General features: G+C 24.4%; 1 protein-coding gene across 1 annotated transcript; it reads right to left on the bottom strand.

The window, feature by feature from the left end:
• Window positions 1-25,218: 25,218 nt before the first annotated feature.
• Window positions 25,219-70,671, bottom strand: LOC129609228 (clumping factor A-like). The gene is made up of 8 exons (XM_055521161.1): window positions 70,634-70,671; window positions 44,675-44,946; window positions 44,219-44,407; window positions 43,543-44,157; window positions 37,050-37,199; window positions 36,025-36,165; window positions 32,850-33,346; window positions 25,219-25,371 (listed from the first exon to the last, which is right to left on the bottom strand). Exons 2-8 carry the CDS (start codon window positions 44,892-44,894, stop codon window positions 25,219-25,221), a joined length of 1,965 nt encoding a protein of 654 aa, XP_055377136.1. The 5' UTR covers window positions 44,895-44,946; window positions 70,634-70,671.
• Window positions 70,672-72,089: the final 1,418 nt, after the last annotated feature.

The raw sequence follows: 72,089 nt of genomic DNA, 5'->3' as shown, positions 1-72,089 counted from the left end.
AAATATTTTGGTGTATGAATGAAACATTATTGAAAGTTGATCCAATTTTTTTTTCATGTAAAAATTCCAAAAAAAATTATTAAAATAATAATTATGTTGATATACTCGTATTTTCTATTTTAATGCATGAAGTTTGCATCATAATACTCAAATTGCTTTTAAAGCACTTTGGAATAATTTTTAATATTAAATCTCACGAAGCGGTGCTGTTAAGTTGCAACAAAATAAAATTTCTCCGATTGTGGTGCATTTTTACCAGATTTTCAATTATTTTATTTTGATTTTCTAAAATGTAATTTAAAATTTATTTAAAAACTTGATTCGAAACGAGGCAAAGTAATATTATTATCTAACGTTATATGAAAGGGTACTAATATAAAAGTTAGTAATTGATTTAGTATAAAATTTCTTTTATCAAATAGCAAAAATATGTGTACACAAGAAGCATATAAATAAGTAGAAAATTTTATCTGCAGTATTTTTTATACATTAATTTTAAAACTCATATTAATTTTAAATTCTATATTATTGATTCATGGTCCTTCATTAGATTTTCAAATTTAAAATAAATTGCTTTCATTCTCATATGGATAAAACGTACATAATATGTAGGTATCGAAATGAAGAAGAATTTGGTAAGGTTATTGAATTATTTTTTACAAAAAAAAAATATTTCATTTAATGCAACCTATGAAAGTTTTTGGAAGATTTTTATAAATTTTGTAATAAAAAAATGTTATTTTGACCTGGCCTTAAAATAGGTTAAAAATATCATTTCCACATCCTTTTGCAAAATCATTTCTACCTTAATTTTATTTCTTAAATTTTTTTTTTGAATTATGCAGTTCATATGCTTTTTTATTTTGTTACGTTACATTAGTTTTCATTTATTTATAAGAAGTTCCAGGTGATGCATAAAGAAAAACCTGTCAAATCATTGCACTTTATTAAAATTTAAATTGATTTTTTTTTCGATTTGCCAGAATTCGTAATATGTTTCTCCGAAAAAAAAACTTTTTTGTGATTCTGTAGCAAAATATTTGACGTAGAAAATGATAGTAATTGCAGTACCGATATTACAGACCATTTAAAGTACACTAAAATTGAAAATTACACTTTAATTGAAAATTAATATCGAAAAAACGAAATTCATGATCGTAAGCAGAAATAGAAGAACTTATAACAACGCAGTAGTTTCCTTCAATAACATTCCAATTGAGCAAGTGTGCTCTATTAAATATTTTGGTTGCTGGCTTCATGAAAAGTGGAATTCCGACAAAGAAATAAAATGTCGAGTTGAAATGGCTAGAAGTTTTGCAAATACAAATAGTTATTATGCAGCAAGAATATAGACTTGAAACTTCGTCTGAGATTTGTAAAATGCTAAGTTTGGTCCACGATGTTATACGGTATTGACGTTGATAGTGGCGCAAATGAATAAATTTGAAGCTCTAGAAATGTCGATTTACAGAAGAATACTCCATATTCTAAGACCGATTCCGAAATGTTAAATAGGTTACAAACGGAAAAAAAGCTTCTACATACTGTAAAAGCAAGAAGGACGGCATATTTCGGTCACGTGATACGAGGAGCGAAGAATGAAGTTCTTCGAGTAATAATCAACACGAAATCGAAGGTAAGAGAGATATAGGGAGGAAACAGATGTCATGGTTCCGAAACATTAAAAACTGGACTGGCATTAGAATAACAGATGAACTAATTACGGCAACTTCAGATAGGAACAAATTCGCAAACATATAATATCCAATATTACTTAACAACATGTGATTCGCATGTTGTTAAGTCATCCTACAAAGGATAATAGCAGCAGAGAGAGAAAGTACCCTCTATTGGTATACCATACAAATGCTATGCTTCCGTATATGGGAAATGAATTTTGTACTTATACAATGTTTAAAGAAATTTTATTTGTTGAATACAGGTGACGGATTACCAAGGAAAGTACACGGTTAGATAACAAGCTCAAAAGTTATTTCCAACACGGTATTGGATGCAAATAAATAAAATCAATTATATAAACTCCATTTCACCTCGGGAAGTTGAGAATGGAGAAATGTTAAGAGTTGATTTTTCACAGGAAACTATAAAATTATAAAAAATTCCTTTTATGTAATTATTAAAGAAATATGCTATGTAAATGTAACTTAATTATCTATCACCTGGGAAAGCCTACATAAAAAATTTATCTGATAAAATGACATTTTACAACAATTTTTTCTCTAGAATAAGACCCTTTATGAGTATGAATAGTTGAGTTCATTTAATAAAATGAAACTGGGAACGCAATAGGTTTTTATAATTTGCTTACAAAATAAATTATTTTAAAATTAAACTAAGAACAAAATTTAGACCGAAAATTAGCAAAATCACAGAAAGAGGAGATTGAAATTGCACAATTTAACATTTTTTTTGCCTTAAGATTCTATCATCAATTGTAAATTCACTACAAAATCTTAAAGTTGTAAAATTTATTATATTAGATTCTCACACATATACCGGCAATGGAAAACATTACATTTACTTGGAAAAAATCTTATTAAAATATTAATATTACAGTTAATCAAAAAAAGCAGACATAAATGTAATTTCGTATATAAGTTACGCCTGAGTTTATGCTTTTAAAATAAAATGACAATGACATTTCAATCTATGGGGAAATTAGTAAAATTTTCTAGACATTTCTGGGAAAAAAATTTATCTATACACTAGCTTTATACTCTATATTGAAAAACATTACGAATTTGAAATCTCTTGACATTAAATTCCTTTGCACCTTATAAGCGATAATATTTTATTAACTGTAAGGTCAAGGTAAAATACATAATATTATCTACTAACATAGCAGAAAAGAACCCATGAAATTATTGAAGAGAAAATATAAATTGTTAAGAATTCCCAAAAGAAACGAAAAAAAAAATAAAATATTTGTGAATTGTTCATTTCATAAAAACATTGAACATTTTTGGAATACAAAAAATAGAAAAGGTTTGTTTTTTCCTAATAAGTACTCGAAACACACCATGATTAAATATTTGTATTCCTTTTTTTCGTTCTTCTCTATTCTTATTCGTTTCTAATGCGATTTGATATAATCATCTACAACTCGAAATACAAAAATGGCCTCAAATTAAGCAAGAAACCTAGTAAAACCGAGAAAAATTACTAAGGCAACAACAAAAAATATAGGTACAGCTTAAAATGAAATTCAACTAGAAATATTCCATGAAAATGTTAATATTCAAATTTTGGGGGGAAAAAATATAGCAAAACTCTGAGCATTAAAATTTTGTTTAACAAATTTGCTTACTTATTTTATTTCCCGTGCAATAAGCAAAATATTTTGAAAATTTGAGAGTTTTCAGAAAGACTAATTTTTAGATCTCATAACTCAAAAAGCAGCCCGACAAAAGAGAAATTTTCTTTTATATAATAATTTTTTCGTCTAAACCTATTCTAGCACTTTGCTTCATAAGTACCACAATGATCTGGACAGCATATATAGTAAGTGTAACCCAAATCTCGTTTAAATTCTCATCGTAATCGAAATTAAAGATATTGAACAAAAAATATTATTGTTAAACAATCGAAACAATCGCTGAATACCTTGAATATTAAATTAAAAATTTCAAGAAAAATTCGATTTGAGTGAGTTCAATTAAAAAATTCAACTATACTGAGTTTGAATAGTTTGTTCAGTGCTATTTTTATTTAAAAAAAATAAAATTTCAATTTCAAGTCACCTACTAGAATTCATTATTTTCTCAATTATTTCAGTGGCAATATAGCAAAACTGCCTTATGACGCCTCAGAAAAATATTGAGTCATTTTTATACACCACGTATTTAAAAACTAATACATAAAAATAAGTGAAACTAAAAACGTAGCCTTATTTTTTAAAATTTGTGACAAATAAAGTATTAGCAAATATAATTGCAGGTGAATGATATAATGAAATAAATTTATTTTCACAAAAGGCACAAATTTAGTTCATTAATTATTAAAATAACTTAAAACTTTAGTTCTCTAATCAGGAAAATTTATTTACATTAAATCAAAGTAAGTGGAACAAGAAAAGGAATTTCATTTTAATTCAAAAATTTAATTGAATTTTAAATAACATGTAAATGCATAATTTAATATTTATAATTTAATTATTTAAACAATGAACCCTCATAATTATTATTAATTATTTTAAAATTTAACAAAAAAAAAAATGTTTATACCCTATTATCATTAATTTTAAAATGTTTCTTTGAATTGTAATTTTCATCTTAAATAATAAATGAATAATTTATATAATAATAATCCCATATTAAATTTTATTCCTCATCTCTAAAACCATAAGCATGAGATTATATAAATATGCAATTTAAAAAAATTAAAATCAAATAAATCAAATGATAATATTTTTAATAATAATTTAAATGTTATTAATCCAACATAATCAACAATTTTTTTTTTTATATATTTTTATTCAATTTTCAATTGCGATACAAACAAAAAAAGGACGATTTTTTACGTTCTATTTAATTAAAAAAAAATTTAAATTCCTGCGCAGCATTTTTTATTTCTTTTTCATTATATAAAAGTTAATTTAATTGTCATTACAATTTATTTTAATAAATTATATGGTTGCTTATATAATCACGTACATAATATTATATTGTGTAATGTGTAGGTACCCTATATGCAAATCATTTATTAAAATAAATGAAAAAAAAATCAGAATAAAACCTTTATTTAAAACGTTTTATAATACCTTAAATCTATTAAATCCGGCAGAAATAAAATACCGTGACATTAGCCTTTCCTATGTTGTGTACTTGTTTATAATGTACCATTTAGATACATATACATGTTTGATTTAATCAGTGGAAAGCAATGAATCGTTTGAATTTTATGAAATTTTTGAAGTAGGAAAGAAACCATTGTTAATTATACTTATGTAAGTGTCCAATGTCTAAATATTTAGATGTATTTTGAAAGTTCATGGTCTAGATAGAAGTAGTTAAGGCCGTGTTTACAAATAAACCAAAATGTATGGGTAAGTTTGAGTCTTTTGAGAGGATTGTTTCAGTAGGTTTTTAATTTTAATTCTCCTTAATAAATTATATCGATCGCATTGCATTAATTTTTGCTGTTATAATGTGATGACACCAAATTTCTCATATCAAATACCTAATCTTTTTAGCATTTATGTCATAAACTTTCTGGATATGGCTGGTATCCGGTCCTGAACCTTCACTACAGGCCAGTTTTACTTTTTCTACCGTATCTTAGGAATCAATTGACAGAATTTTTTGAAATATAATATTTGATTTTTGTTTCTTACCGGAACTGACCAACTATAAGCCGAATCTCAATTTTTTAAGGTATGCTAACTAAGAGCATACTAGAGTACGTAAGGTTCTATTCAACATGGCGAAATAGAGGCAAACAAGGTTTTCATTCAAGGCAGACAGATATTTTGCCTGGAATATTCCACCGAATTACCAAATATTTATCTCTTTGTTGCAAACATAAAATTTCTCTTGGAAATTTTTTAGACTTTTACGAATATTGACTAATTGACCCCATTTTTAGTAATAACACTATCTTTTTAACAATATTTTACCATATGGCGGGAAATTTCTTAAATATTATTTGAATTTTTTTTAATGACAACTGTTTTCAATTTTTTGTTTGTTTCAAATAATATTCATTCTTATTCACTTTTAGTCTTATATAATTAAGACAACTTCTAAGAATTAAAAGTTGTAACCATAGAATGAAAAACTATTTTATTGAAGAAATAGTTAAAGAAAAAAAAAAATACTAAATGTTTTTTATTATCTTAAATTTGAGCTCAAACTGGTCGTCATATGAAATAATAGTTTTTATAACTTTAACTAATCAATTTTTGCACAAATTTACAAATTTTTTGTTTTCTGTAGAAAAAAGTAACAATGACGCTAAGCGAAAACAAAGTTCCGTAGGTATTTATAAATTTATTCCAATATCTTTTTAATGTGGTCTTAAAAAAATTTAACTACTAACTGTAATGATATAAACTGTAAATAAATAAATTTTTTTTGCTATTTTATAGAAATCTGTAAAAACATACAAATATATAAGAAAATGTAGAAGTTCGTCGCGAATTAAAATTATAATATTATTTTGGTATAAGTACAAAAAAATTTGAGAAAAAAAGTAAGAGTAGGAAATGAAAAAGAATAATAATGGTTTTTAAGTTACTTAACACAAATGTTATGTTAATGTTATGTAATAAAAATGTTATGTTTCCTATAAAATAAATTATATAACGAATATTTAATTTTATACATACACACAAATATAATCAAATACTTATATAATGAGAAAATAGTAGAAAATTTTCTTTTCTTAAAAAGTTAATTTAAGTTTGTATGTATGTATGTACGTACACATATATTTGTGGCACAAAATACTTATATACATGAGTGTGTTTATATCCTTAAGTTTAGATTTCCATATAAGAATAGCGATAACGAAAATGAAAATAGCAAAAACAATCAAATTTTTCCGTTGAATATCAAAAATAATTTCTGCCATTTCTGCTATTTCGAATACTCTATTATTTTCTTTATACCGCAATAACTTGAACATTGACCCCTTAAAATTGGGTTTTTTATAGATTTAGACTTACATTTAAAAAGTTATAATATATTCCTGTCATTTACAGTAATCATTTTATTTGTGTAATTAGAAAAAAATCGCTTATTTTTAATATTTTAGCGTATTGAATACGGAAATATTAAATATGCGTTCTATAAAAAAACTCAGTTGATTGATTTGCGTAAGAAAAAAAAATGGGTAAGTACATGTGTCGCCTTTTTTTTTTTAAATGTAAAGGTCAGTGAGTGTTTTTAAAACCCATTATAACTTTGTCTTAGCTGGGTTCAAACTTCTAGATTAGTTTTGAAAACTTTTACATAAAAGCACTATTAACGGGCAAAATTTAAGTAATTTAATTAGAAAATTTATCAAGCTTCATAGAAAATTATGGAATTTTTATAGTTGAGTAAAAATTTTGACTATGAAAAGATGAGACTCAGAATGAAAAGTAAAATCTTTTAATTTTTTGACTTTAAGTACTTATTTCTGAATATATTGAAGTGTATATTCACTATTACGGCGTATGATGAACCTAAGTCAAATAAAAACGTTCTTTATGGCACCAATAAAGTTAAATAAACACATTTGAAAAAAAAATTGTTCGTTCGTTCTTTATATTATTTTTAATAACATTTTACGTGTGGTCTGTTAATATGTCAGTTTCCCTTAACATTTTAGAACAACTGCTTAATAATTATGTACGTATTCCCTATACTGTACAGCTTTTTACACTATAATTAGTACAGTGCGAAGGTAACTTTAAAATTAGGAATTGTACGATTTCAAATTTCATGACTTTTTTATAATGTAGAACTATCTAATATTATCTCCGTTTTTGCCTTGATATTTGCAGATCACGTATTTTATATTATTTCAGTGTTAGCTGACATTAAGATAAAAATCTTACAAAACATATTTGAAAAGTGATGAATGATTTGAAGAAGAAAATTGATATAATTTCTATACTTAAAAATTTTTAATTGTAAAATTTCGAAATAAGTACAAAAATATGAGACTGTAGATATTATGAGACTATGTAGAGACTATGAGATTATGTAGAGACTATGTAGAACACGGTGTCCTTCAAAACTTTTTGGTTTAATATCATATATATGATATAGATAACAGGCTTCATTTCCATATTAACCTTTTCGAATAAAGTTTCAATATAAAATTTTTCTTAAAGCGCACTTTTTCTGGCAACAAAAATTCATGTTATATCCATGGAAAAATACTAGTGTAATATCAAAAAAATTAACTGTATGAAATACTTTAGCTCAAACATTTATAAATATTTGAAGTAAGTATTCATCTACTTGTTAAATTTCACTTATAGAAATGCAGTTTTTGACAAATTATTCTAAAAGAAAATTCTTAAACATAATTATGATAAAATTAAGTTCGAAATTACCTCGAAATAATATAGCAAATGAAATCACACCATTCATTTGATACCATCATCACATTTCCTGTTGTGACAATGTTATTCTATATTATATAAACGTGCTAGAGAACAATTAACAGGATATTAAAATATTGATTGGATTTTATTAAAGAAAAATATGTGAAAAATTTTATATTAAAAAAAATTAACAAATTATTTAATAAAATTACCAAAAAAAAAAACATTTGTACCTACTATAATATGAAAAAAGAAGAAAAACAAAAAAAAAATCAATAATTAAATGTACCGCACCTTTTTTTTCCGTGGTGTGTTTTCCACCTTCAGAATTTCATACTGTCTTTATAGTATTTATTTGAGTGTACGTACATATACGTACTACTGCTGTTGTTGGTATAAAATAGCCTTGAAATCAGAAATTGAACAATGAAAAATTTGGAAAAAAAAACCAAAAATAGGCCGACAATAGAAAAATCCTTAAGGAAATTGTGAAATTTTTTTCTTTAATAACTTTTGTATAATTTTTCTTTTCTTTTATATTTTTTATTTTTCTTTTCTTTTTTCTTCAATATTTATTCACTTTTTATTCTTTCTTCTCTAAATCACTTTATTTTTAAACACTTTCAATTTATTCTTATATAAAACTTTTTCTATATTTTTATGGAGAAAAAATATTTGCTTTACTTTCTATTCTTTTATATTTTTTTTTTTTTTTTGCAAAATTTTTAAATTGACTTTATAAATTCATTCTTTTTCTTTTAAAGAATTTTCATTTTTCTCAATATCATCTTTAATTTTATTTTCTTCCTCTCTAAAATATTTTCCACTTATAGAATTAGAATTTTAATAAAACTTTATGTTTTTTTGTTTTATTTTGATTTTTATTATGTCCTTATATGTCTGTTTGTGTACATAAGTTACCTATTTTTCCCGAAAAAAAATTTAATTAAAATTAAGGATCTTTTTATTTTATAATTTTCTTATTACGCATATAAATTCATTCTGTTTTTTTTTTTTTAAATTTTGTTGAAAATGATTTAATGGACTACGCTACAATATTCTGCCGGAAAAATTTCTATATATTTTATTTAGGTTGTTTTTTACTTGAAATATCCTACGTGATATAAAAAGTTCAAAGTGTAGTTTTATTAGATTAGGATAATTCTATTTAAGGATGTTTTTGTTTTTAGTTTTAAGAATTTAAGGATATTTTCGTTTTCATGTTTTTTAGTTATTCACTTTTCTAAATAATCTATGCATTTTATTGAAAAAATTTATTTTGAATATTTTTAATTTTTTTAAAACTTGTTTTTGTAAATGATATTTTTGTATTGGCCTATAGATGCAAAATCAAAGCAAATGTGTTTAGTATAAAGATTTACTTTAAAAAATCGTTTAGAGTTGGGCAGACTGCAGCAACATGCTTAAATATTTTACTTAAATAAATTTTGTTCTATTGTTAAATTAATGGTTGCTATTTATTCTGAGAATATTCTTGATTAAATTTGTGTAAGTCTAATAATTATGACAGCTTTAACAAATCCCGGTTTTAAATTTCTTATTATCCTTATAATTTTTATTTTTGTAACTCACAATTTTATTCCAAATTATATAATTTCTTTTGACATTAATTCATTAAAAATGGAAAATTACTATTCACGCTTTGTTAATTTTTTAATTTAATTTTTTTCCCCTTAAATTTTTTTATTATCATTCAACTTTACATTCACATATACAATTACAATTGTATTCTTTATTATTATTTTTAAAAAATTAACTTCTTAATATTTCATTTGATTTATAAACTTCTAATCTCTTATTTTTGTTTACACAATGGAGATTGTATACAATATGTTTGTATGTAGTTTATACTTCAATTTATATTCAAATTAAATAAATTTATGCAGGATTATTAAATTTTATTGTTTTCTATTTTCATATATTTAGCTTCTCTATATTTTTTGTTCTTATCTTAGTTTATTACTAGCACATCCTCTTTATACGTTTACATTAACTTTCTTTTACTTCATTAAACTTGAAATTTTTTAATATTTATGTACTTTTTACTCATCGCTGATGTTTTAAATATATTCTTATAAATTTTTGTATTTATGTCTGAATAAGAGGATATTATTGCTATTTAATTGCTATGTTTTATCAACTGAAATTATTTTTTCCGAATATGAAATTCGCACATATTTCTACTTGTCTGCCGTCCTACAAAAGTACATTTTGAACAAAAAATTTTGTAGAAATAATTCACAATATTAACAATATTTTGTTTGTCTATTATCTACCCATTCACATTCATTTCTAATGGTTTATAAGATTTCATTTATTCTTTAAAATTCTTGAATTTTCCTTAATTTTTTACAATACAATGAATTTCCGATTCATTTTATTAAATTTTCACCAAAGATTTTTGTTGTTATTATTTTTTTTATTCATTTTCATTCATTACATTTTATACACTTCTCTTATGTTTTTCCTTTTATTATTTTTTTCTAATTTTGATTTTTAAATTTATATTAGAAAATTATTAATGGAAAAAATTTTATTCCATTTTTTTTTTCAATTAGGAAAAATTTTCTTTAATAACATTTCGGCAATAAAATATGAAGAGTATAGCGCAATAATTCGCTTTTCGCAAAAATAATAAAAACAGGATTTTGTTTTCACCGTTATTATATCCACAATCCGTTACAAATATCCGTTCAGTTTTACCATCGCGGTATAACTAAAATTGTAGTACGGTTTTGCAAAATGAATTTTCCATTTTTTTTTCTTCTATTTTTTTTTATTTTTTCGTATGTTGCCTACGAATTCAGCGTTTTTCTTTTCTATTCTTTTAATTCAACTTAAAAAAAATTATATACTGACAATTTTAATATTTTCTTTCTGTTTTTTTATTTTGTTGTTATTATTTTGCTTTATGCTACTTTACTTTTACTTTACAAAATCATATGATAGAAAAATTGTTCTTTACACACCACACACATGATATTCAAGAATGGGAAAGATAATAACAAAAAAATAAAAAAAAATAAAAGAAAAAGAGGAAAATGTGATAAGAAGAAAAAATAAAAAACGAGAGAAAAAGCTGAAAAGAAAATGTGTGAATATAACGCACGCAGTAAATGAGAATTAAAAATGTATAACAATATTTTTTTTATAAATAAATATGCCAGTTTGTTATGAAAGAGAGAAAGAAAGAGAAAGGTAAAAGTTTTTGTTTTTGTATAACTTTTTGACTTGATTTAAGAGAAAACGAGTATAACAGTTAATATAAAGCTATACATATTATATATAACAATTAGCTTAAAATAAAACTAAAAAAATGGAGAAATTATTGCCTTCAGAAAATATTTCTATATTGCAAATTTTAAAAATTTTTAAATGGCAATAAAATTTTTCATATTCAAACGCAGTTCCTTAGGTGACGTATTCCGAAATAAGTCAACTTTTAAAATTAACGGCTTCAATTACTTAAATGAGGATCATGTAAGTAGATTGATTTCTTTTCTAAATTGTGACGATAGAACGAAACTCTAAATTTTGATCAATGTATAGCTCTCTGAAATTTCTAACAATTGAAATTTCTAAATTGAAATATTTATGAGAAGAACTCCGAGCAAGAAATATACCATAAACAATTTTGTTATGTAAGATGATTAAACAAAATAATTTTTGTATCAAAATACATACAACAAGTTTTTATACATATAACACATTTATCTAGCACACGTCTCGTACAACAAAAGTTTGATTCACAATCTTCCAACCTAGTAGCAATATTATATCGAGATTGATTGATTCCGTTTAAAAAGGTGCATCATAAAATTTGAATATTAGTTAAAAATGTACAATAAAAGTCAGTAGAAAATCTAACTAAAACAAATTTGAAAACATGTAGCTGTTTCGGCAAGATAAATAAAAATTAATAAATTGAAAAATTGGGACACTTATAATATCAATTCATTTTTTTTTTGTTTAATTAAAAACATTTATATAAAACATTTAATTTAAACGCTAAACCTATACTTTTCTCTGAATGCTACAATGTCTGACTTAAATTATTGCTAAAGTGCTTTACTTGTCTGTAATGTCTGTAATGTCTGTAATGGAAATTTATGTGAAAATTTATATAGAAGAATTTTACACATTTTTATAGAGGATGTTAAAATATCAAAAATCTTGATAAATCATAGATAAATTATAAGCTGATTGAAATTAATAGACTAATTTTTGCTTTAGAATTTAATAAAAAATAATAAAAAAAAAATTGATTCAAAAACTACTACAACCAATCCGAACTACTTTTATCATACGAATGGAACGAAGGCAATAAAATCACAAAAATAACTACTGATACCTTTAAAGTTGACTTAAAACTGACCACGTAGACTGACCAGTTTAAAGAAAGCAAAAGTATATATACTCTTCTCTTTTTATGAGAATGGAATAAAATTTCTTAGCAGAAAAAATTAAACTAAACGTTCACTTTAATTTAAATTAAGGAGAGAGTATTTTTCTTTAAACTTTTTAAATTACAAAGAAAAATTTGTTATTCTAGTGAAAATTATAACAGAACCACATTTACTGTTAATAATTGTCTCTTGTTCCTTCCTTAATGTTATATACTATTTTGAACAAATTTATTACAGAAAAAATAAAATAATTCGTGAAAACTTTTATACATGTAAAAATATCACAAAAAAATTTAAGAGAAATGATTATAAAAAAGAGCTGTTATAAAATTTAAGAGAAACGCAGTGTAGAAAATGTTCTCTGTAATAATTATATACTCTCTTATTTAATTACTCTCAAAAATTTTCATTTCAGATATTGAGCACATTGTATACACAAACATTTTATTAACTGTTATACTAAACAGCTTATTAAAAAAAAACTGTTATAGTTATTAAAATATTTTTCTTTTTATTTTTTTATATAAAAAAAAATTGTGCAAGGTGTATATTTTACGTATTATTGAATTTCTTATAACATTTAAATAAGAGCAGGTCAAGAATAAACAATTTTTGTTATTTTCTATACATCTACCAGATACAATATACCAGATTATTATAGCTTTTTAGAAAATTAGCTGTAAAATTAACATGAAATGCAAAAGCATATTATTTTTTCAAATAACTGCGCATTGCGCATTCATATATCACATTTTAATTTTTGCTTTTTACTCTATTCTGTTTTCATTTTTCTATTATTTTCCAAAATATATAGGATTATGAATATTATACAAGAAAAATGTAGAGATAATAAGAAAATGATGAAGAAAAGGATATCAAAGTAAAAAAAAAAAAAATAAATTTATATAGAAAAAAGCATAAAGGATATTTTAAGTTTGTTCTTGTTTTCGTTTTTTTTTTTCCAAGATTTTAAAAGATAACAAAGATGACATTAACTTTAATAGTTGGTCATACACAAAAGCATTGAATTTATATACACTTTCTATAAAGGACTTGTAAGGATTCTAAATTGTTTATAATGACGGCAATACTGTTGTGTAATTTTTTTTGAAAAAAAAAAACAATATAGTAGAATAAAATGAATGTTAAGTAGAAGACTTTTGTGAAAATCAGTACGAAAATTATATTAGACTACTGTAAGCAATAAGTGCATACATACATAGTCATATATATACTAGTATAGTATTTTATGTATGATAAGAAAATAAGAAACAAACAAGTAATTTTTTTTTTATAATATGAAAATTTTTGAAACGAGGTCGCCGGGAGCAATGTTGTGTTATATGGAATATAATGTATTTGTTATAAGAAAATCAGTTCATATATGTGTATAGCGAACTTTTGGTATAACAGTTTTTTAAATTTAGCTCACATGTGGGAAATTAATTTTTCTTTTTTTTTTCAATTTCTTTCATGATTTCTTTTTCTTTTTTTCTTATAATATTTTTCATTTTTTTTTATTTTTGAGTACTCATGGTGAATTTTCAAAAAAAATTTTAGAATATTATAAGCTTTATAAGAATAGAAGGTGTTAGAAAGTGAATAAAAGAGAAAGAAAGAGAGAGAGAGAGAAAAATGGCAAAAGGAACGAGAGGAAAGAAGTGACATGGAAAAAGAGAAAGGGAAAAAGAGGATAAAATGTTTTGGCCCTTCAAGACCTTGAATCCTTATACACATTTCTTATTGTTATTATTTTTTTTTCTTTTTTTTTTTTTATTTGTTTTCATAAATCTTATACAAAATGAAATTTGTGTCATACACAATTTACCATTATTTTTTTTTCTTTTTTTTTTGTATTTATGTAATAAAATTTTTGCATTACGTACAATACAATGTTTTTATTTTCATTAAGAGCACTTTATGTTATAGAGCACATACTTATGTACAGTTTCTTGCAAAATATAAATGTATGTATATAGCTATAAAATAATATAGGAATTGATTCTTTAATTTGAATTTTAAAGCTTTTAAAGAAAAGTTAATTTAAGTATTAAATTTATTATATAAATTTTTTAATTGGAAATCTCTTAATTTACCTTAAATGCACTTTATTTTTTAAAATTTTCCGATCTAAAATTTTTTATTAAGAGATTTTATTTGCATTTTGTAAGACGAATATACAAATACAAAGTTAAACAGATTTTTCTCTTGAATTTAATAAACAAATTAATATTTTGTTTGTAGAATCTCATATATTAAGGAGATGCAAAATTTCTTATTCTCCTCTGGTGCTCAAGGAAGAATAAATTTTTAAGCAAGCAGCTGGTCTACGGCTATTCTATGGGAGTTCTAAAGATTTGAAAAAAAAGTTATTTTGATGAAACAAATTTCCGCGTCCCAAACTGAATGACAGAATGCATTTATAATGACAAGAAAACCTTTTAATTAAATTTGTTTACAATAATATTTGGATAATAAATTCGTTCTTACAATGTAGCCAGTTCAATATCCCATATTGTTTAAAAGCTATATCAACTAATAAGTAGAAAACAGCGAACGCCTCGAATAAATTCATAGCATTTTTCTTATATTTATAGTTATATTTAGCTTAAATTTAGTCTAGTTTATTTTTAGGACGGTTAAAATGAATTTTATTCCTACTGCTAGTTTCATCCTTAATGCGGTTTACAATTATTTTTTTGCAAAATTTGTAAAGCAATCGCATAAGAACCTGCGATTTAACCAAACTTCTTCAATCCAAGAAAAAACCAATAAAGAAGAGTAAGGTGAGAACTTACTTAAACTAATATGTATTAGAAATTATTAAATGTAAATGTAATGGATGCAATTAGGTAAAACAACTTCTGGGGTGTTCGGAAAATATAAAGGGAACTGCAATATAATTTCGAGCCATTTATAAATTTGAAGTACATTTTAACTGTTTTTTCTCATAAGATTTATAAATAATTGAAAAATTAATGTGAATTTTTATTTTCTATAATAATTTTAGAAAATTTTTTAACCTACATACGAGTATAGAGCAAAACAAAGAATTTCCAAATAAAGTTGGGTCAAACCAATGGTTTGTATTGTAGCACTTTTCCATTCAACAAGTGAAAATTCTGCTCTTAAATACAGTCTATGTATACCTATCACACTATTAAAATTATTTTCATTCATATTTAACTATTTCTAGGATTGCATATATTTAGGATGACGCATATATGCAGTCTTTGAAATAAAGCAAAAATTAATATAAAAAGGGGTTAACACAATGCTCGATTTTAAGGGTTAATTGTGTGAGTTAAGAAAAATAATTATATTTTTTAATGTCATGGAATTTACCGCTAGCTTTCTATGTTTATAGAAATTTAAAAACGTTTGCGGTTTCGGAAATATAAGGCGCCAAAAATTCAAATTTTACAAATTTCAAGAGGCATTTTTAGGGTTTTGGGGGGGTATAACTTCTAGAGGGGGGGAGATAGGTAAAAATTTTGTTCTACGGAAATAAGTTTCTAGTAAAGATCTATATACATACAATACAAATATACAATACATATTTCAGCTTCCTATCTTCAAGGGTGTAGAAGTTTTGTAAACATACACACGGACAGACGGACGGACGGACGGACGGACAGAGTGAAACTAATAAGCACTTTTTTTCAAAAATTTTTTGGAAAAGTGCTAAAAAGTGGTAAAATAGCTAAGTTTTTGACAAAAATCGCATATTTGACATAAAGTCATTGGTAAATCACAATTAAAAAGTTGATGTGAAGAGTTTTTCTATGTATTAGCAGGTTTAAAAGAGTTCTAACTTCATATACCGGACAAAATAACATCACCTTATAAACTAATAGGTCCTGATTATACTTTTTGCATAAAATTAAAAAAAATGTTTAAATAAAATTTTTATAAAAAAATCACATTTAAATGGAAATGGCATGAAAAGATTTATAGAGAATGGAAAACATGCATTTTAACATTTATAATTTCATAATTCATTTTTTGTTACAAATAAATAATTACAATTTCAAATTGAATATAATTATTTTATAAAATATCAAAATGTTTTATGAAAAATTCAATCAACTATAACATTTTCGCAATTTTCCTTCAGTTTTTTAAAATATTATTAATGATGGGAAACGTAAAATCAACAACATATTTTGACGTTGACAAAATATGTGGAATGTTCAACTAATATAAAATTGAAATAAAAAAATAAAAATAGAAACCGTTACCAGTAAATCCAAAAATAACAGTTAAAAATGTTACTAAAGCTATTTCTGTTTCAGTTTCTACATTATTATTTTTATGTTGTTTACCGTTATTGTTTTTTTTTTGTTGATTTTTCCGAAGAAGACAAAAAACAAAAATAACTTTGTAAAAGTAATTTGTCTTATTTTTATTTTTATTTAACGGTATTAATGTATTTTTGCATGAAAAATATTATTTTTTTCGTAAATTTACTATACACGCGCTTATACTTGCACAACAAGTTTACAAACATGTATAAACTATTTAAATAACGTACATTTATATCAAGGGTTCCTTCCAATCAACATTAACATTCGAGTCAATCAACATTATTTAGTATCCAAAATACAACGTTATTTAGTATTAGAATTATTTTTGACTAGTTTAATGTTCCCCATACTCGTATGAACGTATGTATGAAGTGACTTAAGATTGCAAAAAAAATGAATTGAAATTTCCCACAAAAAAATAAGTATCGGTTATATGGTAAGATATGGGCTACAATTTTCGGTTAAAATCATTGGGGTAACGGCCATACTTCTTGGAAAGCTATTTAACAGTGTTTAAATTTAAACAAAATGTGAATAAGAAAGTCAGTGGATAAAAAATAAGGTTATCGAAATAATTATCAAATAACTCTTAAGATCATTTATTACAGACAGATAACAGATAGACATTTCAAACTGTATATTGCAAACTGTATACTGTTTTACAATGATTCTCTTTACATCAAATTGGAAATCTAATAGATTTGATTTTCAGATTGAACTGCCTGCCCCTACAGTAACAGAAATAAATTTCATTACGAATATCATAATATAGCGTATGGTAACTGTATTAAAATACATGTAATAATTTTGTTATTCAATTTTTAGAATTAAGCATAAAAATACTTAAATTAATTTTACATATCTCTAGATCCTATATGAATTTCCTAGTATGAATATTGTTGATTCTTGTAGAATTTTATTAATTAATTTTCTAATTCTTTCAATAAAATTGGAGGTTACCATACTTCCCAATATTGAAACTTAAAGATTGAACATTTTCATTAAATAAGTTATTAAATTCAGAAAACAGCTTCCATAATTTTGAATTCTTCTTTTTGATATTGATATATGTTATAAATTTCTAAAATACGATAATTTGACTGAGGACCATCGATATACGCATGTAATATCAATGTCTATACTAATTATATTATGTAGAAATAATATGTAATAATATTGTTATTACTCACACATGTAACTGCATATGTATATATACATATTTTTCTTTATTTTTTTTTTATAAAATTTTTGACAATTTGACATAATAATGATGGATGTGACATATTAAATTTTTTTTTCTTTTGTTTTCAAATTTTCAAGATAATTTTCAGAATTCTCTGCATAACAAACATTTTATGAAACAACATTAATGCATATGTATGTATGTAAATATGTATGAAATTTATAAAATAAAATTGTATAATGTTTTAGTGAATAATAAAATGTATGAATGGTTATGGGGAAAAAAAACTTTAAAACAGCTGACGGTCAGAGAGCTTTAAAATTTTTTCCTTATTTATTTTGGTTGCATCGTTTTGTTTTTATGTTTTTTTTTTATTATGATAAGTTTTCCATCATTAATCCTGATTTTTTCCTATTTGATTTAAATATAATTGAATGGTGAAAATTTTTAAAAATAATTAATATTTTTTCGGTACATATTATATTTGAATGATTGGATAATACTTATATGATACATAAAATATGAGGAAAAACGAAAATTTATATTGGAATTTCTTACTGAGATCAACTGTTTCGATTTTATCAAAATAATGAATCTTTTCTATTTTATTGGCAATTAAAAAAGATTTAGCATTTTATTTAAATAATTTAATATGTGTCTTGTTTAATTTTTTAGAAACGATATTATCAATTCTTATAATAAAGATTAAATGGTTGTTTGACTATTTGGTCTGCATTTGTATTCTGTCTTAACTTTATTCTCTCTCTTTTGTCTATATTCCGATTTTAAAGTTCTTAAATTTTAAATTTAAAAACTTACCGAAATCCAATGCGACTGAAACTTTGTACGTCCGCTTAATCTATTAATCTAATAATTTCATAATGCATAAATTTATTTCAGCTAAGGACCTTATTGAATAAGAAAATTTGGTAATTGAAAACGTAAACACATGATTTTGATCATGATTTTAATGTTTAATTGTCATTTTAATTTCGTATTGTCTTTCTAATAGTTTAATTAATTTAGGAGATCTAATGTCCAATATTTGAAGGATCTATTTAATTGAAAAATACGCTTATGTTATATTTTTAATGAAATTGAAAATTACGCTCATGTTATATTTTTAATAATATTAAAATTCGTTGATTTTTATTTTATAGATACCTCTTTCAATTCAGTTCCAGGTTTAAGAACGATCGGGTAAAAAATGATATTTAAAATATCGCAAAGATAATCTAATTATAACAAGATTTACTAAATTTTTATTAAAAAATCGAAAAAAAAAAACTCTTTAATTTTCGGTTTTTATTCCAACAATCCAATAATTTTCCTTATACTTTCTAACATATTTTCACTTTCAACCCTTAAAAGTTCTAATCATTATCAATTTTTCCTCATTGTTTGGAAAAATATGATTAGGCATTTTCAATTTAAAAAATAAACATTAAATTTAATTGTTATATAACTGAAGAACAAGAAATCTAAACCACCAGAATGAAAACTTTATTTTTATATTCTTAAAAAAAATATTTTACTAATTTTTAGAAAATTATTCTCCAACATGAAAAATATTAAAGAGATACTCGTACGTATATCCTTAATATCCTTTCTTAAATAATTTTAGCTCTTAAACATTACTATGCTATACCAAAAGCAATAAAATTCTAATAGAAATCTAAATGACCGAAAGGCACATTTTCCCTCAAAATTTATTTTTATATCATATAAAATTGGATTTTTATTTTTTTTGCAAAATATAAATTAATTTTTCCCTCGAAAAAAAAAAATAGAAAAATCTTAATTTCTTAGAAAATCACAGTTATAAAACTTTTGTTTAAAAGAAAAATCTCTCACCATTCTCAGAAAATGAGAAAAAAAAACAATCGAACGATATGGAAAACATTCACTTTAAATCTATCAAAAATTTTCCTATCATTAAGAAAAAAGGAAACCCGGAAAAATATCAATAAAAACGAAAAGGAAAAAAACTAGAATTTTTGGGTAGTCAAAAAGGACGAGAAAAAAATGAAGGAAGAAAATTTAAAGCTCACACTCAATGTTGAGAAAAAACAAGGAAAATGTATCTTAAGTCTTCTTCAATCAACGTTTATATCCTGAAGCATTTCTATAACAAAACTGATTGCAAATTGTTCTCAAATACACATTTTGTTTGCCAAAGAAAAAATTGCAAGCAAGTTTTAATTTCTAAAATAGAATAGCATTTTAAGCTGTTAAGTTATTTTTGTACTTAAAATTTTACACAAAAAGGGATCATCTAGGAGAGCACCTACTTTATATTTAGATGCAAAATTTCTGAATATCAACACCATAAGATTGTTTGTTTTCATCAGAAGTGTAAATTTCAAATAAGACTACTATAGAACGCTCAAAAAATAAGCGTTTATATGAGCATTTACAGTAAGTAAATTTTAATAAATTTGCAGAAAGAAAGTAATTATTTTGCAAAATGATTAAACCAGCAAAAAAATAAAATATTGGGTATGTATAAACCAAGTCAAAAATCTTCTAAATTATATAAGCATGTGTAAGCAAGGATACATGTTCGAAATAATAAGGAAAATAAAGGAAAGTGAAAAGATAAACAATAACAAAAAAGATATTTTTATTTCATTTAAAAAAAATTCCTTTTATTTTACAGGCATATCGAATCCTAAGCAATTATTTTTTTATATACGTATATTTAATTTTTATTTTTATTTACAAATGTTGTATATGCATATGTATTTTTATTTTTCCCTTGCCTCTTGCTTTTATTTTCAATAACTTTCAACTTTCAAATTTTTTTTCATACATCAGGATGGCTTGTCATTTTGTAAGTATGGTACCTTAAACGGTGGAGCATATAACAAATAAAGTTGGGTCAAACCAATGGTTTGTATTGTAGCACTTTTCCATTCAACAAGTGAAAATTCTGCTTTTAAATACAGTCTATGTATACCTATCACACTATTAAAATTATTTTCATTCATATTTAACTATTTCTAGGATTGCATATATTTAGGATGATGCATTCATGCAGTCTTTGAAATAAAGCAAAAATTAATATAAAGATGGGTTAACATAATGCTCGATTTTAAGGGTTAATTGTGTGAGTTAAGAAAAATAATTATATTTTTTAATGTCATGGAATTTACCGCTAGCTTTCTATGTTTATAGAAATTTAAAAACGTTTGCGGTTTCGGAAATATAAGGCGCCAAAAATTCAAATTTTACAAATTTCAAGAGGCAATAACTTGAGAGGGGGTGGAGATAGAAAAAAATTTTCTTCTAACGAAATAAACTATTTGTTAATGTCTAGAAAAAAAACGAAATCAAAAATTTGGAAAAAAAAGACTTTAGATAACGGTAAATTTGAACGGCCATTTTGTTTTTCTAAAGTTTAATTATAGTATACCGCGCTAGGGGAAGCACGCCGCTGCCTTTCTGCGTTTGCAAAATTTCAAAAATGCTTATGGTCTCGTTGCAACAAATAGTTAAGAAAGGCCATTTTTAGGGTTTTGGGGGGTATAACTTCTAGAGGGGGGGAAATAGGTAAAAATTTTGTTCTACGGAAATAAGTTTCCAGTAAAGATCTATATACATACAAAATTTCAGCTTCCCATCTTCAAGGGTGTAGAAGTTTTGTAAACAGAAACAGATACACGGACAGACGGACGGACGGACGGACGGACGGACAGAGCACTTTTTTCCAAAAAATTTTTGGAAAAGTGCTAAAAATTATAATGACATTGGGTTTCAAATATCATCGGCACCACATCTAGAACGTTAATATTATCTGAGTTGGCTAAAAAAGATTGAAAATATCACAATTGAGGTAATAAATATGATGTCAACTGGCTATGATGTCATTTTTATAAAATTAGTAAAATTTGAAAAGAATTGACCTGGCACCGAGGAATATCGTGTATATTAGCCAAGAATGTTATGAACGACACTAATACATCATTAGATTGAGTTAAAGAATTGACTTAAAACCAAATGGTATAGTTCTTCGGTAAAGTCTGAAAATTGTATATAAATCTTATATAAATTGTATATAAATGAAAACTTGAGTCTTTAATAAATTTACTTGATTAAGATAAATGAATATATCCTTTACACACAGGGTGTTTAAGACTAAATTGTAATTCTGTTGAAGAGTGATGGAATTCGTCCAGATTAACAGAAAATACAAATACACAAACTATTCTAATAACCTCTGTATACTTACTGAGCATACTCCTAAACTTTACCGCCTTATTGCAACTCGTATACAATAATTCAGCAGATTCAGCTGTTTAATAAAATATATAAGCAAAATCTTTTAGCTATATTTTCTCTATATGCAAATGTACAATAAAAATTCATGCTGAAAAAATAAATTTATGTATTTTAGCGTTTTGGTTTCAATAATTAGTTTTTCAGTTTCAAAAATACAAATAGTTATATTTAGTTGAACAATACTACCAGACAATTTCATTACGCCCAAATATACTGTGAAAGCAATTTCAATATAATATGTATTTCATTACGGTCCAAAATACATATATTGAGTTTGGTAAATAAGAGCATGTAACCTGTTACTTCCATTAATGAAAAATATTAATTAAAATTAGCAATAATAAAAATGCATAGTAAGGGTTGGAAATATTACAAAATACGTTATTTGTATTGCGTATAAGCCGAGTAATTATCATAAAAATTTTGAGAATAACCATTAATTTGGCCATCATAATCAATCATTAATCAATTAAGTTTATTGTCATATTATTTTCGAAAAAGTTTGGAATTAAAAATTTTTAAGAAAATATTTAATCAAGAATGATTAAGGATCCAAGAATATTTTTTATGAAAATTTATTAATATTTTGTAATTATATACCTTATAAACAAAAAAAAATTTACAAATATATCAACGTACAGGTAACATTGTTATAATTTCAACAAAATTAACTAAAAAATAATTGAAAAATTAATTAGGACAAAAAGCTTTCAATGAAGAATAATTTTTAAAAATAAATTTATTCTGGAAGTATGCAAGGTTACTCCATCCGCATGCACGTACATTTTTTATAACGGAACAACAAAAAATTTTTTTTTGAAAATTTTTTTATATTCATATAAAATATAAAAGTAATTTAATTAATTACAAAAAGTTTTACCTTCACTTACGTTTATCGATATTTTCGATTAAATTATTTAATTAAATTTCGTAAAAATCGATATTTTTGTTTAGTACACATTTACGAGCAAAATATTGTTAAGGTTACTTAACAATATAAAACTACACTTTGGGCACCTGCTAGTTAAAAGTTGCTAATTTTGATGAATTAACGAGAACTTAGAAATTTAATTATTAAATTTGTTGTTTTTGTATTTATGCCTTAAATATTAAAAAACGTTCGAGAAAATTTTTATTAGAATAATTTCAAAGTACATTTATTATCTCTATTATCCTTATACTTAGATTTATTCAAATAAGAAGATCCACATCACCTATCATCAGAAAATTGAATCATTTTACAAAAAAAAGTTAAAAAAAAATGAGGATTTCAATTGAAAAATTGGATATAAAGCAAAAACTTAACTATATCTCTGATATTTTGGTGTAATTGCTAACCAGCAAAAAGTATTATGTAACAATAGATAGCCATACCTATTTATATTCTTTGTGAGAAATTCAAATGCTAAATTATATGATTTGAGCAGGTTTGAGTGATTAAAAAGCTTTTGAAATTAACTGCCTAACAAATCAGCTTTACAATTTCGCTAATAAATTTTCTAGTCTATGGCGTGTTTGAACAATACAGCATTAATACTAATTGTGTTTAAAAATATATAGTAGTTTAATAATGCATTGATTCAAGAATTCTATAAAGATTTGCTTGTTTTCTCTAGATCAATCAAATTTTAAATTGCCGATGAAACAGATTGGCAGACATAACTTCTAGAATAAATTTAATCCTTAAAAAGAATAATAAGCTACACATCTCGCGTCACTATTCATTATAGTTATGAACGGTATCGTAAATAATACTCTATGAAAAAGATTTGAACATGGGCATAATTATAAAAATGACAAGAAATAGTTCTAAGATTTGTCGATATATTCCTAAAACAAGAAAAAACAAATTTCTTTGAATAAAAAATTTCTAATTTGATATTTTTTATTAATTAAAATTTTATTTTCTTATAAATTTTAATTTTTAATTTATAAATTATTAGTTTTCTTTTCTAAACTTATAATTAAAATTTTATAAATATATAAAAAAAATCAATACCATTTCCATAGCAAAGAAATAAAATACCGAAAAATTAGTTAAATAATGTGTACATGTATGTGATTATTTTTTAATTTGTGTATTAGGTATAGATACATTGCAACACAAAAAATCGTTTCGAAAATTTCATATTGAATTCAAAATTTATTTTTAATATCTATAAACGTGCTACAATCTTTATATAGAATCCTCATTTAGATTCACTTCTAATCTTCATTAAAATTCTACAGTTTCATGTCATTCTGCTCAAACAAACCTAACGAAATTCCTTTTAACCAGTTCTAAAGCTACAGTGATACTGCAACAACTTGAATGTAATTTTTATTTATAATCGCAAACTTGCACGTAAACATGGTTTAGGTCCATAATAGATACAGGATTTCAGTTTTTACGATAATACAGTTTTACTTCTTGATTTGAGTGTTGATTGTAATGCGTTTTCCAAAATATTGTTGACAACGTTTATTGATTCTTATATATAAATTTTTAAATTATAACAAAAAAAATTAAAGTTTCCATTGTTTGAATTCAATTTTGTTTAATTTATTGAAATAAAATCGATTTTTTTTTGTTTTTTAGGTCGCATTGTACATATAAAAATAAAATAAATAAATAAATAAATACAAATAAAATAAATTTCAATACATTAATTCGAAACAATTTAAATTAAATGATACCTAAAATTAGGCAATATTTTTTTCATTTTGCTCATATTTTTTTCCATTTTATTCAATAAAATTTTATTTCATCGCTATAGAAATAGTCCTTTTTCTATTCTAATAATTATTTTGTTTTCTGTTTTTGTCAGTTCAATATTATTAATTTAAATTCATTAAATATAATAAATAAATTATTTTTTATAGATATTATTTAAAAATTGATTATACTTTTAGTTTGAAAAATTAAATAATAATATTTTAATTATATTTTAAATAAAATAAAAAATTTATTTTATTTTTATTAAATTAAATATGTTCAATTTTTGTACCAGTTGTTGGTTGCAACAAAGATTCAGTTGCAATTGTTAATTGTTCTGAAACTAAATGTGCTATCTGTGGTGTACGTTTCCAAATGAATTCACGTGTACGTTCATGATTGTCGGAACTTTCTACACGAACCTTTAAAATAAATTGCATAAAAAATGTAAAAAAAAATTATTTATTTAATATTTTTTAGTAAAGGATTATTATAGAATAATAATTACAATAATTTAATATGCAAATATATTATGATTATTTGTGTATGCCCACATATATATATTGTAAATATAATAATTTAATAGAAAAATCCAAAAAATACAAAAATTACCCATCTGTAAAAATAAACAATGATAGCATTTAAATAATAGTAACTAAAAATATAGTATTTTTGTCAAAAAAATTATTATTGATAATGCATACATAATGAAGTGTAAAAAATTTGATATTTGACAAATTAGATATGAAATTTAAGAATAAAAGTTTATATATAAAAATTAAAAAATTTAAAATTTTAGGAGCTGCGAAATAAATCCTAGCGAAATTCTCATATTTTGGATATTAAATGACACCAAAATAAACGAGTACTGTGGTGTAATTTCTAATCAACTATACAATTTCATTTTTTTGTCTATGTATTCCAAAACTTTAGTTCCATATATAAATTTTCAATTTCCAGAAAGAGAGCATCTTTGGCAAAAGACTGATGACTTGTAGAAGAAAGATGTCATTTGTAATGATTAATTAATCATTACAAATAACATTAAATAAGAGTTGTAGAAAATGTTTCATTCTCAATATGCTTACATTTGTGAGGCCTATTTATTATCGAGCTTCACTCAAAGCAATAATTAAGTAAGTAAGTAAGAGAGGGGGGCTCCAACCGTTTACCCGCGCAAACCCGATGCACTAGGCCGACAGAAAAAGGCCTATCGGCAACCCCCAAAAGACCCATCACCCAAACAACCCCCATGCAGTTCGACACACAAGACCCCCTATCCAAACCAGCGAACCTCCTTGGCGAAGCCGAAAAGCCGCGCAAGAGACATCTCGGAAAGGTCCCCCAGGCCATCGTAAAAATAAGCCCCAAAGACACGCCTTCTCTTCCACATCAGAAACGGACAGGTACAGAGGACATGCTCTACATCCTCCACCTCCGCCACATCCCGACACCCACGACATACATCCGTTATAAAAAGCAATAGTCAGACATGGGTGAATCAATTACGGAATCAGTACTAATGAAAATTATGTACCAAATCATGTATAGTATTCTATACATTAATACAATTTGTACAAAATGAAATCATTGTGATCTAACCCAGCACTGCATTCCGACAACTTTTGATTTCTTTTTTAAAACTGCTGTAACTTTTACGTTTCTATGGCCAATATTTTAAACTTTTATATTCTTTTGAGTATAAAATGTTCTAATAAAACAATATCTGTTAAATTTATTGAAGAATTTTAATTACTTTTTTAATATTCCAGTTTTCTAGATTGACCATCAAGTTTTACGCTAAACATAATTTGTCACTGTTCCCTGCAACTGATTTAAAAATATAAATTGTATTTAACCCTTTTTCAAAGTGCCCAATAATTTACTTACTTATTGCACAGATTATTATACACATATTATATTGAATAAATTTTATTAACGTACTTTGTGTGTATTCATCTTACAGATTTTGAAATTATTTTTATTACAAGTGACTTAATAATTCAAATTTTATAATAATTATATCAAAAAAAAATTTACGCTCCCAAAGATATCAAAATAATCTCAAATAATTCTTAGAATGCTGTTTTAATAAACATCATTCTAAACTTTATATCTCATTTATTTAAAAAAGGAACTTTCATGTTTAATAAAATAATTTCCGACTGATTTCATTTATATGTTTTTGGTTTCTGAAACAAGGAATAGTATAAAAGTCGTAGTAGTAAGATTGAGAGCCAAGAAATAAGAGCTATCAGTGATTTTCTTTTTAAGAAATAGAATTTTGAAATTCTTTTTTCAATCAATCGGCAGAAACAAGAAAAAATTTATATAACGAGAATTTATTTACAATTAGATTGAAACCAATCACCAACTTTTTAAGAGCATTCTTATAAAAGTTTCAGGATAAATTTGCATGGATTTTGAATCTGAAAAATAAATTTTTACAATTATAAAAATTAATTCTTATTACTTTAAATATTCCCTTATTTTATACTAAATTTAAAGGTAAAAAAATAATTGTTAAGTATTTGCAGTATCTATATAATATCGAATTCCCTTGAAAATTGCATATATTTAGGAGGTGCGTTCTTTATCATTTTATTTGTGATAAAAATTAAATTCGTGATCAACGAAATTTTGTTTTGAGAAAAAGATACACAAGTATTTTATTTGCTCAAATTTTTCGAATAAATAAAAATATTTTTCAAAAAGAAAAAAGAAAAAATGTGCCATTTGGGAATCGTAAAATTTTAATTTGTTACGTGATTACTCTTTCTTCCTCACCTTTTAATTTTAATGTCAGTTCTTTCAAAATCCACTTTGGTACATCTTTTTGATTAACAATTGTTATTTCACAGGTTTCTTTAAGCTTTGAATTTACTTTTGCAGTATGATTAAGAAATATCTACAAAAATAAAATTAAGAGAAAAAAAATGTGTTTTCGAACAAATTTTGTTCTTTGCATAATAAGAACTTCAAAAGGAAAAGATTTTAGAAAAATTCTTTAGAATTGCGATTATTGGGAAATTCAAAAAGAAACTACTTATAAGAATAAAATTATATTTTTATATTATCGAATAAAATTTTAAAAGTATAATTCACGTTTGATCGCTACAGTAAGGGTTTTCATCATTTACTAAACAGTAAAAATTATGATGAAATTTTATTGAAAAATTCTTATTAATATTAAAATTTCCAAAATTAACTTTTACGAGTACTAGTTATATACATATTTTTAGAATTTATTTACTTTGTAGAAAAATTGGATCCCAAGAATTTGTTTTTTGCTAGTAGGTCTACACTACAGTATTTTGAGAACGGCATTATGTGTTAAAAAGATTTCTCAAAAATTAATTTGAAGTATATTTTTACCTTCGAGAGGCAAAGTATAGATCAGGTTTCCTTTTTATTCCATTAAAACTTTTTAATCGTAAGTCAAAATCAGCGTAAATATATATATTAAAGACATGTATGAATGTGGGATACTTTAATAAATTACATAATTTATATTTAATTAAGAAATATTAGATTAAAGTAACTGAATAAGTCACGGAAAAAAATCACGTTTCCAGCAATGATAAATTTTTTTGGGCAATATTGCATTTTGCTTAGTATGACTACTTGGTAATATTTTTTCTGATAATTTCTAATAATTAAGAACCTAAGGTAAAGTATTTAAAGGAATCGTTAAAATATGTGAGAAAAGAGTGTTTTCCACATTCTGGGAAAGCTGTTAATACGTTCTAAAAGAGCATCTAAAATTTATTTAAAAATTATAATGAGAAATCGTAATTTTGGTAAAAGATGCGGATTTATAAACGCGATTTTTTTTTTACTAATTTTCAAATAAATTCTTGACTTTATTTAAATAAATTCTTGCGACTTCTTTAAATAATTCTGCCACTAATAAAATAGAAGCTAAATAAAATATTTATTTATATAGTCTTAAGGAATTACAAGTTCTGAAAATGTTTTTTAATTCCTATACAGACGAAATACGCTTCAAAACAAAAATCTCATAATATAAACTTTTGGTAGACAACAATAAAATATTATTGTACGAGTAAAAAGGTTGCGATATCGATCTATAAACATTTACGAACATTTATTAAAATTATTCTATTTAAAACAATTTAAAATTTAGCATTTCCTTTATACCTTATTATATCGCTTAATGAAGTGCAATAATTAAAGACGGTTTATTATTTCAATAATATTAAAATCAACTGTAAATACGGAAATTTTCACATCATAATTAAAACTTAATTATTAACACCATTTTGAACAAAGTTAACACCATTAATGTTATTCTTAAAATATTTTATATTTTAGTTATAACACACAATATTATTACTAAATATGTGCATATTTTTATGTTAAAATAAATTTATTAATGTGCGGTAATAATAATTATATTGTTAAATTGGTATACTGACACGTTCTATATTTGACCTAAATCTATACAATACCATATACTATCTTTATTATAATAATAAACTTATACATAATATGTAACATACTTAAAAAAAAAAGTCCATTTTAGTTCTATACTTCTCTCTACATCTGTTAATAAATTACATAAAATGTAATTATGCATTAATAAATTGTAATTTATTTTCATATAAATAATAGATAATTTATAATTACATACAAAGTATGTTTATTAGAGTGTTCATATTCTAAAAAATGTCTATTGAAATAAAATAAATGTGTTTTATACTCTTAATATAATGATGTACATCCTTTAATACGGAACCTTTTACTCAAATCGTGTTATACTATCAATTTGTTATTATTAATCGGAACTACTATCATTTACGTATTCTAACAAAATTATAATATCAAAAAAAAAAAAAAAACTTTTGTAAAATTGCAATATTACGGTAATAATAAAATTACAATTTGATTAATTATTTATAATTCATTTGATTCATATTAAAAGTTTGAAATAAAAAATAATAAAAAAAGCGTTTTGAAATTTTAGTAGGACATGAACAATTCATTTTATCTCAAAAGGTGCAGCGCAGGTAAATTATAGATAAAAAAATAATTTTACACGATATGAAGGTTCTTCGTTAGTAACACACCCCAGACAATTTTTTTGAATAATTTCTATAATCCCGATTTAAACCTAAACGTATGACGAATACACTTTGTATAATTGCTTGCCGTAAATATTTATTAAAATTTGGTATATTCTCATTAATTGAAGTAAATTAAATTTGAAGTTTTAATTTCTTATACTTTTGTTGACAAAATTAAAAGTTGTTCATGGTCGTTCCGCATAAATATATCCAACTTTTATATTATTCAACTTCAACTTTTGAATCAATTTTTGATTGAAACGGAATGTGTAGGAAAATAGTAATTGTCCTACGCATGAAAAAATTTAAAATAATATCTACAATCAACCTGTTAAATCTAAATCATACACTAACTTCATCAATATTTTTTACAAAATACAAAATCAATTGTTGAAAACATAATGTTATAAGATAACAGAATTTCAAAAATTAATATATTTTTTTCATATTATTTTAAGGTGATCTCTTTTAATGGGAAATACACAATTGAACATACAATAATTCTGTTCAAATACCAGCAAAAAGCAGTTCTAGTCGATTCTGCACAAAATAAATCACCACATTTAAATTCTTCATATAAAAATTTATAATCCAACGAAATTTGATTTAATTGGGAACATTGTAGTTTTGCCAAATCGAACAGAACTCCAAAAACTTTTATTTTAAAATTTTAACACAATTTCAATTATATTGTCGTTAATTTTTCTTTGTTGTTCGAATCGAAATGTTTGATCCTCCGAAGCTTTCTTTGCAAATGGTAAGATGTTATAAATTTATAAAACTTTCGCAAAAAAAAATTTTCGAATTGAGAGAATTAATGCTCTCAATTTCAAAATTCATCTCTTTTACAAATATTTGGGAAAAAAGGAACAAACATACCCTTATTAACTATTTATTATTTAGCTAATCAATAAAATTTCCGTTATCATTACAACATGATCTATTGAAATAAAAGGGGAACTTAAATTAAGAGCAGTGAAATGAAAATGTAATCACCACAATTTTTTTAAAAATTCCACTTTTTCGAATTTCGAAAACATGATGATTTTCACTTATTTTATCCTAGTATGTATGTAGTGGTTATGAATAAAAATTTATAGTATTTTCTATATACGTACATTAAATGTAATATGTAAGTATGTACATGTGAATGGATATTAATATTTCTTTTGTATAACAAAATAATATTAATTCAATTCCGTTATTTATTTATTTTTCCCTTTATCAAAACAAAAATTTCAAAAGAATTCAAAAGACAAAAAAAAACATGTAAAAAAATAAATAAAAATAAATGGAAAAAAAAAAAAAAACGTATCCTTGACGTGTCAGAAATGAAAAACGAATTTGAATCTTCAAGAATAACCACATAAAAAAAATATTCTTTTTTTCAAATATGTATGTACATATGTACATACATTCGTACCAACGTAATACATAAGCATATTTATGTATACGTTCATTTATTTTTTTATGTACATAATATATGCATGCATTTTGAAGAGATCCTTGAATTATTCAATAAGCAACATTTATCAATTTATTTCATTATTTAAGACTTCATACACCCATACCTTGTCGTATTCATGCATGTACACCTACAAACATACGTAGCTGATACTATGTTATTATTATTTTAAAGTACGTAAAGTAAACAAGTACACATCTCTCTCTCTCTCTCTCATTCTCTCTTTATTCCTTTTTTTTTCTGTTCAAATATTTTATGTTTGTTATACATGTAATATATTATTATGTGTACATATTAATGTATATATGTATCAATCTATATTTTAATACATTTAAGGTCTTTGATAACAAAGGTGTATTAATTCCGGGAAACTTGTACATAAAAAACAAAATTATTTTTCTATTTTAACATGATAAAAAGTGCAGTTTTAATTTTTGTTTTAAAATTCAACTGAAGCAAAGATAAGTTCAAAATTGGTAGTAAATTATAAAAACGTAATTATACACACATAAATAATATACGACTGCATTATTTAGAATAATGTATGGCAAAATCGTTTAAACGATTTCACATTGTCACAGTGTCAAAGACAATTTGCGTGATTGAATTTAAAAAATATTGAAATAAAATTGAACAACATTATAAAACCGAATATACATTAACAAAAACTGGCTGCCATTAAACACAATTTTATATTAATTAAGATTCCAATTTCTCATCAATTTGAAGAAAATTACTTTTAACGAAAACAATTAATTAAAATCCTTTAAATACTAAATATTTAACAGTATATGAAATAAAAACTAAATTAAATTTAAAAGAAAGCAGCAGAAAATAAATTTAGATCAAATTAAAAATAGTGAGCAGCTGTATTGTATAGCTCATTGAATGTTGACAAACTTTTATATTATACATACAAATAAAAAAGAACTTAAGTTTAGTCCAAGTAAATAAGACAAAATTCACAAACGTATAACAACTGCAAACGAATGAATAAATTATGCCATAATTTTAAGACTTTGGAATTGCGCGAGTTGCCGTTATACGAAAACAAAAATACCGTATTTCTACTTTGATATTTCTAATTATACCCATCTAATCATCTAGTAATAAAGAAACGCAGTAAGAAATTTGAATTTGGAGCAGAAAAAAATTCGAAAACTATTTTTGTTTGGCTTCAAATATTCACGTTTTACCTTTGAAAGTAATTGCTTCTGAAATAATATGATACTTACTTTGTTAATTGTAAAAAAGACACTCTAAATAATTTAAATAAATTTTAAATTACTACCCAGACATTGAGTATAGAACAGATAACAGAAAAATGATTAAGAAAACAACTACAAACCTGCTTTGGTTGTTGCACTTTAATAGCTTGTAATGTTGCTGAACCATTAATAACTCTCAATGTTATTCTACCAATCAATTCATTTGTTTTTGCTGTTGCACTACGTATTGTACGATTTGATCCACGTTTAAATGATTTTTCAACACGTAATGTTAATGGACCCAATGTAAAACGTGCTTTAATCGTTGAATTTTTACCAGCACCATCTATTGTTGTTTCTGGTGTTACTTTAACATTACCAACACGTTTTAATGATGCCATACCATATAAAATTCCATGTGCTCTTTTAGGTTTTTCATCATTTGATTGAAATCCAGAATGTGTACCGGATGCTTGTTTTGTTTTTTGTTTTACTGTTGGAGATGAGGATATAGAGTGTGTATTTGCTGTTGTAATTGATGTTGGTTTTTGTTTATATTGTTGTAAACGATGTTGTGATTGTAATTGATTTTGAATTTTATTTGAACCGGATGATTTGAAAGTACCAGTAGTTGGAACTGAATATATACATATAAACAAATAGAATTAATTTATTTTTAGAAGTGACGATAAAATATTCCTTAAATTTGTACTTTTTTCTTTGACTTTTCAAAACCAAATGAAAAGTTTATGTAATATTGATTTGAATATAAATTATTTGTGTAAACGCGAAATGTCATGAGTGTCAATTTAAAATTTAACTGCTTTTTTAAAAAAATCGAAACTAATTTGAATTGAATAATTTTTAAAACTTCTTAAAATTTTATATAAATTCGAATAAAAAAAAATAAATTCCCAATAAATTCATAATCGTTGCACCATACATAATGGTATGATACAACATGTTCGATAAAAATGACAATGGTCTAACCATAGAGTAAACAGTAATAAAAATCTATATTATAAGTAAAATGTGTCACTATTGGATGTTTTAAAGTTTTTGTACGAGTATTGTAATATGTCAATAAACTAATCACCAAATAAGTTTGGTAAGTTGAATAAAATTAGTTAGGAGAATAAGTACAAAAACCGGCTAGTACACAGTCAATTTTCACAGGTCACTTTTTTAATTTATTATACTGACAGCATTGTGTTAATATTCAACAGATTTACCTAAAACTTCATATTATAAGCTTCTAGCTTTTGGATAAAATCAGGTGTAAGAAAGTGTTTACTACGGGCCAAATAATAGCCAATCAATTAAATTGAAATTTAATATTTTATTTCGAGGTGTTAAAACAATGAATCTATAAATTTTTTGGAAAGATCAGGGCTTGGAAACTGATGTGGTGGCCTATTTTACATATTTTACCATATCTACGAAACGGATTGACGAAATTTCTTGTTATTTAGTTAATAACAGTTCTGGTTGTTAAAGAAGTTACTGACAAAATTTTCGTATAATTGGACTGCACAAAATTAAACTCTACTAAGAGCCGAATTCACATTTTTCTAGGTATGTTAACTAAATGTTTAGTAGTGTCCTTAAAATTGTAAAGAAGTGCTTAAAACGCATTTTTAAATTCTTCTGAAATATTTTTAGTTTAATTTGCTGCCGAAAATATTTTACGTATTTGAGATCTAACGTATTTTGAAACATCTTGCAGAAACTTTTGTTAAAGTTTTAGAGGACTTAAAATCGGAAACATTTGTGTTGATAATATTAAATGATTGTCGTTTATAATTGAATTTATGTCCATTGTAATAATTTAAAAATCATATGTCAGACAAAATATTTCTTTCATTAAAAAAATTTTAAATTCTTATCTTATCGCTGTATGCTGAGTTTATGTAAAAGTCTTTAATCACGCAATCTACTTCGAAAATATTTTGTTTACGCTTCAATAACTTGTACTCGAAATATTTTGCACACTTTTTGCAATAAGATCTAATTTTATCTAAAAGTGGCATATGTAAGTGTAATCATCCGATAACTGGACATTTTTCTTAAAACGCTTAGCTTGATACTTTCTTTGGCATTTTCTTAATTTTTAAAATTTATATTGAAATAGTGTTAGTCTTAAGTGCCATTAGAAATCTAATAGAAATTGTTTTTAATAAATTTTATAATTTTCCTTTTTTAGTATAAATTCATTTTTCCTTTGAAATTTCTATTTCATCTACAAACATGTGTGGTTTTTCTTTGTATCAATAAGTCATATGTCACACAAGGTATATATTAGGTTTTCTTTTCTGCGGATTCAATCATTACACCTGAATATTGCATCATTATTATTAATATGAAACTCTTTTTCATTGGTTCTATCAAAAAACGACCATTACAGTTATAAATATCATAGTTAAAGTATAATTAGAAAGGATCCACATAATGTAATCATCAATGATTTTAAAGGAAATAAATATGAGAAAAGAAAAATATTAAATAACTTTTAGCTATACGTAATAATATAAAAAAAAAACTTATATAGATTTTTAATTTAGATGTGATTGATTTCAACGTTACAATTTCCCCAATCTTATTATTAATTTATAATATAAAATTTTCTATTTAAAACGATAGCTCAACATATTGATATTTAACAGAGGTGTGTAACCCATATACTGAAGATTTTCATAATTACTCTATATTGAACTCCCAGCACATGTACTTCAAATTAATTAGGGAAAAATTAGATTATTTGCCTGAATTTTCGACAACTTTTTGTTACGAAACCAGAATTATTGTTTTTGTGTCTTTTAAGATCATTAAAAAGCAATTTTTAGTTAAATTTAGACTTAAGAAGCTACTGAAGCCTTGCCTAACATTGCCTTATAAAAAAAACTGAATTGTATACTTGAAGAGTAAGTTTGTTGAAAGCTATTCATGTAAAATGACCAGGTAAACAAAAAATTTAATACCTTAATATTGAAAAATATTCAAGTTTTATTCCAATTGATAGGCCCAACATGTTTTTTAGGCCAAGAACGTTTTCACGATATCTACAAGTTCTTATAAATACTTTTGTGAGCAAATATTTATTTTTGATAATTACGAAAAAATGATTAACATAGGGTCAACCGTAATGTTTTTCAATAATTTATGAAGACAACTGCACGTCGCTGAATTATGTATATACTTACACAATAAACACTACCTTAGTTAGTGCTATTATGAAATACTCGTATACATATAATTATATACTATGTACGTTTGTACGTTATTTAATATAACGTGTGTATTTATTAAAATACGTACCTGACGATTCAATCATTTTACTTTGAACTCCTTCTGATTGATTATTATTGATGTCATCACGTTCATCATTCAAATTATTGACATTTAATTTAGACGAATTCTGCTCATGTACACCTTTAGATTTTGAATCATTTGAACGTCCTTTTGAATTGGTTTTTGTAATTTTTGATTTTCTAAAAAAAAAAAAAAATATTTACATTTACATAATTATATGTATAATATAAGTGTTCATTACATTTACCTATGTATACATATTATATACCAAATATACGCGATATAATTATATGCACACAGGTAGAAAAGCAGATAATTTTAAATTAAAAATTCATTTTAAAAATGAATAGATGAGAAATCGATTTTGCGAAATTAGAACACAGAATATTTAAAAGTGGGAATTAATGAGATTTATAATTTATATATTTTTTTTTGTTTCAGATTAAGTCTTCTGCATTATGTGCTCTTATAAGTACTTTATACATACATGATGCTTTCGAGGTTATTCAACTTTAAGATATTTGAACTCTCATTAGAATATAGAACTTTGGTCCTTATATCACATAATATGAATGTTAAAAATATTTTATTAGAATTTGAAATTGACATAAATAATTAAGGGCGTGCATATAAAATATGTGTTCGTATATATACGCTAAAATATGTAATATAGAACTATAGTTACGGTAAAAATTATTGAATATACTGTGTTTGAAGTTAATAATTATGTCAAAGGTTTAAATATGATTTTAGTATAAAGTTGGTCTGTAATTAATAGTCAAGGTTGGAAACTAATATAGTACATAATTTTATCATACCATAAAAAATAAGATACCGACTGTAATAAGAACCAATTTTGTCGAAAATGGGAGGCAGCAGAGCAACATTTTGTTAAAATATTTTTTTTCTCATTTTTATAGAGATTTGATAGAAAAACTTAAATGGCATGCAATATGACCGTTAATAAAATTTACTTAAAACTTACTTTAATTTATCAACATTCTTTGTTTTTTCTGTTACTGAAGCTGTACTTTTCTTTCCTGTTAAACGAACTCTTACTGGATCAAAAGATGAACGAAGAATTTTATTAATGCTATCAAAAATGTTATCAACAAAACCATTATATCTATCAATTATTATTTCTTGCATTGGTTCCGACATTTTTTGTTCAGGAACTGAACCTATGTGAAATAAATATAATTTAAAGAAAAATTACTACCAGAATACTTAATTAAATGAAGTTTCAATTAAATATAATTGAAAGGATGTGAAAGGAGTATGTAGAAAGAAATTTTTTTTAAGCAAAGTTATTCAAAACTAAAATGAATTGCAGTACTTTTTTAACTAGAAATATATTTAGAATATGATGTAATACAAATATCAATTCATTTAGAAATTAATGGATGTGGTCTAGAATTCCCATTTTATATTTTTTTTTTCAAAAATTGAACCTTAAATATATCTATACAAATGCACATATTTGAAAACAATTGAATTCTATATTACGATTTGAAAAATATTTACGAGTTTTCGTTTGTCTTAAAATCTCTTACGAGAAGTTTCTTATGGAGTTTCTGAAGTGCTATTTTTTCGAAAGACATTCATTGTAGATAAGAAATATTGAATATTGTTAATAATAATGCGTCAAAAAATATAAATTCCGACGACAACCATGGTATTTGAATAATTAACACAATATTAAGAAGTTTAATTAATTTATAACAAGGTGTATTCCAGCAAAAAATTAGTACATTTTATTGGTAAGTTAATAGAAAATAAAATAGCATCAGAATTCATATAATTAAACTTTTTCAAGGGCTTTGAAAAAATTCATTTAATTTATCTACGATGATTTCACTTATGACCACAACGTAAGTTTGTCAAAAATAAGCACAAAATTTTATAACTTTACTCAAAAAAATTGTCAAAAAAATATAGAATATAGAAATTTTTTACTTTTAAATATAGAAACAGCCAAAAATTGTTGTGTTTTTTAAATGAGGAAGATAAATTTTGATTGAATAAATAAAATTGTTCTAGTATTATTTTTAAATAAACTAAAAATAAATAAATAAATTAGTTAACTTTACATATAATTAAGTAAAAATATTAACAAGCATTAATTTAATTGCTGAAATCTAAACCAAAATTAGCACATTACAATGCAATATTAAAAATTTTTTTAAAGCACATTAAAAGAATGCTCTACAAAACCATACCATTGTAAGTCCAAATTCTACTATTTTGATGGCAATTATTTCTTTTTTGTTTTTACTACATTTTACTTTAGTTTAATTTTAGAATGAGAAATTCATGTTACTGTTTTGTTAATTACTGTTATGAAAATTACTGTTTATAGTGTTCGTTAAATTTCGTTATTTTTATGTTATTAATGTTTTGTTATTTTGACTGTAGTTTGAAATTATCAGATTATTAATCAACAAATTAAAACAGAAAATAACAATTACTTACTCTTAAAATTACGATTACTTACTTGCTTTAAATATCTGCTGTACAATAATAATAGCGTAAAACTATATGCGTTAAAAAATTAAAGCGCTATATCACATTGTAAAATATATTAATTAATACTAAAAATATATTCTAACAAAGAACTTGTCAAAGTTATATATTTTGGCTTTTAACTGAACATTATTGTAACATTATTTAACAATTGAGGGATAAGTGCACAAATAAAAGATAGAAACAAACATGCTAAACAATAAAAATAGAAACACCAAGATTAAAATAAATAATTGTGTTTGCAAAAGTCGATTTTATAAAGCTACTGTTCCCTATTTCAATGCATCAATGTGATGCTTCCATATTATGTTTTCAATTCAGTCTCAAGATTATTTTTGCAGAGGTTTGTTCCGAAAACGCTTTACATCTTTTTTTTTCAGAACCTCTTAGAAAATATTTTTGAGTAAAATTACATTTATTTCTTATTTATTACAAATTTCTTGAAAAATTATAACAATATTTTAAATATCGAGACTCCTTGACCAACTATAACTATTATTCATAGAAATTAAATTTCTATAAGTCACATAGCTGTTTTGCTCAAGCTGCAATCAAGATAGTTGAGTTCTACATTAAGTTGCACAATTTGGTGTGTTAGATGCTTAATGATACAACTTTTTTGTTGAAATTTTAATTTTTTTAAACCTGGATATCAAATAATTTAAATTAATTTCTTATTGTTATCCTGCGATTGAAAATTTACAATCAATCTGTACGTTTAAATACTGCTGTGTTCAGAATTGCGAACCATAAAATCAACAGAGGCAGTAAATTGTACGAAATTTATAGTTAATAAAAGTTTTTCTAGTTGAAATTTAAGTAATCTTAATAATAAGGTATTGTACAAATAATTTTCTAGATTATAAAAATGCTATGTTCAAAATATTTGTAATTATACGCTTCGTGGTCTTAAATAGACTTTTAGTTTTAGTTAGATTAGAAGTTTGGAATACGCAATACTGTAGAAACTTAAAATGTGTAAATAATTTATTTGTCGTGACCAATACTTACCACGAAAAAATCTTCGTTAAAATAACCTTCTCTAAAATACTCAATTATCTATTTAAGTCTTGTAAAATTTATTTGGTGAAAACAGAACAAGAACTTTTTTCGCGATGGAATGTCAAAATTTTTGTGAAAGACACATATATAAATGGAGCTGTCCAGAATATAGCGAAATCACTAAATCGTGAATTTAGTCGACGGCAGCGTAAAATCGTTATTTACCGCTGGCAGCCTTTTGTCATCATCATCATCTGTTTCAATGAGCGCTATAACGGAAATCATCTACCGTTTCCGTTCCCCGCTTTGGTTCTGTTTTTACACTTAAACAAGCATCATGTATTTAGACTTGAATAGGGGATATATTCATTAAACAAGAATGTTAGATTCTGTAAATTCTCTTTATATAAAATATTTATTTAGAAAAATGTGGAGAAAGTTTGAAATCTTGTGTAATTAAAGGACCCCAGAATAAATTAAGGAAAGAGTTAAATTATTCCAATTTTTTCAAACGCGTTATTATGTGCATTAAGTTTCCTCAATATTTTATAAATATAAATCAAAATTAATTCTTATAAATCTAAAAACTTATTTACAATAAAAACACTAAAATTATCGTCTTTCTAAATAATTTCAATTAAATAATTATAAAAAAATCTATATCATAAAAATCACCTTGTTTCCACATGAATGTCAACCACGAAAGTCCAATAAAATAAAATTTTTATTTACTTAAATGAGTAATCTTTGATATTTAAATGAGTAATTGGACTCTTTAAAACTTGGAGTAAATGTGTAATTGGACTCTTTAAAACTTCTTTAATTTTCTTCAAATTTTTCTTATTCTTTAAATTTTTACCATTAATCTTGAAGCATAAATTGACAATTTGAATTAAAAAAATTTTTCAAAAATGTGATTAAAAGAACAAATCCGTTGATATAGACGATAAAATTTCGATAATCGTTTTGATAAAATTTCTAAACTAGCGTTAGATGTTAGAAGAGGCAAATATTTCTTTATGCTTTGAACATATTATGTTGACAAAATTGCATTTTTACATTGTTGAAAGTGTATAACTTTTGGAGAAGAAATATATAATAGCTTCTATCTAATCACATATCCTATAAAGTCAAAAATCCACTAGTATGTAAAATTTCAATTTTATAATTGGTATTGAAACTTTCTAGTCAAGAGCGCTAAAGGAAACTTGTAAGTATTTTTGTAAATTTATTCTTATTATCAACATATTTTTCATGTACTATGCATTTTTATTTCTTGAAAATAGGAGAAGAAGCAGAGTTGTATCGTAAGAAGGAGAGATGCACAATGCACAAATATAATGTTTTAAAAATGTTTAATATATTTCTTAAAGAGAATTGCCGAAGTGAATTTGTTTGAAAAAGTTTTTGTTATCTACTCAGAACATTCAGTTTTATAATTATTACAAAGCAGACCTCAATTATTTTAAACTCATTTTTAAATATTGAAAACAATATTTTTGTATGGGTCTAAGAAAACCCTAAAAAATAATAAATTATTAAAAAAAAATATTTTTGTTACAAAATTGGAAAAATAAAAATTTAATCAAACTAAAAAGCTATATAAGAAAAATATATTTCAAAAGTTTACGTTAACAAAAAGATGAAAAAGAAAACAAAATAAAAAAAGTAAAATATAAAATTGCAAAAACAGATATAAAGAATTTTTACAGGACATTTAAGAGCGAGAGAAGAGAAAAAAGATATCGCAGAAAACCGTTAATATTGCACATAAACGCTTGAAAAAAAAAGTTTAGTAAAAATTTTTCGAAGATTTTTGTATTTAAAAAAAAAAGTCCCTAAAACGAATTCGTAGTGAAAATTTGAATTCGTAATTGATTTAACCCTTGTGCGGACAACTGTGTGATTTTTTAGTTTTTAATTTTTTTAATGAAAACACTAAAATTGTTTTTTTTTTTTACTTTAAAATTTAATTCAATTTTTTTTTACAGCTTAATATGTTTTATTTTTTCATACTCATTTGCGATCTCTCTATTCTTCAATAAATAAATAAATTAAAAATTAATTAAATAATAAATAAAATTATAAAACAAAAAAAAATATTTCTATCTAAAAACGAGAAAATTAAAAAATTTATAAATAAATTTTTTTTTTATAAATTATTTTGTGACTTCCTACAATTTAAACATTCGTACAAATTAAATTTATAATAATTTTGTTAATAATTTAATTAAATTTCTTTTACAATTTTAAATTTAAAAAATTTTGAATTTCTTTGTATTCATTCTTGTTTTCTATAAAAATGTCTTTTCTTAAAATGTCCGGCGGGTATTTGTTTTCATTTAATAAATAAAAATTAATTAAAAAAATAATATATAAAATATTTTCTCAAGAACAATTCAAAAAATTTGTAATAAGCATGATTAAATTTTGTTGTAATTATAAAAAGTTTAAAAAATTAATTTAATTAGTTTTTAATTATTTAAAAATATTTTGTCATTCCCAATTTCAAAGTATCCGCAACTTAGGACACGTTAAAATTGGGAATAGAAGATTCTTGATTTATTAATTACTCTTGCTGAAACCTCATATTAAAATAGTAACATTTATATAAAATAATTGTCTGTTATAATATTCGCTACATTTCTGAATGAATTTTATCGAATTCTATTTATTTAAATTAAAAGGTATACGATGATCTTAAATTTATACTCTAAATTGTGATGATAAAATATGCATATTCAATCAGCTGTATTATGAACTCTACATTAAAAACATATACGTAAAAATCGTTTTATCGTACGTTATGATCATGTTAATTTATCGTAAAAATAATGTGTTTTCAAAATTATTAGAGAAATGTACCACCGGCTAAATTTCCTATGCATTTATCGTATATCGAGTTTGCTTTTACTTTAGTATCGATTTGAAAACAGTGTACGATTAAAAATCTTACATAAAGTAAAGTGCCGTAAAATTTCTGTTTTATAAATTTTTATTTATTTTAATATGGGAAGCATTTTTGAAATAAATAACAAATTTATTATTTAACTATAAAAAATTCTAATTTTTCATTTATCCAGACCAAAAATTTACCCCGAGAAGATTTTTCACGTCACATTTTTCGTATTAGATCAGATCAGTAGTTAACAAGTAAAAACTAATTAAAATAATTTTGAAACTACAATTACATCTTATATTTTCTCAATGAAATTTTTATAAAACCTTTCATGCTCGTTATTTTTTTAAGTATTTTATTCTTTTGGGATTTTTCAAGCGTTTTATGGCTTTTTTTCACTATTACTTTAATTACATTTTTTTTTATCTAAATAAAGAGTTACCAACACCCAACCACACACTTATAGAAAACTACATTTTGTTTTTTTTTTTCAAAAATTAGCAATTTTAAAATTTAGAAAATAAAATGTTTTTTTCTTTTATAAAAATTATTTGTAAGAATTTTTTGCAGAATATTTTTCATATTTTTTTTTTTTGTTTTTTGTACAAATTTGTCAATTTTTTTTCTTTTGTTTTGTTTGAGTTTAAGTCAAATGATTCCTGTTTTGTCATCATTGTCATCTGTCAAAGTGTTTTGTTTACATTCGTTACAGTTTATATTACGTATGAATTTTATTTCCTAAAAAAAAATGTAAAAATTAATAAACAAAGCAGTTTGTTTTTTTCGAACGAAATAAAATGAAGAAAAACGTTTAAGTTCATATGGGATTCATAAAATTTGGATGTTAAATTTTTTTGTGTCAATTTACCTTGATATAATCAATAACTTCTTTATGCTTTTTGTATTACCGTTAAAATGTAAGTGATCTTCGCTATATTGTAATTTCTTTGTTTGTAAAGTGTTAAATGTATTTTGTCATTTTGTTTCTTTAGTTTGCATGTTTTATGTATGGTCGTATGTTTTAATAGTTTAAAATTATGTTATTTTCTTTGTTTGTTTTGTATTTTGTTTCGTTTTTGTGTTTTGTTTTCAATGTTTCTTCCCTTTTTTGTTCAATGATTTTTTGGCTGATTGATGTAGTAATTTCTTAGATTTGGACTCACGTGTATGTCTTGCTTCAATAACATCTTCACCAATTAATTCATCGTCATCATCGTCATCATCATCATCATCGTCATCACCTGTTAGTGCACCTGCAATTTCATCTTCTTCATCATCGTCATCATCATCATTATCAGAATCATTATTACTAATTTCATTAACAGCTGGATTTGCAGCTGGTATTATATTAGAACTTGCCGATACTGTTTGTTGTGATTGTTGTTGTTGTAATTTCAAACTATTATCACCTGTTGGTACATTATCCGATAAAACACCGCCTTGTGATGTTCCAGCAGCTTCTGCGGAAGGTTTATTTAAGGATTGGGTATCAATTTTGGTATCAATGCCGGTATTCTCAGATTCATCATAAAAAACAGGTTGTTCACCTTCAGACGGGTAATCAGCTGATTGTCCAACGGGGATTCCCTCTGCTATCTCACTTACTGCTGGGGCTGGTGGTATCGCAACATTTTGAACGGCTGTTTGGGCTGCTTGTACAACTGGCTTTGATACTGATTGTGCAACAGAATCATCATCATCATCGTCATCATCATCTACAAATTTATGTATGTATTATGCATATATTAATACAATGTTTTTATATAAATTTTTTACCATCAAGAATATCATCAAATAATCTTTCCAAATAATCATCATCATCGTCATCATCATCATCATCGTCGTCAGATGTTGATGAGGAAGCACCTTGTACAGCGCTAGCTGCTACTTGTTGTGCTTCAGCAGCTGGCGAATCTCGTACTGCATTTTGTTGCTCATCTGAATCATCATCATCATCATCGTCATCTGAAATCCCAAGATCTTAATTCAAGATATAACACGATGAATAATTTACAAAGAAAAATAAAAAAAATATTTATATACATAAAATTTATACAAAGCGGAATAAAAAATACAAAATTCTTTGCAAACTCTACTTTCTAATACGCACTAAAACCGTGCCACAATAATAACATGTTGCACTAGATATTACGTTTTTTATATGCTACAATACTGCATAAAATTTTTATTACAGTCTATTACTCTATAGCTATAAAATTATACAATATTAACCATCATCATCAACAAGTGCTTCTAAATCATCTTCATCGTCGTCATCGTCATCGTCATCATCATCAGATGATGATGCAGCTACGGTACCACCACTTTGTCTGGCAACATCATGTGATTTCCCTTTAGTAATCAATTCATGATTCTCTACTAGTTGAACTGGTGATGATTGACATTCCCATAGTAGGCAACATAGAACGCATAAAACTATAACCAATTTCATTCTTAGAATTATTTAAAGAAAGTTTACTACTATAATTAAAAAGAATTGTGCTCTGCAAATAAAATAAAATAAATAAGAAAATACTGAATTAAAAGTTATTGATAAAATATTGATAAGTTATTGATAAAAGTAGAACAATATCCTGGAAAAACTAATAATGAATTCCAGGAAATGTATGCATTTTATTTTTGTTTTTCTTTGATCATTTTTTTATAATATTGGATATACAAAATTATTTGTTTAAATTTATTTAATTTTCTGCCGTTGAAAGTTCTTAGTACAAAAAAAAATTGGATCTACATAAAAAAAAACTTTCATGCTCAATTTAAGGGCATAAATCGGAAGCCAGTAAATAATTCAAATAAATTTTCAAGAAAATATTAAATGCTAATGATTTTTTATTTGTTTTTCTTTCAGTTTTTAATTGCCTATAGTATTGTTCAATTACTTGTAATTGTTCTGTAATTACAGAAAAACGCGGAATGAAAAATAAGAGGAAGAGGAAAATCTCTTCTTTAAAGGTTAGCACGGACTTCACATGCTTCTACTTACTAAGAGAATAATATTGTAACAACTTTTCCTAAACTTATGCAATAAAAATTAGTTATTTTCGTATAATACTTAGTTTAAAATGTACATACATACATATGTATGTAAAATAATTATAGAACCATTCAACATCATTTTTCAAATTTTTGTAAAACAAATAATACAAAAACGATTTTAAAATTTTCAAGAACATAAAGTTTGTTTCATTTATCATCTCAAAAGTTCGTAAAAAAATACAAAAAATTAGTTAGATTTTAAAAATGTCATCCTCAATATCAATATTCCACACAGTTCTCTTGTTAATAAGCTAGTTTGTACTTGCAACGCTCAAACAGGGCTTTGGGAAGAAGGATTTAATATTCTTAGACATTCCAAAACAAAAGCTATGAGATATTATTAGTATGGATCATAATTATAGGATCAACAGACTTAACGGAATTCGTTTATTTGATCATGTAGTAAGGCGGCTAGGCTGAACAGCAATCAAAACTCTATTGGAAAATATAAATATTGTCATATTTAAGAATAATCAACTTAAAATTAAAATTTGAAATCATACGATAATTAATTAGAATCATTACAAATTAATTATAATTATTATATCGGTATTGTTCACTGGCACATGTTTGAAAATGTGGAATGATAATTTTTCAAATAAATCTAATATAAGTAAAGTTATTTTATTTATTTTGGGGTCGTTTGCCTAAAAATATTGCTTTATGATAGAAAAATTATATAATTTAGTATTTCATTTCTTTCATCTACATTCCTTCCCAATTAAAAATCGATATTTAATTTATAAAATAACATAACACCAGTACCACTTGAAATCATAAAGTGAAAAGCAACTCAAACAAATTATTATTAATCTTTAAGTTAGTAAGATGCTAACCAGTATTTTTTCCCCGATTAATGCTTTTTACACACATTCCAATCCAAGCCTTGCAGAATATCAAACATGAATAAGAAATTGAGCGAGCAAATATTTGAAATAACAAAATGGAAAGAAAGTGTAAAATCAAAAAATAAATTGCCATTCCAGAATCCAGATCTTATAAAATCAAAATGAAAGAAAACAAAAATAAATAATAAAAGAATACCAGATATTTTCAAGTCGTCGTACGTTGATGACATTTTAACTGACATAAATTGATTGCTCTTTCTGGTTATATTTTATAACTCACATAAAGTATTACCATGGTCAAAAGTACACATCTAAGAAAAATTAACACCAAACTTGAAATAGATTTATAAAAAAAACAAACCTATAAAATAAATTTGGGAAATACAAAAAGAAATAAAAATTATAAAAGATTTGACGTGGTCAGCTAATAATCGAATTGTTTATTTTTATAATATATAAAAATTACACAATATTATGAAAATGCAATTACTCTCACTACGATTGAAACCTAAATTTGGTGCTTAGTAGGAGTTCGTTTTTGGAGGTCTGGTAAATTAATGAATTTGCTGGCATATTGATGAATAAACTGCTTGTCAACTGCTTGCTTATTAATTGTCAAGTCATGACATTGATCTAAAATATCTCTTGTTTAATTTTAAGTGTAAAATCGCCACTTAATAAAGTTCCTGCTGCTGGTCATAAAGTTGTGATATCCGCCAGTCTCCCCAAAATGAACTCAAATATAAATTATCTGCCGAAACTGAGACTCAGACAAAGAGATCAATAAACCTTTTTAAAAGTAATTTGTCTGTTTCAAAATTCGACATGTTTGTTGCCATTACAATACCTTCAGTATTTCCTGCAAAACGATTGATAAAAAAAGAACCTATGGCAAGAATTAAAAATAGCTAGAATATGAATAGCAAAAATGATAAAAAAAATCAATCACAACCGGAAGCAGGTTTAAACTTTCTTCTAATTGCATTCCATCACATCACAATTAATAAAAACATTTACACATAACCGTAAGTAAATATATATAAATATGTATAATAATTTTTATTTTTTGATTATATAAAATTAATTATGTAGGTGCACAAACACACACCATACCTACCGAATCATTTTATCAAAACGTGACCAAAGTGAAGAGCACAAAAATGAATGAACAAAACGGTAGGAAAAAAAAATAAATTTTAAAATGCGAGTAAACCTACATACATATATAGGAACCGCAACCAAATAAAAATGGTAGTAACGAACGAACATTTATGCAGATTAAATAAAAACATGTATGTATGCAGAACAAAGTAAAAGAAAATATTCAATGGAGAAAAGAATTTAAATATTTTTTTTTTTTATTTGTATACATAAATTTATTTATGCACCTACAAGGTATATAGCATAAATATGTTTTCATTTCCTACATACACAGTTATACTCATTATACACTCATATTATTCACTCATTTTGATTTAAAAGAGAACTGAAGAATATGTTTATGGCAGGTGATGTGAGGTGAACTTTATAAAGTTTTTTATTATTCTACTTTTTTTTTTATTCTTGTTTTTTTTTTTCTTATATATTACGTGGAGATGTGGTGACCTGATTTCCATATTTTGGACAAATTTATTAATGGGTGTATAAAATTGTATATTGTTGTGCAGAAGAAACTGTTTAGAAAATATTAACATAAAAGTATGCATATATTGTGTATGTATGTATGTATATATTTTTTTTTGATTTTAATATTGAAATCGTTGAATAACAAATCTGTTCAACATATTAAATTCATTTAACCTCATTCCATGACTTTTTTTTTATTAATTTTTTTAATGTATTCCGAAGATAATTCAAATTATTTCAGCATTTAGAGGTAGCTTATTTTGTTTGCAAATAAGTATATAATTTAATGTTGGTGAAGAAAATTAAGTTCTATACTGCTCTGATAATTAAACTGATTAAATACAATGTGCTTAAAGATAAAATTACCTCTAATAGCACAAATAATTTCGTGTGTCAGAAAAATCACTTGTTTGAAATGTTCAATAAATTTTTTTTTTATTTTGTAAAACACAGGAACATTCTTTCCTGGTGATCAAAGAAACGCCATGACACGAGAAAATCTAAATATCTTGGCTTTGATTTGTAATGCATTTTAATGTACTCTAAAATATTACAGATTATATCGCTTATTTGTTTTATGGGGTAAGTATGATATGATGATAGATATAATATGATTAAAATAGTTATCAATTGAAAAGTGTACAAAAAAAGATGTCAACTTTTTAATCAGAAATTTCCAATGTAATATAAGTTAAATATATATTACAATAATGTTGTAGGAACACTAATACGAAATTAGATATGACAAATTTTGATATCCAATTATGCTCAACATTTCTGGTGTGTTATTTTTGTGCACATTCCTGCACAAATCTAACTAACTGCATTTCGTGTGATAACAGTTTTTAAGGGTTTCATTCCATTATAATAAATACTGTTCCAAATCTTAAGGTATAAAAATTAGAATTTTGAGTATATGGGTAAATTAGTAATGAAAGTAGTTTTTAACAGATAGAAAAAATTTGGTAAAACCTTTTTACAGTTACGCTTCTCATACCACACATACAAATTTTGACGCAAAAACTAAACAAAAATTAGACTACATGAAATTTCAGACTCTTTCCTATTGTTTAAAACAGTTTCCCTTGTAATACCGCTTTTTATTTCTTGTTTATCTTTTCTTATAGAAAAAGGCGTACAAATGGTGAAAAAATCCTATATATTATGATGTTAATGTTGATAAAATGACGACGTGTTTAATTAAAACTGTTTTTTTTTTTTTTTTTAGCTGGTTTTGTGAAAAAAAAATTCACTCTTTTACCGTCATTGTCACTTTATCTGCTTAAAATATTTTCAAAAAAGAAATTAACTTGTAAAATATTTTCTTTCAAAATAAAGACCAGTGATTTTGGTTTTAAAATTCAATTAAGAAAATTTTATTTGAATGAGAGTATGAAGAAAATGTGGATGATAAAAGAATATTTTTGTAAAATGGAATTTGCAGTATGAAAGCACTGAAATTAATTTATAAAATTTAAATATTATACTCACATGTTTGATAATTTAATCTAATAGTATATTTAAATTTGAAAAAATGAAATTGAATCAAATATTTCGGATATACACTAGTATAGAATGTAAGCAATTGATTTAAAATTTCCTGATTAAAGGTAATGTATGTAAATTTTCAAAAAATAAAAAAATATTTAATTTGTGAACTAAACATTATTGCAGCATTGAAATTCTGTATAGTCTATGTGATTTAAAATAATGATCAAATATGAAAAATTAACAAAACAATACTCTATAATGGATTTCGAAATGATTCCTAATCAGTATCCATACTCATATAACAAGAAATGAAAAATTTACCCATAGTCCGGAAAAGGTGTCATAGAAATTTAAAAGAAAGTGTGCTTGTCTCCTTAGCTCCATGTTTGCTTTCTAAAATGTTGATTATTTAGCAATTGAAAATTATACTTTTAAAATTGAATTTTTAATGTTATTTTACATCTTCTAAGAATTATTATATGATAATCAAATCACTCATAAAGCTACAACGCGTATAACGAATTTGTAGAATATAATCATTCTTTACTCAGAAATGGTGACGTACCAAAAAAACAATTACAACTGACATGATTGCAACTGAAATTTAATGAAGTATTTCCAAATTTTTATATCGAGACAAGTTCTAATTGGTCTGTATTCATTATTAAAGATATTTACAAATAGTCAAATATTTTTTATAACCATTTTTATCACATAATTAAAAGGAATAGTAAAAAAAAAAGCAAAAACACAAATTTTAATTTTCAATATAGAATCTTATGCCGTTAAATATTTCCATAGCTTTCACTTCTCTATAATATATAAATTGAATTTTTTCTTTATGCTTCCCTCTCTCACTCTTTTTACGTCTATTTCTCTTTCTCTATTTCAGATATTTTGCATTTTTATATGACATTTGTTATTTTTTATTATTAATAGTGTACGAACAAACGTGTATTTTTTTCGTATTGTCATAACCGTAATAATTGATATTAAAATGACCATTTTTAAAATTTTATCCACTTTATTTTTAAAAAAAAATTCAATGTTGCTTATTACAGTAAACTTTCTTTTTTCAAAACGTACTTTAATAAAAAAGAAAATTAATTAAGTTAAAAAACAAAATGCAATCATCTTTTATGTTCGTATATCTACATTAAAAACAAAAAAACAATCATAAGCCAAAAAAATAACAAAAACAAAAATAAACCAGTTTCCAATAAGAAACAACAAAAAAAAACAAATGACTAACAAATTTCTTTTAAACCGTTATAATGTTTCGTTCCACCATCATCATTTTTAATTTTGCAGTGCAGCAAAAGAATTTCTATCACATATAATTTTATAGTCTTACAAACTTATAACATGTTATTAAAAAAGGTAAATTTGCATGACACCTTTTTTGTTTTTTCGTTACCTACTTATTTTTTCCGCTCTTTAACCCTTCTCTATCTACCTTTCATTATCGTCATCTTCATCTACTGTCATCGCATTTTCCATAAAAAAGAACTTTAGATTATAATGTTGACATGTACATATATACTTATATTACATGCATAAATTTGTAAAATTTGTATGTTAATTTAATATATTTTTGTGCACATGTTTATTTAAAAAAAACAAAAAAAAAAGAAACACATTATAAAAATGTGTTTTCTTTTAATCAAAAAATCCACTTAAATAACGAACAAAAAATGAGTGAATGAAATGAATGAAATAATAACACATTCATAAAATTTTGCATAATTTATAAAAAAAAGAAAGAAAAGACACATTCTTAAAATTACATATAATGATTTTAACCCATTGTTTCCACATTGTTTTTTTCAAACTCTTTCTTTATCGTGAAAATATGTTGCGAAAGTTCTTATACATAGTTTTAATAGCACAGTGGAATTGTTTGACAGAAATTCGAATATACTTTTCCATCTATCACTTTGGAATTATTTAAAAATTTTGAACAACTTCGTGTTACGGACTAAAACTTTCAATTGCAAAATTAAAACACTTATTTATAGTCCAATTTCAAATTAAAGGTTGCGTTGTTTGTCGGTTTGTTTGTTGAAAAACAATCAGGATATTATGTCAGATAAAAATTAAATTTATCAGATAAAAATTTAAGTGAAACCTTTAGCCAAACATACATATAAATTTATAACAGGAATGATAACATAATATTGATATGAAAACATTTGTAACATTTTCAAAACAACAAATATTTTCTGCAACTAAAAACACAGTCTAATATTGAAAAAATCTATATAGTAATAATAAATTCTCAATAATAAGAGCAACACCAAATCTTTAATAAATTAATTTTAGTATAAGTCTTTTTATGCAAAGTACTTTTTGAAATATTTTCTTCAAGAATTAAAAAACGTGCAGTGTGACCGAAAAAGATTTTAAACAAGAGCACTGGGCCAAAGTGGCAACACTGTTTACGGAGTAGTATATAAAAGTTAGGCCACTTTGGTTGTAATCCATTTATACAATATTCACCACTTATGAGTAGAGGATAAATGTTACTCTTATCTTACATATAAATAGTTCAATACTTAATTTTATATTAAAATATCTTAATAATGCAATAATGCTTACCAAAAATTGGTTAAAAAAAATCATTAATCAATTCAGAGCAAATTTTGCTTTTGTTATCATTTCGAACATAGAAAAGTCAAACAATTTTCTAATTCTTTACTTATTGAAAACTCATCATTATTTGAAATTTAACTTCTAAACTGTTAGTGTTACGAGAGAAAAGAGGCAAGTCACTATACTTTTTTATCAATTAACAAGAGAACAGTAAATGATAGCAAAAGGGAGTAAACGAAGCCATTAAACTGACAAATAAAGGGAGTAATTTGCCATTAGTACGTATATGTTTTTTGCATTAATTTAACAATATCTTCTTTAATACCGCCTTTAAACCGGAATTCATTTTTGTTCTCTACCAGTGTGATGCCATCTACATCACAAAAAGAATAATTTCATTGTTCGTAATACACACTATCATTGAGTATAGCATCTTTTTGGGTGTTCACAGGGTTAAATTCAATAAAACGGTTTAATGAGAATTTATTTATTATTTTCTTCAACAGAAAATAAGTTTACAATACAGTAAATTGTCTCTGACCGTTCAAGGGTTAAATTACTAACATATCTTTAAACATTCACGTACATTATATTATGAGTAAATTAAATATTTATAGATTTTTTTTTTAATTTTGAAATTTTTGTAATGTTTAAAATAATGTTAGTATTAATATCAACAAAAATATTTCACATTATATTACAAATGAACGTGCATGTATTACCATTACTGATGCTGATACAACAAATTATACGTATCCAGATTATATTTGGTGAGAGAAAAATACTTGTCATTCAACCAAAAATGTTAAACAAACAAACATCCGAAAAATTTCATGACAATGAACTTGAATATAAAAAAAATATACCACAACCACAATCTGGTACACGCTAACACGATACTGTATGAATGAATTAATTTTGGAAAAAGAAACGAAAAATTAAAATAATTTTGCATTATCAAAATTTTTAATATACACGTATGTACATTATGTACATTAAAATGTAAAATTTAACGCAAAATAACACAACATAAATAATATGAACTTACCAAATTATAAATTTAAAATTGAAGGTTATATTAAATTGAATGCAAAATATCAACAAATTTTCCAAATAATTTGAAAATCACAATATACAAAAATAAAACCAGAAATAAATTTAGAATTAAATTATTTTAATAACTTTTTTTCCAATAATTAAACTTAAGCGAATCAAATAGACTTTATATATGTAATAAAATCAAGGACTTTTGCAAGGATAAATAAAATTGGCCAAATTGTTAGTATATAATTTTATTTGGGAAATTTGAATTCATCAATTACTCGTACCTACAGGTATTCAAACATTTTTGAACGATAACTAGTTAGTAAGCTATAGTATTTAAGGTAATATTTTGGTCAATTAATTAATAACATGGAATCGTTTGTTATAACATTTTTGCACGATTTTAAAATCAAAATTATATTTTCTTTCAAATAAAATTAATGCTAGCGTAAATAAAGTCGTACATCTAAAGGCTAATAGTAATTCCGATAATATAGTTTCATAAATGTTGCGCCTTATTGTGTAATATGAATGAATATAACAAATTCTAAGTTATCTAAGTTAAACAATAAAATTCGCATTATCATTTGGGATTTGACAAATATTCTGTCTTATTGCCGGGATTTTCTAACTTAGTGTTTCAGTCAGCGATCCATAAAACAACAATCTGAAACCTAATTGACTCAATAATAATGAAAAATTTCCAGACAAAATCTACTTTATAATAATTCCAAGCAATTTAAATTTTTAAAAAAATTTTTTTTCTATTATTTTCAACAAATAATTAAATAAAAAGAAAAAAAATTGCAAAATTTATTTTGAATTCTATTCAAAAATAAAAATTTTTCTTTTTGATATTCTTAGCACGTCATCTTCAACTTTTATGCAAGATATTTTTGAATCTAATTGAGCAGATCGATGAAAAACACAAAACAAAATTTTGAATCACCAATTTATAACGAAAAAAATTGTTATTGTAATTTTTTCTCTTCTATTTTTATAATTTTTCTTTTCTTATTTTGCCTTCAAAAGTCAAGCAAACAAAAATGAAATTTTTTTGTTTTGTTCTTAAATCCATTCAAATGTTTTTGAAAGAATTTCTCATGCAGAAATCTTAATGATTTTATAAAGACTTTTCAATCTCCCAAAGGATTAAACTATTTTATGTCTTAATTTTTGATCTTATTATTCCTTTCTGCTAAGAAAGAAAAAATAAAAATAATACAATGTACAAGAAAACAATTTTTTTATTATTTCAAGTATTTTAATTGAACAAACAGTACGCAGTGCAATGTGCCATTCAGTGTCCTTATAAATTATATACAACTAGAAACCAACCAGACTAAATTGCAGTTTAACCATACAACGTTTTTGGAATACCATAAATTTTAAAGAAGCTTATAACAAGATATTTTAAAATTCAGTTATATTGTGCTCTTACTGGTATCACATTCATTGATTTGGAATAAATATTGGTACACGAATTATTTGAGTTAAAAGTTAAAGGAAATATTTGAAAAATTTTTATCCATGTCCCTAACAGGTTCTTTTTTGCACTCTGAGTATAATAAGTAGAGGCTGCCTAATTTATTTATAATTAATGCTACTAAAATAATTCTACGGAAACTTGCAATTTACCATCAACGTTGTTAATTTCTTGATTCTTTGCACCAAACATAGTTTATAATTTCACGATTTAGTCATTTATTTTCTTTATTACTTTATTTTCTTTATTTAATAGTTGTTTGATAGCACGGCTTTTTCTCGATATCTAAAACAACTTTATTCAAATTAATCGGCAGGTTACCAATGGCTATAATCATTTTATTTATTTACACAGCAAATTGAAGAGTGACTTGACTTAATAAGCAAATTACACTGCAATGCAAATAATAAAATCTCACTTTATCTTTAAAACCAATTTAAAAAACGCTACCAACATAACGCGATTTTTTAAGAATTTTTAAATTTCTTTTGAATTTCTGACACGTTATTTTCTTACATCCTTGAATAATAATAGGTACTTTTTCGCCTTTTTATCAAAAACTATTTATCGCGCCACTAAAAAGGATTTTTATTTTAACCTCTAACCAAAAATGCAAAAAAAACATGGTAAATCTTTTTAAACAAAAAAAATGGAAATTTTTTTTTCGGTTTCTTTTATTTCCACCGCTATATGGAGCAGTTAAATTTCTTCTTCTTTTTGTACATTGGTTTTCTTTTTCTAAAAGCAAACCTACAGAAAAATTCGTTTTTATATTGAGTTCAACTGAAGATGAAAATTTTCTCATTTATGCATACTTTTCAATACAAGATTTTCATTTTCTTTCTTTATGTCATTATTTGTAAAGATGTGTGTACGCGTTCCTCCTTATCAAAAGACGATTCTTACGCGAGCATAAAGTTTTCCTTTTGCTCTTTATATAAATAAGGTTTAAGAATTTTTCTTGAAAGAATCAAAAACAACTACAATAAATTTATTTTTTTTTATTATTTGAAGAATCAAAACAGTAAAAACAAATATAAAAGATGGCAACAAGGAGCAAAGCAAATACTTTCACACGAAATTTCCTTTGATACATAAATTTTTTCCCCCCAAAATAACAAAAAACGAAAGGATAATAAAAAAGCAAAAAACTTAATTATTTTGACACTATTTTTATCAACCCTAAAGTTTAAAAAATTTGTTATTCAATTAAAATACATAAACATTCCTGATATATTCACTGGGGCTTAAAGGATCTTCCTGGCTTTAAGTGAAATTTGGAATTATTCTTATAGACCCTAAGGTCAAATTAATGTTTCTAGAGGTTACATAACCGATCGTATTACATACATTTTAAATAATCTTTTTAAAATTAAATGACTCCTTTTTAACTAACCTCGTGAAAGAGTTATAAGAGGTATTGAAAATTTCATTTTGAATTTAAGAAAAATAGTTAAGTTACTAGCAACCACACAAGTTATGAAATTAGAATCCTTAAAAGTCATAAAATTAGGGGTTAGTGAATATTCAATTCTGAGCCTAGTATTTATTGCGAGATGCTATCGTTCTTTAAAATAGCTGAGATATAAAATTTCGTGAAAGAGAGACCAGTTGCTTTAATTTACAATTTGCAGAAGTTCACAAAGGTACCGGGTAGGCAGACCGATAAGTTAAAAATGTTGCATATTTTCTTTTAAAATATTTAAACTTTATCTATTTTTTATGGAATTATTCAAGTAATTCCGTAAAAAATTAAAGATAATTGAATATGCTTAATAAAGATAAGAAATTTGATCATAGTTAAGTAATTAACATATTGGCATTCCTCCCATCTTTTACTACTTTCTTTTATTATGCAAATTCATTGGATGCAATTGTGCATTCAATACTCCTATAGTAATGTTTCCAATACTAAAATTTTAAAATAAAAAATTAATTTGATTTCAGTTTGTAGCTGTAATTTTTTCAGGTATTTTACCTTTTAAAAATTCACTCAATTTCAAAAATAGTAAGTAAATCCTTATATGCAATCTAAGATTTATTACTAAACAATTCAATGACAGTAATTTATAGTTAAATCAAATTCATTTGTAATTTTATAAAAAAAATTAAAAGAACATATACTCGAGCAATACTTGACTGGATGATAAAATAATTCTATTGACATTCTGAATATACGATCGAAACTAACAAACAAAGTAGATTGCTAGATTCCAAGGGAACCGAGTGGGGCAAGAAGACAAACAGATAAAGTAACATAATTAACATAAAACCCAAAGGAATTTTAGTATAAATAAAAGGCAAAAAAAGAGAATGACAAAAACGAAAGTTTTCTAAATTTAAACCTCCTCCATTTCCTTTTATTTGGTTTCCAAATTTAAATTTTATAAAAAATAAGAAATTTCTTTAGAATTTTACTTTTATTACATTTTTAAAATGCAATTTCTACATAACATCAATAAACAAACAAAATCAAAAACAAAATGTTCAAACAAGCATTCAAACAAACAAATAAAAAAATAAAAATCAATTTAGTTGCGGTTATTTAAATATACAAACAAATAAAAAGAACCAAACAAACTGAAAAGTTAAAATAACTTTGAAAATAATTTTTATAATAAAAAAGAAAAATAATATCCTTAGATTTTCTTAAATTGACTAATGCAATTCTAAGACACTCTATATGTAGTTTATAAAAGAAAAACCAAAAAAACAAAGAAACGTTATTACCTCTTTTCCGAATAGAATAGAAATAAAATGTAAGTTTTCCATAAATTCCCTCTTTACCCTACTCTTTTTTCCTGAAATGTTAAAAATGTTGCAATTTGCTCGAATGATTTGTTTAGTTTTTGTCTGATATTTTAACTTTAGATCAAAATAACAAAATCAATAATAAGCTAATCAAATCTGATATTAAATTGGTAGAACAATTCTTAGATTTGTCATACTTAAAAAACTGACAATCTACGCAAAATTAAGAAGCCAAAATTTTAGCCCATTTCATTGTCTTGTAATTATATTCATCGATAATCTGAAAAAACAGAGAAGCGAGTCTGTCAACTTTATGTAAACTAACTTTGCCATATAAATATGATTTCATCTTTCACATAAGATGCACTTTCAATAAATAACAGCATATTTGTTGATGCATAAAAATAAATTATAAATTAAAGCCTTGCTCTAAAAGTCTACAAATCAATGTTGAAATTTTTTCTATTAAACTATTAATATAAAATATAAAATTTCAAATCATTGCTAAAATCCAAACAAAAGTATGAAAATTTCTAGTACCATGTAATGATTACCCACCAAATGTCTCACTGCAGCGCTCAGCTCTCATTTATTATTCTTTAAAAAAAAAGTATATTTTTTTTATTTTATTTGAATATCCGCACAGAAAAATTTTCTTTAAAATTTTATTCATTTCCCACATTTTGCTTTTCTATATTTACACTTCAAAACAAACTAAAAAATTTTTATAAACAGATATATTTGTATCTGCTTTTGTAAATTTCTAAATCAACATAGAAAATAATGTAATGGAAAATAGAAAAAGATGAGTTGTAAATGAGGACATTTCCACTAAATATAAAATGAGATATTAAATATACGAATGATATGACGAAAACAGAGTTACGAAACAGAGTTTTACGTTGTTTAAATTTGGAAGTTGTCTTGGTATCTAAGTCACGAATCTTTATTTTAAATAAAAGTACGGATAAATAAGCAACTGTTAGCCGATCGAAACGATACTCGTATTAAAGGCAATTATTGTGATGTTATTGAATACATATTTTAATTATTATTTGAGATTTTTTAGTTCATAAATCATGAACGTAATATATGTAAGACTATTGCTGTTTAAGGCTTAATTTTCCTCCAAGTTTCACAAGTAAAATGCTGTAAATTCGGAAAATTTTGGGCGAAAAATTCTTGTTTTATGGTTAATTTATGCCCTAAAAATCCTAAATTTATGCAAATTATGATACGGTGTAGTACAAAAATTCTTTCTCACTATTTAGACCCAAATTTATATAAATCCAATCTCAAGACTAAAAAAATTAAAGTAGATGTGCTATTTTTCAAATCCCAAGTGACCGCATTAGTTTTTTAAATTTTCGTTAAAATTGTCTAGATAAAATAACTTAGTATTGCTTTTACAGTAATGACTGTATAATAGAAAATTTTCAAAATACTTTTTTTTTTTCAATTTTAAAATTTCATTGTTGCTTTGAAAATAAGTGATTTTCCGTTTCGCAATTTCTTATTCAAATATCCGTTATTTATGTTATATATTTGAAAAATTAATTTGTCGTATAAGAAAAATAAAATTTTTCTACTCAAATAAATAGCAAGACAAACTTTGAAATTAAATAAAATTACTCTGCCTGTCTGAAAATTACAGCCTTTAAACATCAATTGTATGGGCGTTTCATATTTTTTTTTTATTTTCATAATCAAAAATCAACAGTAATAGATTTGGACTAAATATTTATGGTAATATGAATAAACAAAATAACATAAAATTTTCTTACACTTTATATTTGCCAAACAATAATAAAGATTAAAAAAAAGATTTATAAAAAGTTATTTAATGTGCTGGTAAGCATTATTATAAATAAACTACGTTGTAAAGTAACTTAAACTTTGAACTGAAACGAAGTTCGGGAATCTTTTAATAATCATAAAGGAAATTAAACAATATAAATATGAATACGGTATCACAACAAGCCTTTAGGGCGGCCGTAATCTAACTGTTCTGTATGTGGGCTTTTGTATCCAAAAATATTAACTAGTTCAATTCAATCAAAGGATTCTAAAAAATTATGATGTAAAAAAAAAATTAAACCGACGTGATTTCTAATGTCTATCATGCAACACCAATTAACTAATTCAATAATTATCCGATGAGTTAAAATTCGGGTCAGATTAAGTGCCAAAATAGACAACATTATAAACCAAAATATGTAACAAAAAACATAAAGTTCAAATTATTTGAGCTGTGAAATAGAACACTGAGCACTGATAGGTGCTTTAAGCAGTCGATCGGTCTCCAATTAATCAATCTGCAAGATTTAATGCCATAAATTATTTCAACTATTTCGAAAACCGTTTTACAATTTATTATACCACAATATTGGGCATTTATTAGACTCAACTGAAAAATGCAAGTGCAAGAACCTTGCACAGGTGATAGGCACCCAAGATCAAAAATAGAAATTTTAATGACGTCCTCCAGAATCATTTTGAAAATTATTACATAAAACGGTTAATGTATAATAATTGCATCTGATTGAAGTAGCGCCGAAGAAACCGTCTGTTTATCAATATTTCGCATATACATATTATGTATGCACATATGTATGTACAAATGTATATATACTTATTTAAAATTTCAACAAAGTGCGTATTTTAATCAGTGATTAGGTTCATTAAAAATCCCAATAAAAATATTAATCAATTATCAAATTCTTTCGTTAAATGAGAAATTCAAGAATTTTGATTAAAATTATAACTAATATGTATGTACTCTGTACATATTTATATACAAACATACATACCTAGATCCAATCGTCTAAATTATGCCGATCAGATGACCTACTTCTTTTATCTGTTGTTGCTTTATTTTTGTTTTTTTTTTTGCCGTCTTTTTTGCGGTACTAAAAATATGCTGTGAAATCATATTTATTGCTTTAGTTTATATACAAACACATGCACACACCATGGTATTTACAAAGAAAACATTTCAAGTGAAAGTTTCAAGTTAATAAGAAGTCAGAGCATAATCAAGAAAAAAAAGTCAATTGATTCATGTGCCTTTGTCAACTTTGCGTTACATTCAAAGCATGTAAAGCATTTTTAATTTTATAAGATCATAAATTGAAAAATGGTTGAAATTTTTTTTGTTTAATTTTCTCTTAAATTTTAATATTCTTTGGAAAACATTCACTATTACTTTTATTTTTATAATTTTCAATCAAAAGCTCGATGGAAATGTGCCAACATAATATAAATATCCAGGATGATTTGATCACCGATCGGAATTCAATCACATTTCTTCTTTAAATTGAAATTACTCCATTACACTCACTTAGCAAGTGAAAATCGCGTAAAATACTCACAGAATAATAAAATTAAATGGTAATAATAAATTATGGTGCATTAAAAGTTGATGTTGTACATAAAAATTAAAATTAAAAAAAAAAACAAATAATATGTGATTATTTGTTATTCACAGTTATTTGGATTTAAAAAATAACTTAAAAATTAATGACAACGTTTTGAAAATTACTTATGTATGTACCACGACACTATGCACTTATTATTTACATACATTCATAATATTTATTTATGTAGACTCATATAAAAAAAAAACTCATTGAATCCGGTTTTCCATTAAAAAAGTTTTACTCGAAATGGAAAGTTTGAAAAGTTAAATACAAAAAGTTGGTAATAAAAAAAACAATGAAGGTATGTAGGAATGCATGTTAAGTTAAACCAAAAAAAAATTAAAAATCAATAAAATTTTTCTTGTTCAAATACAAGTAAGAAACGTGGTTCTTAAATTAACATTCATTTGAAGAGAGTCATTAAAAGGGAAATTTTTTTCTTCAATAAAAAAACTGACTCGTAAAAAACAAGAGCGTGTAAAACCAAATTTTAGTTTGAACACGAAATTATTTATGAAAAAAAAATTAAAATAATGTAAAAACAAATATGAAAATCTTCGCTCGTTGAACTGCCAAACTTTCAGCTACTTGAATAAAATTTTTTCTGAAATTTTTTCTAAAAATTTCTCCCTTATAAAACTGTAAAACATTAATTTTCATATTTTAGGTGAAAAACAAATGTTCCCGAAATATTCCTCATTTTAAAAATAAAAAATGTTCCTTAATTAAAAGAATCAATATTAAATAGTGTATATAATCAATATTAATAAAATCCTCTACAAAACGATATATCCAAATTGATTCTAAAGCAACTTGTGCAACAAAATATCAAACTATGTGATCTAACTGTCAAAACAGTATATAACTGTTCTTTGCTATTTACTTTCGAAACGGAATAAGTCATTTTATTGAATTTATTTTTCCTTGTTTTCAAAACAAAGATATTCTATATCTTAACACATAAAATTGAGTCAATAAGTGGATCCAAATTTTAAATTTTATTCTTATTGCTCCAGTGTCTGAAATTCTTTTTGATTTCTTAGAGGAGTTTGTTGAAATCAATTTTCCCAATAACTTTAATATTTTTTTTAAATATTTACGTAAAATGTTTCATTTATTCTAAATTTTTTCTGAAAATTTGATAAGTTTTTCCGCTTAGAATAATTTAAATTCATTCAAAAATACTTTATTCAATAACCTGACCTTTATTGCACCAACAATATTTTACTTGTACCTTTTTAAAAATGTACCTTTTTCATTAGGAAAGTTCACTGGTATTTCGCTTCTTGGCGGAACACAAAAAATGTTTTTATTAAAATACAGCTCTGGTAGATTAATAACAGAGAAGAGAAAGATACATCAATTTATGGACCATATAGACAAATTTGAAAGTACCTGTTAAACCCTGTTTAAAATCATTTTCTAATTTTGAAATTTTCTCAATTAAGTGAGTTTTCGATTTTTCACTGAAATTTTGCAAAATTGTAAAATTTAATAGGCCAAAAAAATATTGATATGTATTCATTTTTTTTAAACATTCATTTTTTTGATATTTTACGATGAATGAAAAGTGAATCAAAAAAAATAATTTAAATATTTGCGTTGGTTTTACATCCTCATCAATTTCTTACTAAATTTAAAAATTTTATTCGATTATGAATCACTACAAATTTGTTTTTTTTACTAAGAAATTGTTTTATATACAACATTTTTAATTTATTCCAATAAAATATAATAATATAATACTCTACATCTTTATGCCATAACAAAATTCAAATGAATCGTGAATGTCGAAAGGTCTTTTCTCAACAGATTCACAAGAAAAATAAACACTACTCCGAAATTATTTATTGATATAATATAAAAATATCGCAATCACCTTTCATTTACTTAATTTAGCAAAGATCAAACCACAAATATTTTTAATCTCGTTCAATTTAATTAAAGCCAAAAAATGTGTTGTCATCTGTTTAAAAATTCGTCGAACCTACTTATTTTCTCTCACAGTTACTTTATACATAATATTATCATTTCCACTGAAAATATGAAAAAATTAATACATACTACATTTTTTTTAAATAAGTATGACAAAATTAAAAGATTGACATACTGAATATTTAGCAGTGTATTGTTCATTCAATTAAAATTATGCTCTATATAGATAGTAAAATAATTTAAATTCAAAATTTAAATAAATTCAAAATTTAAATTATTTTACAAGAAGCTACAAACGAATTTTAAAATTTTCAATATGCCTTTGATTATATTTCCATTTAAAATTTTTATGTTTTACTTATTTATATTGAGTAGTCAACCATATATAAGGAATATTATAAAATCTACAAGAACTACAAACAGAACTAGGGTTACCCTTAACACTTAAACTGTTTAATTGAGAAAACTTCATAAGTGGAATAAAATTCTCGATCTCTTGGCATTCTTTCCTCACTATACCGAAATTCAACTATGTACATATATTTTAGAAATAAATTGTATTCTCAAAAAAAAAGGATACGATTCTAATTGGTATAACTCTAGTTGTATGCTAAATTTTTATTAAGACACTTTAAATATATTAATTTGTTCAAAATTTTTCGTATTAAATTTTAATTGTATCTCAATACATTTGTGAAATGAATAAACCATAGTTGCAAATTATTATTAGAGAAAAAGCACTTCAACTATACAATTTCTTCATAATAATTAAAAATAAATAAATTAAATTGAAATATATGTATGTATTATATTTTTTTTCGTATAAAAATAATTGTTCATATAAATTTTGCGGAATCCTATATGAGCTTGATATTTTTATTTATTATTTTAATTTGATTTGGTTTCTTGTTTATAACAATTTAACACAAATATACAAAATATGTATATTAAAAGTTCCCGAATTAAAAAGTATAGGCTTTGTGCCTATATACTTTAAGGTTTCAAAGTAAAAGCGTTTTGCGAAAATTCTTCTCACAAAATATTTTTTATGCAACTTATTTCAAAACAATATTAGGTACGTTCAGCCAACTTAAGAACTTTGATGAATCGCAGCGCTTAGTTGATCATCGCTGCAGAGCTCCACTGAACGGTTTGCAGCACTTTATTTTTGCTTCAAAAAAATTTGACATTTGATATGAATGATGGCTGTCAGTTTTATATTTCTTTATTTTTAAATTTTTAAAAAGACAAACAAAATGGAGAATGGTAATGGTAAGTAAGAAAAAGTGCTTATGTTTTATAATAATACAAATAAACTGTATGTGTAAAATGTTAACTATATTTTTAGAATCTTACCTAAACATGTAGGGCATGCAAATAATGCCAACGTTAAACCGCTGCATAATGAAGCATACCTTTCTTTTATGCTTCAAAATTTTTAAATCGCGATTAAAAAAAAGCGTTCAGCAGAAAATTGCTTGGGGCGCTTTACTAATTTTAAAAGCGCTTAGGTTGGCTGAACACAACCATTGGTTTCCATTTTGAAATTAATTTGGCTTAGGTGATAATTTAGACATACAGATGACATTAAACAATATTAAAGACACTCTAATTAAAGTGGGCATGACATGTAGTAGACTAAAATTTTGGTCATCAGAAACATAAATAAGTCATAAGGCTAATTTAAAAGTTTTACAAAACTTGATTTTGAGAATTTTTATTTTGTAAGTTGTAATATTGAAGCTTCGCCTCTATTTATTGCGCTAAAAAAAAAAGATAGATTTTTATAAGATATCTATAAGATGCGGGTGACGAAAACTATTTGGATTTTAATAATTATTATATTTAAAGTCATTTCAGTGTAATTATCTAAAATATGTAACGCCAAAAAATATCTTGAATAACTTTCTTTAAATCTAGTTTCACCTGAAATTTCAATATTAATTGCATAACAAAAGAATTGAGAATTTGATGTGATTGTACTTGAAGGAATGCAAGGTGTGATAATCAATAGCTAATTGGCATAGTATTTAACATTTTTTAAATATTTCACACCTTCGTTAACGGTTTTTAGTTTTTGAAGAGAAATAAGCAAAATATTTTCCAATAGGTTTCTTTGTGTATTTTTTTATTGGAATTTTTTATAATTAGAGATTGAGTCATTTTTATAATGCGTTTTACTTAGTTTTCTCCTAAACTACTATGCCAAGAAATTATTTTTTTTTTGATCAAACGAGTCCAATAAAAATAAATTGTAATTTATAAGAAAAGAGTAATAGAGTCGGTGTCTTTGAGTTCCATGTTGTAAAAAGAAGGTTTAATATCGCCGTCAAACTGAATCTGAAAGCTTAACATCCAACTTTTACAGCATTTGTAATTATAAAAACTACTAAACCAAAACGAAAGTTTAACTTAAGCTCACAGTTTGATCTTTTGAGAAAACTGACCTTTTGTATTTTGACCTATAATTTTGGAACCAAACTTAATTATATTAATCTAATTTCATTGATATTTTAGGCTAATTTTACCAGAACAACAAACAAATTATGAGCAATTAAATATTTTTATTGAAATTAAACATAATATTTTTCGGAAAGATACATAATTTTTACATTTGTACTTCAGAATTAATTCGGAAAAATTTATTTTAATTGTCTCACGCATTTAACATGAGATCGCTTAGGCGCTGAGTAAAAGATAACTCAGCATACATTCATAACGGAAGATAAGCTCTGCAATATCATTAAATAGAATACTTCGTGCTATATTGCAATACTTTGTTGGAGTATTGAAAGTAAGCAGTGCAATTAAATAATGCAGCGCATCAAAATTTTTAAATTTTCAAATGTAAAATAATACATTTAAAAAAAAGACCACATTGTATCAAAAATTAAATTGAAATTAATTTTTTTTCTTTTGATTTTGACAAAATCTTAACACTTTTATTTGATAATTCCAATAGAACCCTATGTTGTGTTTAAATGACTTGAAGAAATCTTAATTTATTCAAAATGAAAATAATTTTTTATTATAAAATATATTCTTGTACTTTACCTTATTTATATACGTATTTAATTTTTATAATAATTTTCTAATTAATCTGTGAATGAAAGTTTCTTGTTTAAATATAACAGAAATTATATATCCATAATTATGACTGCAGTAATAATAATTCAAATTAACCACTTTTAAAAGTACCATAATTTTAAATTGAATACAATTAAAAATATTATTCTGGCCACAGAAAGATATTAAATTATTACATAAACTTCTATTTTATAATAAAAGTATTTTCATTCAGTAATTTTCGATTTGAATTTTTAAAAGATTTATGTACATAGTTCTTTCAGTCAGTTCCTTAGAGGAAATAGATTTCAAACAGAATTAATGGAAAAACGGTGAGTGAATTAAAATAAATTTTCATCATTTGAATAAAAATGTTCTTTTTTATCTGTGCTTTCTTACCAAGTTAATTAAGAATTCCCATTTGTAGTAATTATCTTAGATTTATTTTTTTCTTAAACTCTTCATTTTTCAATATAAGAAATTTTTATACTTTACAGTGTTACAGTGTCATCAAATAGCATTTGGATATGTGGATAAAATCTTACATTAGGATCTGTTTTTATTTTTTTTTTGGACTCGTTATATTACGAAACTAAATTTGGTGTTACTGAAACTTCCAAAATAACTTGTTAGCCTAGTGTATTTTATATAACTATTATATATTCATTAGTTCAATTATTTCTCAACGGTAAACGGACATCTTGGCGAAAATCTAAACAAAATTAATTTCACCAGCAAAGTACTGAAGAACTAATGTAAAAACCTATAGGTTTTACAATAAGTACAATAAGGATTTGATTTATTGGCCAGTTTAATATTTAATTAAAATTTCACATTAATTCAATTATCTTCAATTAAATAAACAAGTATTCAATTATCTTATACAACTTAAGTAAGGGTCTTAGAATAAGAATTACATGGGTCTAAAATTTTCTGACAGTACAATCATTTTTAATATTATTGTATTAATAACAGTTATTTTAATATTATGGTACACAAAGTAAAAGAAAACTTTAAGTATACAAGAATAGTGAAAAAAAAATTTAATGTTTTCCTGTTCTTAAAAGACACGATAATAATTAGTTACTTATATTATTACAAGCTTGTTAGTTTCAATTTAGTTTTCCTTCGTGTTTTTTGTATATGTATATTGTAAAATGAAAAAATAAATTAAGAAAAAACAAATATTAAAAAATATGCACTACTCTTTCCCTCAGTTAAAAATATTTTATTATACAAACTAGAGAACGGTTATAGGCAATAGCTGTATACGGATGGAGAATATAGAAAGAAATTTAAATATGGTCGAATGCAAAGAAAAATTAAAGCGAACACAAAATCTCATCACGCTGTGAAACAAATTTTAAAAAACAAAAAAAAGGCAAGGAAAAAAGGTACTACGAGGAAAAACGAATCAAACAACTTGGAAAAAAGTGGAAATTGTTATAAGAGGAAAAATTAAAAAAAAAAATTAAATGTAGAGAAAATTGTGTGTTTCCATTTACATTTACACAAATAAAAAGAAAAAAATCATGCAAATTATCGCGTTAAAAAAAACCAAGCAAATCGCAATTATTGCAATTAATTTATTGCAGATGGTAAAAAAAATTAAAAAAAAATTAAACATTTTTCCAATTTTTGTACTACAGAAACAAAAAACAGCATAACATCATAAAATTTAATTAAAAAGTTACCAAAATAACACAAATTATATTTTAATTATTTGTGGATTTTGAAAAATTACCGAAAAAAATGACATAATTAAATGTGTAATTGTTGAGTTTAATTCGCACCCCAAAAATTAGACTCTTTTAAGTATCAAGTGACATAAAATATTAAAAATTGTTTTTTAAATTTGGTGCTACGCTATTTTGATGGTATAAAAAAAAAATCTCGATTTCAACTTGCATTTCTTTTGAAATCAAACTATTTTAAAACAGCAGGCATTCTCAATTATTTGATCGTCGTTATTATATTGAAAATACTTATATCTGAAACTTATAACAGAGCTATTTCAACTTTGAGAAACTACATCCTATATGAAGGTTAAATATTAGTTCTGTAGTCTGTAATAACTTTGAAAATTTCTCACATTCCGTTTAAAAATTAAGCAAAGTTTTTACTCCTTATACACATTTTATTTTCATTTCGTTACAATTTTATGCAGGATTAATTAAAAATATTATGAATTAAAAGTATAAACTCAAGTTTCTGAAATTGCCGCATTATTTAATATAAGTGTTAATGGGAAAGTATTCTTTTCTTAGAAATATAAAAGAATTGAGAAAATGATTCAAGATGTGTTAATCCATACGATTTACTTAGTTCACCTATATTAAATATCCAATTTATTTAAATAACCAAAGTTTATGGTTGAATGACTAATGATATAATACATGATAGTTGCAAAGAGAAAACATCTCAAGTCGCGAAAGTTAAATATTATGGCGGATGCGGGAATATTGACTATTAATACATGTTAAATAAAATTAAAATTTGTTTTTATAATTACACCAAATTTAGGTTTTATTTGTTAATTTTAATGTTTATTTTACCACAAATTTATGTCTAACTTGAATTAAACTTTAATTGTGCGTAACTGAAACTAAGAACTCAAGATCTTAAATCAAAATAATTGCATTTGTGGGTAATAATGACTTAAGCGTAAAATAAAATTAAATTAACGCCGTAATGCAAAAAAAAGTCTTTATGTCAATTAATATCGCTCTTTGATAAATGTATGAAAATCTTCTCATAGGGGTGCAAATACTACTTACATTTTACTTATTATATTAAAACTAAAATTTCTTTTTTTTTATTTTACAATCTAAATTTTCACTACACATTTGGAAAGAAAATTATTTCATATGTTATAAAAATGGAAATTTTTTTTAACTGATAAACGATCATTAAAATTTAAGTAAAAATAATAAATTATTAAAACAGAAAGTGTAGAAAATTATTAATTTCTTGTATGTTACGTAACATTAATTACACAATAAATTATAGTTTTTTTTAATATTTTTATTTTAGTAATTTTGATAAAAATTTGTTTTTTTTTCGTAAATAATTACAATAATTTTTATGTATATATTCCCGAGCCACTTTTGGAAGTTCAAAAAAATTGATTAGCTTAATTTCTATTGTAGCTTAAGATTTAATTACTTTAGGATTCAATTAGACAGCTCAACATTTTTTTAAAAGTTATAGTTTTAATGCAGGAAAATAAATTGCTAACTTTCTGTGTTCGTACAATTAGTAATGTTGCCTTGATTTTAATTATTTTAGAAATATGAAATAATTTCTTTTTTGAAATAAAACTGGACTTTTATAAAATTCCAAAATATAAGTCCAATTTTTAATTCAGAATTCAGTCTTTGTTTTCAATAATATTATAATGTAGAAGCAGGGCAACACAAATTTGTTTGAGAATCGTTCTCCTAATAATGATAAAAAGCATATAACATAAAATATACAACATATAAACTTTTAGAAACATTTTTTTTCTCAACTTTGCAAAATGCTCTTATAAAACTGAGAAGCACTTAGGTAAAGTATTAACAGCAACGGTTATAAAAGTCGTGCACTCAGGAAACTTTTCAATTTTGTATAGGAATACTACGCCAGCAACTTTGCACCCACCACGCTAACGTCCTGACCTATAATATTAATTAGATCGTATACTATAGTATTAAAAAATTCTCTAATGACAAGTAGGTCTTCACTTAATTTGACTAACACTTAGAAATTTACATGTTATGTCTCCCTTGCCATAAAAATAATTTTAATTTAAAATACTTTACTGTTTTATTTAAAAAGCAATCGCATTATGCTGGATTAATTGTCTCGCCTGCTTGCTTTTGAAGCTGCACGTGCACATTTTGTAAAAATTTAAATTTTACTCAAATTCCCTGTATATAGAATATTTTCTCTATGTAAAAGAAAATTGATTTAACTTCAACTTTAGGTCAGAAGTTTTTGAAATTAAGTAGAAATTATTAAAAAATTTAGTTCAGTTTTTGTTCACACGGAACAATATCTGTTTGATGAACCATTTTAAATCAAAATATTTCATAAATTTTTTAAATGCGAGAAAAAAGAAGAGTTTCAGTATTAACATCAAAAATTTTTATTGAAAATTTTTATTGATCAATCTTCAAAAGCGTCACCTTAAAAATTAAAGGTGTTCTCTTCATTTAAAGACAGGTAGTCATAGTTTATGATATTTAGGTCACCATTCTATAATTTTTTCTTTTGCCTCTTTATAAAACAAATTTTAATATAAAAACGTTTGTTTGAATATTTATTGATAAATGTATACTTATCACATATTTTCCTGATTTCTTCAGAGAATTTTTTTAATCATGTATTTTAGAATTTGTTACTTGCTTTTTTTTTTAATTTTAGGATAAGGTGCTTTTTTTCATATATTTTGTATCTTTTCCAATAATTTTTACTATTAATTTATGCAATTTTTTAAAATTTTTATTTAAATTATTTTTTCTTTTTACATAATTCAAGTCTAAATTAGGTTTTTTTTCATAAAGCAACAATTTTTCAATGGTATTTTTATGTTTTTTCTATGCCAAATTTTTTTATCACCTTCTTTTGTATAATAAAAAATTTTGGTCTGGATTCTTTTGTTTCTGATTTAATTTTTTTCTAAAATTCTTTTATATTTTTTTTTTATTTTTTTTTTCTGAAATACACACTTTCTCGCATATTTGCGTCTCTAATTTTTTCAATAACAAAGTCAAAAATTAAAACTTTCTTTCAGTAATCGACAGAAAATTAAAATATTTCCAATTATAAAAAAATGATTTTATACAAAATGAACAAAAACAAAATAATAAACAGAAAAAAAAATGAGCCAAACCTTTTTTATTTATTTTTTCTTAACAACAAAAAAACCACAATATCACAAACCGAAAATAAGAACAAATTAGTTACAAATCGCAATTATAGATTTACAAAGTCAAATTTCTTTTACGAGACAACGAATTACAGAATTTTTAAATTTTTCTATAAAATTTCTACTTTTTATTTGCCTCCAACTTAAAATATACAATATTTTATGTAATGTTAACCGATCGACAGTCTATCGACAACTTAGCTTCTTACTTATAAACGACTCAAGATGTTAACTTCTTTTCTGTTATTTTCTTTCAAGTTTGAAAATAAAAGAAAATAACAACTTTTTCTACTTAATTTTCTTTTATTTTTTTTTTATTTTGCTGCTTGTTTTTCTTTACTTAATTTTAAAATGCTTGCTAGCTCACTTAATGCACAAAAGTAGATATTCAACTTAGAAATAAAAAATAAAACAAGCAAAAATTTTAAATAAGAAAAAGAAAAAACAAGTCACTCGCGTCGTCGTTTCTATTTACCCCATATACTAAACCAGTACTGATATATGTACACAGGTACATTAATGTACATACTCGTACATGAATATTGATGTAGTGAATCTAAGCCTATGAAGCCTATATTCGAGTGTATTTACGAAAAGCGTATGGAATTTCGAGTAAAAATTTTTAGGAACTGCACATTTCATATAATTATGAATCAGATAAATAGTGACAACTTATTTGTTTGTAGTTCATAAATTACGGAAAAGTTACTTCTGTAAATTTCTGATAAATTTTTTTTAAGATACAAAAATTAAAGTATAATGCCTACTGATTTAGAACTTTTTGTGTGGTCTATTCGGGTGCCATACCAATATTAGGACTAAAAAATTAAAATTTAAAATGGAATGGGTATTGTAAATGCACTTTATGGCGTTGAGTATCAGCTTTACGCTAAAAGTTTGTTGCTTAACCGTTAATTGAGAGAAGGTCGATAGCAGCCTGTTTACTAATGTTAAAATCTAGAAAACTAACCTATTTTGAAATAAATGAAGTGAAGTTGTAATATTTCAGAACTTTAGAAATGTAATTTGAAGTTTACAGGAAGGTCGTATAAGACCAAACATTTCATGGAACAATAATTTTTCTACAAATTATTTATTAAATAATCTAATATTTTAAATTTTCGTGCCGAATATTTAATACTGTATATTTTTTAATAAGATTTCACTAATCCAAAGATTCCACCAACATTCTTAACATTAAATAAATATAATTTTTTTCAACTATATAAGCAAAGAGTCTTCATACTCCGGTATATGGAGTGGCAATATAAATATACTACTTTAATAATCAATACACCATACAAATTTACACTATACCGTAAACAATAAATTTTATATATCCATATGTACACATATCGTATAAATAAGCAAGAGTAATAAATTAACAGTTAATCACATATTTACCTGTTTCATTGCATGA

The sequence above is a fragment of the Condylostylus longicornis genome, unplaced genomic scaffold (genome assembly GCF_029603195.1).
Source record: "Condylostylus longicornis isolate FDR11 unplaced genomic scaffold, ASM2960319v2 ptg000038l, whole genome shotgun sequence".
NCBI classification, from domain to species: domain Eukaryota; kingdom Metazoa; phylum Arthropoda; class Insecta; order Diptera; family Dolichopodidae; genus Condylostylus; species Condylostylus longicornis.
This window is presented reverse-complemented; position numbering and strand designations above follow the sequence as displayed.

Coding starts and splice junctions, on each gene's coding strand:
- LOC129609228 (XM_055521161.1), bottom strand. CDS start 44,894: ATGAAATTGGTTATAGTTTTATGCGTTCTATGTTGCCTACTATGGGAA. Junction 36,166..37,049: donor TCGTTTAACAGGAAAGAAAA/GTACAGCTTCAG, acceptor CCAATTCAAAAG/GACGTTCAAATGATTCAAAA. Junction 33,347..36,024: donor TAAAATGATTGAATCGTCAG/GTACGTATTTTA, acceptor GTATATATTCAG/TTCCAACTACTGGTACTTTC.